This window comes from Leucoraja erinacea, chromosome 40, assembly GCF_028641065.1.
Source record: "Leucoraja erinacea ecotype New England chromosome 40, Leri_hhj_1, whole genome shotgun sequence".
NCBI classification, from domain to species: Eukaryota; Metazoa; Chordata; class Chondrichthyes; order Rajiformes; family Rajidae; genus Leucoraja; species Leucoraja erinaceus.
In genome coordinates, this window is record NC_073416.1 from 4,202,460 (window position 1) to 4,274,182 (window position 71,723).

A 71,723-nucleotide genomic window follows, 5' to 3' on the forward strand; every position below is an offset into this window, starting at 1 on the left:
ATTCAGATTCAGATTCAATTTTAATTGTCATTGTCAGTGTACAGTACAGAGACAACGAAATGCATTTAGCATCTCCCTTGAAGAGCGACATAGCAAACGATTTGAATAAAAAATAAATAATAAGTGTCCGGGGGGGGGGGGTGGTGATTGGCAGTCACCGAGGTACGTTGTTTAGTAGAGTGACAGCCGCCGGAAAGAAGCTGTTCCTCGACCTGCTGGTTCGGCAACGGAGAGACCTGTAGCGCCTCCCGGATGGTAGGAGGGTAAACAGTCCATGGTTGGGGTGAGAGCAGTCCTTGGCGATGCTGAGCGCCCTCCGCAGACAGCGCTTGCTTTGGACAGACTCAATGGAGGGGAGCGTGGAACCGGTGATGCGTTGGGCAATTTTCACCACCCTCTGCAGTGCCTTCCGGTCGGAGACAGAGCAGTTGCCATACCATACTGTGATGCAGTTGGTAAGGATGCTCTCGATGGTGCAGCGGTAGAAGTTCACCAGGATCTGAGGAGACAGATGGACCTTCTTCAGTCTTCTTCAGTCTCCTCAGGAAGAAGAGACGCTGATGAGCCTTCTTACTGTACAGCCTTACTGTACTTACATCCAATAAAAAAAAACTAAACTTAACATAGAGAGGAAGAGAACTCTGGTCATCAAAATACTACAGATGCTGGACATCTGACCTGAAAACAGAGCAAATGTATGGTTTATCTGCTGGTTTATACCGACGACACAAATGCTGGAGTACCTTAGTGGGTTAGGCAGCATCTCTAGAGAAAAGGGATGGGTGATAGACACAAAGGAAGATGTATTCCGTCTCGAAAGTCACCCATTCCTTTTGCTCCACAGATGCTGCCTGACCCGCTGAGTTACTCCAGCACTCTGTGAAACGTCGCCTATCCATGTTCTCCACAGATGCTGCCTGACCCGCTGAGTTACTCCAGCACTCTGTGAAACGTCACCTATCCATGTTCTCCACAGATGCCGCCTGACCCGCTGAGTTACTCCAGCACTCTGTGAAACGTCACCTATCCATGTTCTCCACAGATGCTGCCTGACCCGCTGAGTTACTCCAGCACTCTGTGAAACGTCACCTATCCATGTTCTCCACAGATGCTGCCTGGACCCGCTGAGTTACTCCAGCACTCTGTGAAACGTCACCTATCCATGTTCTCCACAGATGCTGCCTGACCCGCTGAGTTACTCCAGCACTCTGTGTAACATCACCTATCCATGTTCCCCACAGATGCTGCCTGACCCGCTGAGTTACTCCAGCACTCTGTGAAACGTCACCTATCCATGTTCTCCACAGATGCTGCCTGACCCGCTGAGTTACTCCAGCACTCTGTGAAACGTCACCTATCCATGTTCTCCACAGATGCTGCCTGACCCGCTGAGTTACTCCAGCACTCTGTGAAACGTCACCTATCCATGTTCTCCACAGATGCTGCCTGACCCGCTGAGTTACTCCAGCACTCTGTGAAACGTCACCTATCCATGTTCTCCACAGATGCTGCCTGACCCGCTGAGTTAATTCAATTCAATTCAATTCAATGCAACTTTAATGTCATCGTACAAATACAAGTATGAGTACAACGAAATGCAGTTTTGCGTCAGTCCGTAGTAGTTGTACATAAGGAAAAAAAAAATAGAAAGAGAGAAGATACAGAATAATCAAGAAATACAGAATAATTAAACAATGGGGACGGAGGGACCAGAGAAATCTATCGGTGGGACTCCGAGTTCAGCAATGTGATTGTGTTGTTGTAGAAGCTGTTCCTCATCCTACTAGTACGTGACCTGAGGCTCCTGTACCGCCTCCCTGATGGGAGGAGGGCAAACAGTCCATGGTTGGGGTGTGAGGGGTCTTTGATGATCTTCCCAGCCCGTCTCAGACACCGCTTTCAGTGGAGGGCATCCATGGCAGGGAGCGGGGCACCGATGATGTGTTGCGCGGTTTTCACCACCCGTTGTAGTGCCTTCCTGTCCGCAGCAGTGCAGTTATTCCAGCACTCTGTGAAACGTCACCTATCCATGTTCTCCACAGATGCTGCCTGACCCGCTGAGTTACTCCAGCATGTTGTATCTCTCTTCAATACTTATTTTCACAGCTCATCCGTTTTATTTTGTCCTCACTCCACCACTGGAGGGGGCTAAAGAGCTGAATTACAACTTCTCTCCAGTTGCCTTGAGGGATATTCACATTTCCCAATGGAGAAAAAACTTCTAAAAGGACTGCAGTCAAAACGAGTACAATGTTACCACATACTGCAACTAACAATTCCATATTTACAAGTGCAATCTATCTGCAAACGATGCAGGTGGTTTCACGATGGAAAATACCCAGCGATTACGTCATTCTAATGGAGCCCTTGTCCTGCCACAGGTCAAAGTGCATGTTAATCGTTAGTCAGCCTTTGAGTCCAACTCAAACTGCTGACTAGCACGTGGCATGTCAAGCGTTTTAAGATTGCAACTTCCCCCTAACCTTGATCAGGGGTATCTTCAATGAACAGAATCTGCTACTCTGTAGCCACAAGGAACTGCAGGTGATGGTTTACAAAAAAAAGACACTAAAGTGCTGGAGTAACTCATGGAGGTGAACCTGCATGTGGGGGTGCCAGTCCCATGCCCTTGCCCTTCTATACTCCATATTCTGCACTCTGTGTCTTCCCCTTTGCTCGATCTATTGTTTAGTTTAGTTTAGTTTCATTTATTGTCACGTGCACCAAAGTACAGTGGAAAGTTTATTTGTAAAGAAAAGACTCTACACGATAACAATCGAGCCGTCCACAGTGTGCAGATACAGGATAAAGGATATAGCGTTTAGTGCAAGATAAAGCCCAGTAACGTCCGATTAAAGATAGTCTGAGGGTCTCCGATGAGGTAGATGGGTCAGGGCCATTCTCTAGTTGGTGAGAGGACGGTTCAGTTGCCTGATAACAGCTGGGAAGAAACTGCCCCTGAATCTGGAGGTGTGCGTTCGTTTTCACACTTCTGTATCTCTTGCCCGATGGAAGAGGGGAGAAGAGGGAGTGGCTGGGGTGAGACTGGTCCTTGATGATGCTGCTGGCTTTGTACTTGAGTTTGACTTGCTTGCATTTCTGTGTGGTATATCTGTTCTGGTTGCATAGCTTGCAAACCAAAGCTTTTCACTGCAACTCGGCATGTGTGACCATAATAAGCTTCTTCCCAGTAAACACCACACTGCTTGGTTGTTACGTTTGCCACTGTCTTGCTTTGGTCTCAAGCAAGCTGGTGGCAAATGTCCCTTGACACCACAATTATGGCAAACACAATGTGTTTGCAATCACCGCTGACTGTCGTAAGAGGCCACAGCGATAACATCTCCCCTACAGATGTTCTTCCCCTATGCCAAATGTGTGGAATACCTCGTCCTTATTAATAGACAATAGACAACAGGTGCAGGAGTAGGCCATTCGGCCCTGCGAGCCAGCACCGCCATTCAATGTGATCATGGCTGATCATCCCCAATCAGTACACCATTCCTGCCTTCTCCCCATATCCCCTGACTCCGCTATTTTTAAGAACCCTATCTAGCTCTCCCTTGAAACTATCCAGAGAACCGGCGTCCACCGCCCTCTGAGGCAGAGAATTCCACAGACTCACAACTCTCTGTGAGAAAAAGTGTTTCCTCGTCTCCGTTCTAAATGGCTTACCCCTTATTCTCAAACTGTGGCCCCTGGTTCTGGACTCCCCCAACATCGGGAACATGTCTCCTGCCTCTAGCGTTTCCAAGCCCTTAACAATCTTATCTGTTTCAATGAGATCCCCTCTCATCCTTCAAACACCCTGGGCCTTCACTGGCAGGTGCTGCTTCATTGCTGTCTCCATTTCCCAGATACTAGCAAATGCCTGCTTGAGATTCCGTCTCACTTCACTGATCTGCCACCATTTGAGCACACACAACATGGATTCCACAACATCCTCGTCCCATGTCTTTCCAAACTTGCAGCATCCTCATGGCGTTCGGTGGCTTATCTCAAATCTGCCTCAGACTCCACAACAGCTTCTGAAGAAGGGTCTCAACCCGAAACATCACCCATCTGTGTCCTCCAGAGATGCTGCCTAACCCGCTGAGTTACTCCAGCACTTTGTGTCTTTTTTTTTAAACTGAAAGAGTGTCCTGACTCCAAGGCAGCAACCCTACCCGCTGCGCCAATGTGCTACCCAGAAGGCCATGAAGAATGTGGAAGGCCATGTTGAAAATCTGCTGTCACCGAACAATGAAAAACAGGAGCATTGGAAGCTGATCCTATTGACAGATTCAATGAGAAAGATGTTCCAAAGATGGCGTCCAAGCCAGGGCATTCTCTGTGCTGGTCTCAGATGTTGATCTGCAATCACTCATTACAATCGCTCCACTCTTTTAAACTTCTACTCCAACAGCAGCACTTATCTGTGCACTAAAGGTTTACCTTGCACTAAACGTTATTCCCTTTATCCTGTATCTGTACACTGTGGACGGCTCGATTGTAATCATGTACAGTCTTTCCGCTGACTAGTTAGCATGCACCAAAAAGCTTTTCACTGTACCTCGGTACACATGACAATGAACTAAACTAACTTGGCACAAGGAAGTGCAGATGCTGGTTTACTAAAAAATCGCACAAAGTGTTGAGTAAAAGGCAGCATCTCTGGAGAAAAAGGAACAGGTGACAACTCGCATAGGGGAAGTACACAAGGTCTTACATAGGACTTGAATTGCCAAAATGACAACCATGATGGAAATGGCAGCAAAGCTTGCCAGAGATGAGGCGATGAATTTGTTCCTGAAGTGGACATAGAATCAACCATTAAAGAGGGGACAAGATGCACAGAATCTTTTGTAGACAAAAGTACTGGAGAAACTCAGCGGGTGCAGCAGCATCGTTTGGGCAACGTTTGGGCAACGTTGCCTATTTCCTTCGCTCCATAGATGCTGCTGCACCCGCTGAGTTTCTCCAGTACTTTTGCCTACCTTCGATTTTCCAGCATCTGCAGTTCCTTCTTAAGCACAGAATCTTTTACCCGGAGTAGGGGAATCGAAAACCAGGAGACATAGGTTTAAGGTGAGAGGGGAACCTGAGGGGCACTTTTTTACACATAGGGTGGTCGGTGTATGGAACAAGCTGCCAATGGATGTAGTTGATTAAAAAACATTTGGCCGGGTACATGGATAGGACAGGTTTAGAGTGATAATGACCGAAAGCAGGCAGGTGGGACTAGCGTAGATGGGGCATCTTGGTCGGCAAGGGAAAGTTGGGCCGAAGGGCCTGCTTCTATGCTGTATGACTCCATGAGTCAACAGCGAGTTGAGTCAGATATTTAGACATCCATCAGACCAAGAAATAACTCTTGACATCAGAGACCCAAACGTGGCTTAGAAAGTCCACGTGTCTGAGAATGCCAGTTAGCAGCCTGAGCCTATAATCAGTGTGCATGTAGGGAACATTCTTTCAACAACAGAAAGCAATGTGGTATACTTGTATGTAAACAGGTCACTTGGGTGTGATGTCATAGAACTGTGGGAACAAAGGAAATAGGAGCAGCAGTAGGCCATCTAATTCAGCCGACACAATCAAAGACTTGTCCCGGTCCCAACCCCGATCATTCCTTCTTCTCCCCGCTCCTGTCCGGCAGAAGATACAGAAACTTGAAAGCGCGCACCACCAGACTTAGGAACAGCTTCTTCCCCTCTGTTATCAGGCTTCTGAACGGTCCTTTCATATGCTAGGGTGCTGTCCGATTAACCTCTACCCCATTGTGGACATTGGACTTTGTCTCTGGAACTGATGCGCTACAATGCTGAGAACTACATTCTGCACTCTGTATCTTCCCCTTTCCTCTGCCTATTGGACATGAGTTTAACTGGATTGTATTTATGTGCAGTATTATGTGATTGGTGTAATACAAACCAATAAGTCAATCAAGGGTTCTGGGGTAGGCAGGCATGAGTGTTGGATCAGCCATAATCCCATTGAATAGCGGGGCAAGTATGAGGGGCAGAGCAGCCTTGACTTGTTCCTATCTTTTCTGGTCTTATTGTCTTAAGAAAAACTTCAATCAAATCATTCTTTAACACACTAAATTCCAGCAATATAGTCCTAATTCTGGAACTGTAGATGTTAGTTCACAAAAAAAAGGCACAAAGTGCTGGAGTAACTCAGCAGGTCAGGTAGCATATGTGAAGAAGATGGATAGGTGACGTTTTGGGTCGGCAGCGGCACCCTTCTTCAGACTGTAAACAAGGGTCTGAAGAAGGTTCCAAATCTGAAACATCACCTGATCCATGTTCTCCACAGATGCTGCCTGACCCGCTGAGTTACTCCAGCACTCTGTGAAACGTCACCTATCCATGTTCTCCATAGATGCTGCCTGACCCGCTGAGTTACTCCAGCACTCTGTGAAACGTCACCTATCCATGTTCTCCACACAGATGCTGCCTGACCCGCTGAGTTACTCCAGCACTCTGTGAAACGTCCCCTATCCATGTTCTCCACAGCACTCTGTGAAACGTCACCCATCCATGTTGTTCCCCACCGACGCTGCCTGACCCCCTGAGTTACTCCAGCACTCACCGAACCGGCACCCATCCATGTTCTCCACAGATGCTGCCTGACCCGCTGATGTTTACTGCCTGACCCCTGAGTTACTCCAGCACTTTGTGTCTTGGGGGGGGGGGGGGGGTCAAATTGTACTGCCTCCAAGCATGCAAATAAGAAGTAGGGGGGAATTAAACCACACAAAGTTGGTCTACACATGCAAATCTGACGAGTGACAGCTCATTCTTTGTCAGACGCACAAATGAACAAAAAGGATGGTGGGGGGGGGGAGCTAGAAATGCTGACTGTTGAAAAACCTGCTGCAATATTTAAATTTAAATTGAAAATAAAATTCCTCCATTGTGTCATTCAATTGTGATATTATGTGGCTTACAACACATGTGAGGGGTTGGTGGAGAGAGAGAGAGAGAGAGAACAAAAACGCTGGTATACTCCAGCATTTTGTGTCTGAAACAAAATTGGATGTTTTTTTGGTTTCAATGGGTTTGTTCGAGCGAGGGAAAAGAAAAAAAAACGTGAACCATGAGATTTACCCCCAGTCCCCAACCGCCGGGCGGCGGCGTCGTCGTCACGTGACGCCCATATCCGGGTCCTGTCATCGGTCATTCTCCAACATGGCGTCTTCAGGTAAAGCGGCTGCGGGCGCCGAGCGGGGCGGGAGGGGGGAAAAAACCAGCGTGCCGGCCGCGGGAGGCACGTGGAAAACGCTCGTTTCTTTGGCGGAGGATGGGGGAAGGGGACATGAAGACGAAAAGCGGGGTTTCAATGAGTTTGTGGGGGAGGGCAGAGCGGCGCGGGGGGGGGGGGAGAAAGAGAGGGGGGGGGGGGGGTTGGGCGGGGTGAGGGGACGGACGACCGTGTGGTGCGTGTGCGGTAAATCCGGCGGTGGGGGAAGGGAGGGTGAGGGGGGGGAGGTGAGGAACGAGGGAGGGGGGGGGTGTGTGGAGGAGGAGAAGACGATGGGGGGGCGGAGAAGAGGGGAGGGGGGGGGGCCCATGGCGGCCATTCGGCCTTCCCTGCCCACCGAGCATGATGCATCCTGCCTGCAGGCCCGCGCGCATGCGTCGCCGCACTGGCTTTTGGAGGGGGAGGGAGGAGGAGGGGGGAATCGACGACCACATGAGATAAACTTCGCATTTCCAGCAGCAGCAGCAGCGCTTCAAACTCCTGATCCAGCAATTCAGCCCTACAAAGCTGTCACGCCGCGCCAGAACTTTTGCCAATTAACCAGGCGCCCTCGCTGGCATCAGACAGCGCCGCACTTCACGAAAACGGAAACTGGGGGGGGGGAATTAAAAAAAAAAACATGCACGTTTAAAGCTCAAAAAAAGTTCCACTGGGCTTTCATTATTACACTAGTATTTTACCAGTACAGCTGGTATTATTGCACTGTGATAGAAATCCTACACAGGGTCACAACCTTTTCCCAAACATCTAGTTTTTTCTTTCTATTCTCATTGCCCCAAGACATAGACAAGGTCATCTCTGATTACTTTGTCCTTTGGGTGCAACACGTCAGCAATTTTTGGTTGTTTCCTTGCTCCGCATTGACGAGTGGAATCATTGGAAACAAGGGGCTGCGGATGCCAGGTTAATGCACACAATGACACAAAGTGCTGGAGTAACTTAGAGGGTTGGGCAGTGTCCATGGAGAATGTGGACGGATGATGTTTCAAGTCTGAAGAAGGGTTGCTTATCCATGTTCTCTGGATATGCTGTCTAGCCTACTGAGTAACATGTCTGCAATGCTTGGTTGTTTCTGTGCTCTAAATTGACAATCCCAGTAGCACCCTTAGAAACAAGGAGCTGCAGATGCTGGTTTACACAAAAGGATGAAAAGTGCTGGAGTAATCAGTGGGGTCAGGCAGTTTCTCTGGAGAACATGAATATATAACGTTTCAAGTCTGAAGATGCGTCGCCTATCCATGTTCTCCAGAGATACTGCCTGACCTGCTGAGTTCCTCCAGCATTGTCCTTTCAGTAGAACCCTTACTCTGTTCCACTTTGATTGTACCTGTGATATGGTTGCAATCAATGTTACTTCAAGTCTTAAGACAATGGATTCAACTGGGGAATAGAATGTTAATTTAAGGCCATCTTAAATAAATGTGTAGTCCCTTGACGCTTAGAAGCATTAACAAGTAATCTGATTACGCTGTTTAAAAAGTTAAAGGAGTCGTACATAGTAGATATCTTGGAACTGTTTCTGCTGGTCAGGTAACCAAGAACAATGGGACATTGTGTTAAAACCGTTTTCCTTTCAGGATGGTCATCAGCCTTTCTCCAGAAATCAGAACTCTTCCTTAAGCCTTTTACTACAGGGACAATTAGATCTCTTGTAGGTTTTTTTAATTGGTTAAGAGAATAGAGATCTGGAACTAGGCAGGTAAATTGAGTCAAGATGAGATAGAAGTGGCTTATTCTTCGTGTGAATTACACAGCTGGTTGTCATTCAACAACTATAGACAGACATCTTCCCTTACCACCATCACCCTTGCCAAGAACAAGATTGAGACGATGCATTCAGTTATCTCTCTGGCATCCTTGGATGGTAGACAAAAGTGCTGGAGAAACTCAGCGGGTGCAGCAGCATCTATGGAGCGAAGGAAATAGGCAACGTTTCGGGCCGAAACCCTTCTTCAGACTGACATCTGGCATCCTTTGATATTCCTCGCCTGTCTAAATACAATGATCTCTGCATGAGCCATGAATGCATATTTATTTTTTTCTCTACACGTTGTTTGCTCTGCAAGCTCATCATATTCATGAGGTTCACTTTCTACTCGTGCATTTCTGGTAAACTATTGACCACCCAACAACTTCCATTGGCTTCTTTGCTCTTTCATTTTTGGCTGTGGTTTGCTCTCCTGGTTTCATCTCGGTCCCTTTCCAACCTGCCAAGATCACACTTCTGAAATAAAACAGCTTGTGACCATTCAGTCATTGTAAACAAACTCTACTGCTGACTTCTCTTAAAAAAAGCTTGATAATTTTCACCTCCCATATCCCTGCCTTTCTTTCCTATGGTTTGAACGTAATTAATTTGGGCTTTGCCTGTGCTACTGCGCCAAATAGTCTTGAACAAAGTCACAAATGATACGTTACGGATAATATCACCTTTTGGATCAAACCCTCATCTTTTGTGCCCTTTATGATCCTTGTTACGGTTGATCGCATCATCCTCCAATATCTTGCAGTAATCCAGTTGAATAAGACTGCCTTTGCCCACTTCTTCAGTGACTCCACTATTTAAAACGGCTAAGCAGTATGATGTTGGCCTTTTAGAGTCCCGTATGGGTGGTGACAGCATTTGGATAAATGTGAACTGGTTAAAGGCTAGTGTGGATTTTGTAATGGAATTTAAATCTAACAAATCATTTTTTTTAAATCAACGTGGTAGGTAATGCTATGTTACTTATCCTCTAACAGCCATTCAAAGAAAAGTGGCAAATAAAGTGTATGGAATTGGAGGTAACATCAACTCAGGCAGGGAATTGGATATATGGCAATGGACAGATGTAGGGATAATAGTTATGTATTCCTATCCACAGGATTTGACTGGAGCTTCAATGTTCCATTAGTTTGTGAGCATAAAGCAATAAAGAGTTGCATATATTCAGGTTTTCTGATGGTAATCAAGTGGTACTGTAAATTGTGTGGACAACAGATGCAAAGAGTCATCAACGAATGGACAAAAACATGCCGGGCGGAACTCCGTGTGTGATGTTACTCACTCTCTTTTTGTAAACTAGCACGCCAGGAATTTAATGAAGAGATTTTTGGGGTTTCCCCGTTTGCAGAAATCACAAATGAGGACAGTTACAGAAAAATTGAAAAGGCCGGTGAATTTCTTGGATTCGGAATACAATTCCCTTGGAAGGGGTGCGATGCAGAATCACCAGGATGATATTGACATGAGAAAGGTTCAGTGAACTTGAGACTCCTAGATTCTCATGTAATATTACCTTGAATATAGGAGCTTAAAAGCCATTCACATGAGCGAGGGATTTAAAGGATTTGACAGATACAGCAAGACTCTGTTAATGCAGTAAGCTTGGGAGTTAGTGCTGTCAGGCCACTAGAGTTTCAGACTTCAACCTTTCAGACTATTATTTGTTTTCGGACTACCCTTCACTCCACCCCCTTCCCCCAATTGATACTCCAATGCACTTTAAATTCACTTTTCTAAGAAGTTTTGCACTTTCCAATGAACCTGGTAAGTCTCAAGGCAGCAGTGGAAACAGAACCAGGTGAGTTTCAAGAGACAGTGGGAACTGGCGGCCTTGGGGTGCGGGGGGATCTCGGTGTGCTCTGAGGTCCTGGGGTAGGAGGAGGTCCTGGCGTTGTCTGGGGGTGGGGGTAGGTAGAGTCCAAAGGTCCCCAGTGAGTTAAGTGCCTATCTATCATGATTTTCAAATGTTGGATTACAGGTTGTTTTACTATAGATAGAAACTTTCCTTTGGCCAGAGGGTCCAGAATAAGGGGTCGTAAAATGTAACAGCTTATCCTGTTTTTAATGGTTGTGTTAGGGCTCATTACTTCATGTCAAGCTAATTGGAAATCTGGAACTCTTTCTTCCAAAAAGCTGTTGTGGCATTGTGCCAATGGGAAAACTTCAAATTAATAAGTTGAAAGGTTTTTGTTACCTGTTGGAGCTCATGGTGAAAGAAACCCCAAGGTGGATAAATAGAGTCAAGGCATCTTCAATATCTGGTCTCAGGATCAGAGATTGACTGTTAAAATTGAATACTGGATTGGTCTTGAAGGGATCAATTGCTTACTCCTGTTACCTCTCCAGTTGAAGGCGGCATAATGGTTTATTGCTAGAGCACCTGTAGAACCCCCTGCAGATTTACATTTGTTTTTTAAATTAAAATCTGCATGCTGCCCTTTCACAAGACAGACATGGTGTTAGCTGTCACATGTTTTTGCTAGTAAGCTTCAGCTTTGCCTAGCTGCCAACTCTCTCATCACATCTACTGGCTGATCACGTTATCCAGAAGAATTGTCCTTCCATTAAACATTGGGAAGGCCAAAGACATCATCTTTGGAACGACTCCCTCAGCAACTAATTTCACACAACGCAACTCTATTCTGTCTCAGGCAGAAACAGACTGCAGTCACTGTGTCCTGTTTGACCCTGAGCCAAGTGTTGAAATGTATCTGATCTTTCACAAAATAAATCCACTTCAAACTCTGCAGCATCATCCTTCTTCACAGTCACGCTCATCTGAGAACTTCAGCCATGCCTCTTCCACCTCCATATTTTATTCTTCAAATTCTCTTTGTCAGTGTCCATTTTCTGCCCTCTACGCCATAAAAATCTCCGCAGTCCTTATCATGCATCATTCCCCCCTCAACCCTGTGCTTGCTTGCCTGTCTTGGCCCCCTGTGTCTTTAAGCCTCAGACTTGGGGCCAAAGCCTTCTATTTCCTTCTGCTTTGCAATTCTCCCAACTTTCCTCTCAACTCTGACTTTTAGATTCAAAACGCCAAGTTGCAGGTGACCAAGAACTTTCAGTGCAAATTTCTCAATATTACTGATTAAACAGATACAAGTTTTTATTTTTAATTATACTTGTGCTTCTCAGTAAAACTGTTGCCCTTTTTGATTGTACCGTCATGTTTGATACGGGAAAGCTTCGATGTCCATTAGCACAACAAAAACATTTTGATCATGACAACGTCTGAACTTATCAGTGTTCTAAAACATTTCTGATTGGGATTTACTCTTGTCATAATTCTGTTTTAACATTTTCAAAGGCTTCAGTGGACCTAACCCTGACTTGTTCAAACCATCTTTGTTATGGGTTAACTTGTACATCTTGTAGACAGTCAAAATGTGGTTTCAGGGAAGAACACGTAGGTTAAATTGCAACTGCATCCTATTTACTTGGACAGCTTCATTTCTTCTCAGCTCACTGCCTGTTTTAAATGTTCATTTCAGTGTCTCATGGTGTGCTGGGGTAGGAATTGTTGTCAATTTTTAATCCAGGGTTTTTTTTAACCATGAGTTAAGACATCTGCTGGTGGAGACTGCATTATTTGCAGTAAAAATGGAGTTGTTAAAAGTGGTCACCCACTCTACTCTTGTGGCCTCCTCTACACTGGAGACATCTAGAGTATTAAATACGGTAAGATAAAGTGAAGGATGCGCAATAAGTTTGGGGCTGTGAGAGATGCACAATAAGTTTGGGGCTCTGAGAGATGGCAGGAGAGAAGGTTAAAAAGGTTTACATATGCAATGGAAGGTCTTCTGGGAAGGAGAATAGGAGTTCAGCAGACTGAGGGGTGTCAGAGGGAATCTTACAAATGGTTTCCAAGATGACCTTTTTTTTGAGGGAAAGAGTGGAATCAAGAGAAAGTGAATAGGCTGAACCAATAAATCTACCAGGACTGAAGAAGGGTCCCAACCCGAAACGTCACCTAGCTGTGTTCTCCAGAGATGCTGCCTGGCCCACTGTTACTCCAACATTTTGTGTCCTTTGATCTACCACGGTGATTTTTGCCTGTGGATTTTGAGGAGGAGGAGGAGGTATAACTGGGCTGGGTATGAATCGGGGGTGATCAGTTTTGAATAAAATCTCCAAAGCAGCCCAGGTCAGTGATAGCTGGGAAAGGTAGCTTGAGGCTGAGTTGGATTATAGTCCAGAGGGAGTCCCTAGGATTTGTCGGTCAATGCTCAGCCTCTGCAGTTGAGAGAATTAATCCTGTTCAATCAAATTGCAGGACAGTATGAATATTAAACATAACATTTTGGGAGGAATAATGCTAGTAGAAAAGATGGTTTCCAGTTGAGGCAAGATGGTTGGATACAAATTTAATTCTGAAACTAGGATTAAAGGAAAATGGGAAACTTATCTCGATGTAGTTTAGTCATGGGATTTACTTCCAGCGTTTGAGTTTAAAATGGCACTCAACTTTTCAAGTAAAAGCTGAAGATGCCGGAGATCTGAAATAAAAACACATTCTGGTAATGAGCAGCAGGTCAGATAGCATCTGTGGAAAGAATACGTAAACATTTCAGTTTCCAGATACTTTGCCAGAATTGGGAAAGAAAACAGGTTGGCTTTAAGTGGCAGAGGGTGAGGGAGGGATGATAGGTCAAAGGACGTATTTCTGAAAGGGCGAGTTCAGGATTGCCATGTGGATAAACTCTTGAAATAGTTTAGCTGATGCGTTAATGAGAGAAGGTCGATATAAAATGAACTGAGAAAATTTGAAAGAGATGAGATGAGGGCAATTGGAGAACATAGAGGTATGTGGAGGTGTACGGAATGTGAAGCAGACCAGGTGGTGCTAACAGAGTGGATAACAGCCATTATTATAGTTGGATAACCTACAGCAGAACAGGGCAGTTCTGATGTAAATAGAGAGCAAGTTACCTGAAGTTTTCAAATTCAATATTGAGTGCAATGTACCCATACGTGCTGTTCCCGAAGCTTGTGTTTTCTTATATACCTCATATCAACAATGCAGGCCGTCACAGATGGTTTAGAATGGGCAGGAGAATTGAACTGGCAGGCAAAAGGGAGCTTGGGGTCAGCCATGTTTGCTGAACACTGGCGCTCCACATAGCAGTCACTCAGTCAGTATTTGTTTTTTTGTTTCCTTGAAAAGGGGGAGCACATTCTGAGTTCCGTGGTCACAGTGATGGGCGGACTCAGATGGTTTGTCATAATTTTAAAATATTGCTTGTTGGAGAAAATCAGGGAGCAGACATTTTGTGAAGTTACCCAGTGTCGTGTCACAAATATATGATGTAACACTGGACGACGACAGTGAGATGAGTGAATGATCACCGATCACTTATCAGACCCCTGCAGTAGAATGTTGACAATAGATTTGGGGAGGTTTTGTACAATATCTACTCCCACAAATATTTGTAGTTGATGCTTTATACTTTAAAAATGATTGCTGTATTATCTTTTGTAACATTTTAAGTTGTTAATTCAATAGAATCCAAGTATAAGTGTAATCTTCTGCCAAACTTTGTGCAACTTGTCTTTTTTAGCATCGAAGAAACAGTGAGCCTTGTTTTAATATGTTCCACAGATTCCTAGTACTAAACTTGAATGTAGGCTAAAGTTGAGCATGAGCTCAACAGTAAGATTACTCCAGCAGTCCACCAGAATGAATGTTACTGCAGCTGGTGACCTGTTCCTAAAAGGCTGTGGAAGCAGTCTTTGAATATTTTTTTTAAAGCAAGGGTACATTGATATTTGATAAGCATGAGGGTGAAAGATTGCATCGGTAGATCAGAATGCAGTGGGCTTATTAAATGGGTTGAGGGGGCAAGTAGCTTCCTACTCCACTTTAAATTCATAAGTCGTGGTGCACTAATAATAAATGAATATAAAATGTGCTAATAATTCATAACATTGTCCTGTGGCAAAGTTGAAACAATTCTGATCAGTGAAATGATGCTGCCATCTAGATATCACCTTGGATTAGTTTATCTTGCTTGAGCATCCTGCAGCATTTGTGCCTGTCCTTGCTGTTGTACAAGTTGTAACCTTTCATTCCTAACCATTGTTTTCTGTACACAATTACACACCACTTCCTCCAAAAAATATTGTCATGTCTTTAAGCCTTCAAATGTTATGTCTTAAAGTGTGCAATATTTCTGTGGTTTTTGCTGTATTCGATTTAAGCATGGGAAGATCCCATTTATTCTATGCCACGCGTTTATTGCAGTTTTCAGCTATTGGGCCATTCTTTGGAAAGTAAACCAAAATGTCACACGCGTTACTAAATGGCATCACATAAAGTAATACATCAAAAAATTATTGTAAGAGATTAATCTTATTCATTGCTATTTTCCGACCTACAGAACTATAATGCATGTCTGCTAAAGAGATGAACATTCTAGCTTTTTAAAATTCACAAGAGTTTGTAAGATAAAACTGAGTTATGAAAAAAATGCTTTTGTGTGATCTCACACATGTGACCAGTCATATTTAACCTCTGACCCCAAACAAACATTGTCAGCATAACAATTATTTCACTTGATAAGCTTCAAGGAGTAAAAAATGAAAATAGGATTAGTTATTATTTAACTGATAGGATTGAACTAACTTGTTATTGTTTCAAAGAGCTGTATGTTGAACTGGGGCACCTTACTTGACTAAACTATGAGCAGTTACGTTATTCAATGCATGATTCGTGCTGGGAACCATTCCTGTAATGGCATTTTGTTAGCAAGATAGTTGTTTGTTCCTATCGAATTCGTCTTTCAAAAAACTTGTTATTTTTAACAATTAGAGAAGTATATTTTTGCTGCATATTATTGATAAAATGGTGGGTTTTGTATCTGGAGTGACGTGAAGACAAATATTGACGAGAGATGTTTGATTCCTAGCTAATTTCCCAACTAAAAAGCTGTTTAGAAGTATCTATTATAATAATAAAAATGCTGATTCCATTGAATTCCTATTGTAACGTGCCCTTTTGTATCACGAGTGCTTCTTCCGGGGCAGTTTCCAAAGTCAAAGCAAATAGGGAGCTCCAAGGGTAAAACTGTAGGGTGGTCACTTTCTGTAAGGCTACTCAAAAATTAGAAAGCAAATCAGTATTAATAAATAGAATAGAATGCAATTTATTGTCATTCAAACCTAGGTTTGAACGAAATATCATTTCTACAGTTTTTTTTTTTTTTTTACATTACAAAACAATCCAAGACCCACACTTAACACAGTTTACATAAACATCCATCACAGTGAGTCTCCAACTGTGATGGAAGGCAAAGTCTTTATCTCTTCCCTTTATTCCTTCTCCCGTGGTCCAGCAGTCCAACTGCAGTGTCGAGGCGAACTGGGGCTCCGATGTTAAAGCCCCCTGGCGGGCGATGGTAAGTCCTGAGGCCGTTTAAGCCACGCCGGGCAATGTTAGGCCCCGGCTCCATGTCCTTAAACCTGCGATTCCAGCGGGAGAAGTCGCCGTTGCGGAGCTCGGAAAAGCGGCCTCCCACCAGGGACTTGGAGCTCCCGATGTTCCCGTCCACCGGGTCTGCGGCCGGTGCCTCCGAATTCCAAAAGTCGGGTCGCAGCCGCACGCCACCACAGCTTTTCCCGCTCCGAAGTTGGCCAGCTCCGCGATGTCATAGTTTAAGGATAAGGGGGAAACCTTTTAGGACCGAGATGAGGAAAACATTTTTCACACAGAGAGTGGTGAATCTCTGGAATTCTCTGCCGCAGAAGGTAGTTGAGGCCAGTTCATTGGCTATATTTAAGAGGGAGTTAGATGTGGCCCTTGTGGCTAAAGGGATCAGGGGGTATGGAGAGAAGGCAGGAACAGGATACTGAGTTGGATGATCAGCCATGATCATATTGAATGGCGGTGCAGGCTCGAAGGGCCGAATGGCCTACTCCTGCACCTATTTTCTATGTTTCTATGTCAGTTCCGCAGGCTCTGCAACTGGAGCCCTCAGGTTAGTCCCGGCCGGAGGTCGCCGCCAGCTCCACGATGTTAGGCCAAACGACATCCGAGACCCGACGGAATAGTCGGGTCCCTGCACAGGGAAGAGATTTAAAACGGTTTCCCCCACAGCCCCCCCACATATACACAGCTAAAAAAAATAATAAAACCTAACAAGACATACATTGAACAAGACAAAAATAAAAAAAGACAGACGACTGTAGTCGAGCCGCTGCCGTTAGGCGCCGCCACTAACTAGGTGTTATATGTAGAAGGGCCTGTTCCTGTGCTGTAGTGTTCTAAGCAGATAAAAGCAAATATTTATGTGGACTGTGGTTGAATGAATATGTACATAAATGTCTGCTGGTTCAGCAGAGCTTTACAATACTGTAAATAAGGAGTAAGCCATTTAGAACGAAGAAGAGGAAACACTTTTACTCACAGAGAGTGGTGAGTCTGTGGAATTCTCTGCCTCAGGGCAGTGGAGGCAGGTTCTCTGGATGCTTTCAAGAGAGCTAGATAGTGCTCTTTAAAGATAGCGGAGTCAGGGGATGTGGGGAGAAGGCAGGAACGGGATACTGATTGGGGATGATCAGCCATGATCATTGAATGGCGGTGCTGGCTTGAGGGCGGAATGGCCTTCTAATGCACTTATTGTCTATTGTCAATAAATAAAATGCCACATTCCACTAATTTTGCAGTTTGATACATCTATTTTCTTTTTCATTTAAATTAGCAATTCATTGAAATGAAAGCTTAAAGATGTATAATGTGCAATAATAAATTTAACGGGTTGAACCTAAAGTGCGACACCACACCCCTACTTATGATTATGTTTGTTGTGATAATTATTGCCTGTGGATTGCACCTTCAATGTTAGAAAAGGGAAGATATGAGAGGGTTACGAATTTTGAAGTTTGTGCATTGGGTAAACTAGTCCAGATATGGGTTTTAATGTACCTATTCCAAAAGAAACTGCCATTTATACAGTAGCTTTATGATCTTGAAGTCCCAATACACCTTTCTAGCTAATTAAATACTTAACTGAAGTGCAGTCACTGTTGTAATACGCATGATGCAGCAGCTAGTTTGCAGACAGCATGATCCTGCAGCAGCTAAACAATAATGACCCCCCGTCCCCCCCTCTTTTATTGATGCTTATTAAGGGATAAATAGTGGCCTAGTCTCTGTGGGGAAGATTCCCCTGCTGTTTTGAAATAATGCAATGAGACCTATAACAATAGTCAAGAATGTTTTATTGTCATATGTCCTGGATGTGGCAATGAAATTCTTACTTGCTGCAGCACAACAGAATATGTAAATATGTAAACATAGTACATACCGGGGGAAGAGAAAAAAATAAAAAGTTCAATAAATAACATATAGTGCAAATAGCAAATAATAATATAGTGTTTTGCAGTTCAGAGCTCAGAGCTTATTCATTATTGTGTTTAATAGCCTGATGGCTGTTGGGAAGAAGCTGTTCCTGAACCTGGACGTTACAGTTTTCAGGCTCCTGGACCTTCTTTCTGGTGGCAATGGTGAGATGAGTGTGTGGCCAGGATAGTGTGGGTCCTTGATGATTTTGGCTGCCTTTTTGTGGCAGAGATTATGATAGATCCCTTCGATGGTGGGGAGGTCAAAGCTGGTGATGGACTGGACAGTGGTCACAACTTTTTGTAGCCTTTTTCGCTCCTGGACGTTCAAGTTGCCGAACCAGGCCATGATGCTACTAGTCAGAATGCTCTCTGCCGTGCACCTGTAGAAGTTTAGGAGAATCCTCTTCGACATGCCGAATCTTCGTAATCTTCTCAGGAAGTAGTCGCTGATGTACCTTCTCTATAATTGCATCGGTGTGTTGGGTCCAGGAAGGATCTTCGGAAATATGCACGCCCAGGAATTTGAAGTTATTGACCCTCTCCACCATCGTCCCATTGATATGAACAGGATCGTACATCCTCATCATTCTCCTACCAAAGTCCACAATCAGTTCCTTAGTCTTACTGATGTTGAGAGCCAGGTTATTGTGCTGGCACCATTTGGTCACTCGGTCGATCTCACTTCTATACTCTGACTTGTCCCCATCTGTGAATTGTACAACCACAGTGGTGTCGTAGATGAACTTGATGATGGAGCTCGCATTATGTCCGGCTACGCAGTCATGGGTATAGAGTGAGGAAAGCAGGGGGCTGAGCATGCAGCCTTGAGGTGCTCCCGTACTAATTGTTACTGAGGATGAAGTGGTTCCTCCAATTCGAACAGACTGGTCTGTGGATGAGGAAATCAAGGATCCAATTGCAGAGGGATGCACAGAGGCCCAATTCCGTGAGCTTGGTAACCAGCTTGGAAGGGATGATGGTATTAAACACCGACCGAGCTGTAGTCTATAAACAACAGCCTGACGTAGGTATTTTTATTGTCCAAGTGGTCCAGTGCGGAGTGGAGTCCAAAAAGAATAGGAAAGAACAAGAGCATAATAATATTCCAATTATAAAGGAGAGAGAGAACCTCAAACTTTTTTTGTTTGAACCTGAAGCAGTTAATTCTATACAAACTTTTCCTATTTGCAACTCCCCAAGAGTTGATTTGCAGTTTGTGGTGAATTGTTTTAAAACGTTACCGTAAGGGTCAGTGACAACATATAGGAAATGAGACCCAGCAGGTTTTATTATCTGGCAGGCTGTGATCCCAGAAAGGACTGAGACATGGGGCACTGTGCAGTTCCAATGTGATTTATATTTGCCATCTTGTAACTTGCATTGTGTTCTTAAGTCTTGGTTTACTGTAACAGAGAATGCTTACCGTGAGCAGTTGACTATGAGTGGCAAGTTTTTATAACTGCAGATAAATTGGTGGTTTAGGCCTACCCAAGCTACCATCTTTCACGAAAGAGTGATCTGTTGATCGATTTGGAACTGTAATTATTTGTTGTCGCGTGATAAGACCAGTTTAATAAAATTGTTTGAAAAGGTAGCATTGGTTGTGACATAATTAAAGCATCTGTGCAGTCATTTGGTTGTAAGCATAAAATGTAATAATTTAGAATAATTGAAGTGAGTGCCTGTCTACTTAAGAATTTTTTTCATCTTTGGTTTGATTACCTCAGTTGCAAACTACTTGTACTTTGAGCTCTTTTTTGCAGCAGAACTGCTTTGGACCAGGTTTGTTCATTCTTCAATTCCTGCCCTTTATTTAAAAATGAAAAATGTATTCAATCCTGAATCTTATTTCCTGAACACTATTTCATTATGGTACACTGTCACCTTTCATTCAGTGTGAACTTTACATGTAAGCTGGATAAGCCTTGATGACTTCAATTCTCATTCTTAATCTCTATTAAAGTTTGGTTCTCTTTCAGTTTATACATGCTTGCCTATATATTGATGTTGGACTCCTTCTAACTCTGATATTCGAGATTCTATTTTCATACCAGAGAGTTTACAGGTCCACCCTAGGTTACCGCAAGGTTCTGTTCCTGTGAACTGTTCACAACCCGAACAGTTCATGAGTCAGAAATGCGTCTGCGAACCATGCGAAAGGTCTGAATGACAATAAAGGAATCTAATCTAATCTAATTCCCGCACAGCAGAAGGTGCTTGCAGCCCCACAGCAGCTGTCAAATCCATCCCGCCGTGTCCCAAAAGCTTGTTCATGTGTATGGGCTGGCTTAAGTCGGCCATTCCTAAATTGGGGAGGACCAATACGTAACCAAAATAGCACAAGGCATTGTGATTTTTGCAAGAGCATATGATTGGAGTTTAAGATCCTACATCATAGAAGACCAAGCACCCAAAGCAGATCACTTGAGCAAGTTACCATGGGTCTGCTGATGCATGAAGGAGGTAAATTGACATCATGTATCTACAATTCATCTGTATATTCTCCAATGTGGTAGTACAGCAAAGCATCAAGCTGTACACGTGTGCTCTGTAGACTCGGTGTGAGCCATGCCAAGTTTTCATTGTTGGGTCTCCCTGACTTGGGTCTTTTAGTTTCATGATGGCTTTACACTGAAGTCTTTTCATCTTTAGAAACCTGCTTTAAAGGGGCCTATATGAGCTCCCCGCCCCCCTCCCGAGAAATGGGGAACAGGTGTGGAATTGATCATTATTTTCTGAACTGCTTTTTGGTTATTTTTCATGGTTGCCTTTTCTAATGGAGACTGTTTACATTTTCTGTCTCTTGTTCTGCCACCTATGTTGGTTCACCCTTTATCATTGTAGAAAGTTGCAGTACAGGAGCTCTGTAATGAAAAAAAACCTGCCTTAAACCTCATTGGCAGAGAAAAGTTATTTTCAAGGTAGTGTCTGTTTGATCAGTTATCTAAGGAGCAGTTCTTAAGGATTGAGTATTTCTGTGTAAACCTGCTCCAGGGAATGTGTGTACATCCAGTTGTGTTTTTTGGGAGTGGAGGAGGCAATCAAAATGTCAACCCAGGTACCCGAGCGGGAAAATAATGTTTCCTTTGATGCCACATATTAATGTTGCAAGTGGGTTTTCAATTTTTGTTTTGTAATTCTGTCTCCTGTTTCTAGGGAAGAAGAAGCAGAAAAAGGGAAAGACTTTGACCCTGACCGACTTTCTGGCAGAGGATGGCGGAGGGAATACCCCAGTCTACATTCCCTCGAAGCCAGTCAGCTGGGCAGATGAGACGGATGACATGGATAATGAAGGTAAGATGATATGTTGGCAATTAACAGATTAATTCCATAATTTCTAGGAATAGAATTAGGCCACTCGGCCCATCAAGTCTACTCCGCCATTCAGTCATGGCTGATCTATCTTTCCCTTCAACACCATTCTTCTGCCATCACCCTATAACCCCTGACACCCTTTGTGTTTGTAGCCTTTAACATACAATACTTCCATCGATTAATTGCTTGCTGGAAACTGCTCTGCGGTTCGCAGCACCTTTTGGTCTCGCAAAAACCTTGTCTCACGAATGTGAGTTTTTTTGTCTCGTGACTTTGAATTTTTTGAAGCAACCAAGAAGGTCAACGAGGGTCGGGCAGTAGACATAGTCTATATCGACTTTTAACAAAACCTTTAAGGTTCTTCATGGTAGACTATTCTGGGATGTTGGATGGGTCACATGGAATCCAGGGAGTGGCAGCTAATTGGATAAGGAATTGGCTTGATGGTAGGATGCATGAATACATATTGTAAACAGTCCCCACTGCTCACAGGTTGCCAATCTAAAAATGACCACCTCGACACAACGTGCTGCTGCTAGCTCATTAGTCAATCCTCTGTGTCACTTCTGCCACCATAGGCTCTGGTGATGTAACCTTTCATACGATACCTTGTCAAATATCCAAACACAATGCATCTGTCTACTCTTGTTGACGCCCTGGGAAAAAAATCTGATAAATTAGTCGGACTCTGTTACCCATTCATGGAGCTGTGCTGACTTTGCCTGATTAGATTATGATCATTCAAATGTTTTGCTTTTAATTGATCTAAATATTTTTCCAAGATGCAAGGCAAAACGGCCTACGTTTTTGTCTTGATTTTTTTGAACAATGTCACATTACGAATTTTTTTCCATCCTCTGGCGCCTAAGGATTTTTGCAACATTTTTACCGATGCTTCCGCTATCTCAGCGGCCACTTCTTTTTGGATCTGAGGATGCCAGCTATCCGGGCCAGAAGACTTATCAGCATTTAGCCCATTAGTTTGCCTGGCATCTGTTCTCTAGTGATGGTATTTAATTCCTCCAGTTTTATTTAGTATTAATGGGAAGTTCATAGCTTCTTCTTGCATATGGCGTGCACAGCCTAAAGTTGTAGGTCAACTTGGTCTACTTGATCTTATTTGATTGTTCACACCGGGTTGATTGCATTCGTCGAAACAGGGCGGACCACGTGAAGGTTGCAATCTCCCACCCCGGTAGTTCACTCATGGCTGATCTATCTTTCCCTTCAACACCATTCTTCTGCCATCGCCCTATAACCCCTGGGTTAAAAACTGGTGCAAAGTATCTGTTTAACTCCTCTATAGCTTCATTGTTCCCGAAAACTCTTTCCCCACCCATCCTCTGCGGAGAGAAATGTTTATGTACATTTTGTCTTCCTTTATGTACTGTTTTTTTTATATTGTCTGTTTTTTTAATATCCTTTACTCGTTTGTCCTCAATTTATTTTCCTTTTTTTGGTCTTCCTTTGCTGGATCCAGAATTCAGTCTTAACGTCTACCGTTACCTTTTTGTTTTATCTCTTTTATTTTTATGCCCTGTCACTTCCTTGGTTGGCCATGGTTGCTTCATTGCTACCTTGGAATCTTGCCTCTTTACTGGGATATTTTTTTTGCTGGCTGTCAGGAGTCACTTCGCAATGTCTGCCACTGCATGCCTTTATTTAGCCAACCCTATCCTCATAACTCTCTAATTCCTTTCATAAGTTAACCTCAGTTGCTTCTTGCCCAAGTCTTCCCCCGTATGCAATACAACATCTATCATATTGTGATTACTACTTTCTTGGAGGATCTTGTAATCCTGAGATTCATTTAACCTGCCTCATTATACTTTGCCAGATTCAGGAGAGCCTGTTTCCCCAGTTGCTTCTGAAACTTATTGACCTAGGAAACAATCTTGCATGCATTCTGAATTTATTCTCACAGTTACCGTTTCCAAATTAATTAACCTAATCAGCAGGAAGATTAAAGTCTTCCATAATTATTTCCTGTTTCTTTTGTACTTTTTCTTTCAATTGGCTACAGTTTGCGAATCTATGCACTGCTACTTTGTTGTTTCTAACCTTCAAAATGGACTCCTGAGCCTAGATTGTCTCTCGCATCTCTACTAATTTTATCACTTATTACTAGCGCTACCCCACCGCCTGCATTGAAGACTCTGGTGGAAGGATTAACTATCTACTTCTCAGCATTTGGGATGCTCCACGGTGATTCCGTCTGCATCTCCAACTCTGACATGCTTAACCAGTAGCAGCAGCCGGATACACTTTATTCACACTTGGCTTGGTTCCCATGGACCTCGAAGAGTCCCCTTCCATCGGTTTGAGTTCTCCTGCCATGAATTACACTCCAAATTGAGCTCCTTGGTTCCTTCCCTTACTTTAAAAACACAACTAATTAAGCTGGGGACCTTGTTTCACTCCAAACACTACTTAGTATGATGTAATACCCTCGTATACTTCATTAGCTTAAATGCAAGTGGCAAGTTACCGTGTTTCATCCATTCTGTTCGTTCATACCTGCAGTTTCTTTCTAATTAGGTGGCACCTAACAATTGCAACAAGGGTCCCATCTCGTAAACAGATTTTGGTGTTTATTGGGTTTGCAGGCAATCCAGGAAAAACAGTATGAGCGGTAAACACAGGCAGATGGTCCGAGAACTCCCAGAGGTTAATGCATATTCCATCAGTCCGGTTCATTGTCAATTGTAACTCTGCTGTTCTGTCAAATACCTTGACAGAAGGGAGCAAAGCACCAAGACAAATTCCTTGTATGTATACATACTTGGCTAATAAAATGTATTCAATTCAATTCACCCCATAAATGGCAGGTCCATTATTCCAGATGACTGCCATAGCTAGTCAAGAGTTGCATCAGTCAGTGATGTGCACGTGGGGTTTGCGTGTTCTCTGTCGTTGGATTCATTTTGAGGCTGAAAAATGGAGCTCAGCCAACTGGCAGAAGTATAGCGTTGTGGCTGTTTGAGAAACCTTTAGGTGCTTCTCTGAGCTGGAATATACGTCTTAGAAGCAGGTGTCGGTTCCTTAGCCCCTCATGTCTCCCCTGGCATTTAGGACGATAATTGCAAATCATTTACCTCAGCGTCACGTTCCTACACCAACCACATATCCTTAGATTTCCATTGTGTCCAAAAATCTATTGCATTTGCTTTGAATATACGCAGCAACTGAGTCTCCACGGACCTCTTGGGTAGAGAATTTCAACGTTTCACCATCTTCTGGGGTGATGACATTTATTCTCATCTCTGTCCTTAATGGATTATGCAGCTAGGGGAAGCATCATTCCTGCACTTGCCCAGCCAAGCTGCAGAAGAATTTGGCACATTTTGAGGAAACCACCCCTCATTGTACGTAACCCCAAGGCATCGGATGAGTCTGCATAATGCTCCAGTAAGAGGGTTGTTTCCCTGTTGCAGGAATCTGTCTGGTGAATGGAATAAGCTACCATTTTGCCCGTTTAAATATCTCATGAATTTGTGAATAAAGGAATAACAGTTTGCAAATTGCCAATTGCTTATTGAAAGTTTGTTGCAGGAAAACCGTGAAAATTGGCTGCTGTAGGAGCACTGTGATGAAACAATTCAGCAGTCTATGCTGCACTTTGTCACAAATGACCATTGTTTCATATTGCTAAATTGAGTATCAGCAAAGCAGGCTGATACTCGCGTAGCAACTGCAAAGCAAAAAAAAAGGCCAGTAAGTCTTTTGTGCACGTGCATGGAAGGTGTGGTAAAAATCATCCCACTAAAGAGTTAGAGAAGGTAAAATAAATGGCACCAATTATTTTGTTTCTGCAACTTCTTCCTCCGTGAGAAGTCAAGGCACATTGTCTATGCTTTCCTTGCATAGTAACCTAATCTCAGTTTGCCCACAAATACTGAGCAGACTCCCCACTTCTGTTTGGCAAAGGCAGCATGGAGAATCTACTGATGTAGTTTGTGCATTCACCAGGTTTATGCATTCTTTAGCACTATAGAGACCTGGATGTATCTACTATTTTATTTTTTGAAGTGTTGAAACTAGAGACATTTTCAAATCTGATTTGCTTGCAGTTGTGCACGTTGTTAATTGAAACATATTTGACCATAATTGGGTTCAAATAATTCCCTTGCTTGGCATTAGTCTGAAGCAATTTGAAAAACGGTGCTTTCAAAAGTTGCGTGGACCCATTCACCTTGAGAGCAATAATCACGCCCTGTTCAAGTGCCCATATCCTTTGAATTTCCTTTGTTTCAAAGGATGGTGGCAGTGCATATGCACGTACAGTGCATTCAGAAAGTATTCACACCCCTTCACTATATCCACATTCCAGCCTTATTCTAAAATGGATTACATTCATTTTTTTTATCATCAATCTACACACAATACCCCATAATAAAAAAGCGAAAACAGGTGTTTAGAAATGTTTGCAAAGTAATTAAAAAGAAATTACTGAAATATCACATTTACGTAAGTATTCAGACCCTTTACTCAGTACTTTGTTGAGGCACCTTTGGCAGCGATTACAGCTTCAAGTCTTGTGAATGACGCTACAAGCTCGGCACACCTGTATTTGGGTAATTTCTCCCATTCTTCTCTGCAGATCCTCTCAAGCTCTGTCAGGTTGGATGAGGAGTGTTGATGCACAGCTATTTTCAGGTCCCTCCAGAGATGTTCGATCGGGTTCAAGTCCGGGCTCTTGCTGGGCCACTCAAGGACATTCGCAGACTTGTCACAAAGCCACTCCTGCATTGTCTTGGCTGTGTGCTTAGGGTCGTTGTCCTGTTGGAAGGTGAACCTCTGCCCCAGTCTGAGGTCCAGAACGTCTGGAGCAGGTTTTCATCGAGGATCTCTCTGTACTTTGCTCCGTTCATCTTTCCCTCGATCCTGACTAGTCTCCCAGTTCTTGCCGCTGAAAAACATCCCCACAGCATGATGCTGCCACCAACATGCTTCACCGTAGGTATGGTATTGGCCAGGTGATGAGCGGTGCCTGGTTTCCTCCAGACGTGATGCTTGGCATTCAGGCCAAAGAGTTCAATCTTGGTTTCATCAGACCAGAGAATCTTGTTTCTCATGGTCTGAGAGTCTGTTGGGTACCTTTTGGCAAACTCCAAGCGGGCTGTCATGTACCTTTTACTGAGGAGTGGCTTCCGTCTGGCCCCTCTACCATAAAGGCTTGATTGGTGGAGTGCTGCAGATATAGTTGTCCTTCTGGAAGGTTCTCCACAGAGGAACTTTGGAGCTCTGTCAGAGTGACCATCGGGTTCTTGGTCACCTCACTGACCAAGGCCCTTCTCCCCTGATTGCTCAGTTTGGCCAGGCGGCCAGCGCTATGAAGAGGCCTGGTGGTTCCAAAGTTCTTCCATTTAAGAATGATGGAGGCCACTGAGCTTTTCGGGACCTGCAATGCTGCAGAAATTGTTTTATACCCTTCCCCAGATCCGTGTCTCGACACAATCCTGTCTCTGAGGTTTACAGACAATTCCTTTGTCTTCATGGCTTGGTTTTTGCTCTGACATGCACTGTCAACTGTTGGACCTTATATAGACAGGTGTGTGCCTTTCCAAATCATGTCCAATCAATTTAATTTACCACTGGTGGACTCCAATCAAGTTGTAGAAACATCTCATGGATAATCAATGGCAACAGGATGAACCTAAGCTCACTTTTGAGTGTCATAGCAAAGGGTCTGAATACTTATGTAAATGTAATATTTCAGTTATTTATTTTTAATTACCTTGCAAAAATTTCTAAACGTCTGTTTTTGCTTCTTCCTTCTTGGGTATTGTGTGTAGATTGATGATTTAAAAAAAAAAATTTAATCCATTTTAAAATAAGGCTGTAACGTAACAAAATGTGGAAACCGCGATGGGGTCTGAATACTTTCTGAATGCACGGTATAGCTTGGCTACTGAATTTGTGGGTGGCAGAGCAAACCACGGTGACTTCAGGCTGCAAGCAAATAACAATGGAGAAGCAGCTAGAGTCTGTTAAACTCTGCAATCTAAATCAAATAAGGATTGTAGATAGAATTTGTTTTAACTTCCATAAAATGCTTTGGCAAATTACAATTTAATGGTTAAGAACCACAACCATTCAGAAGATGCAATGTAATCTTCTAAGATAGGTGGAATTGTCAAAATAGCATCTTGTTTCACCATCTGTTCTCCAATTTTAAAAAGAGAGAGCGTTTTAAAGAATTATGATTGATAATGTATACATTTTGACGGTGTGATCAGAGCAGATGTTGGCGAAGTGTTAGAATGTGACTGCGGGAAATGTTCATCCCTTCATTTATTTTTCTTTGATCACCTCAGCCTGGAAAGTTGATCCTTCATCTGGTGGGCCTTGCCGTTAATAATCAAAAAGTGATAAATGCAGGCTGCAGACTAATCTGTTAAAATAAAAGACTGGAGAGCGTAAAGATGAGAACTGATCAGGCAGGCAAGCAGCTAATGAGAATTAATATTCAGCCCAGAAAGACCAGAACATCTTATCTATTAACATGAGGAAATATCCAATGAGCAAGTCACTGGCTATATTCTTTCAAAATTGTTCAAGAAAAGTAGTTGAATTTTTTTTTTTTAGACATGAATTCTTGAAAGTGTTTCAATTGTATTGTTAGCCCGGAAAGCGGACCACAAAAATAATTTGCTCTTAATCTTTAATCTACATTGTTCCCCAAGTTTCTGTGGTGGTTATAAATATTGCTCTTAATTGTGACTGGCACTGCTTACATCTTTCCCAGTCCATGTCCTCCATCTGAACCTATGGTGTTACGTTTTCTGTGCATTTTGATCCTGAAAAAAATGTAATAATCAGAAATATTCCACCTGCAGTCCTTTAAATTTTTTTTTTTTTAAGTAAGTTTGGAGGAACCTCGTATTTTTAATCAATGTTTCCATTGTTCATTTTGCTAGTTTCCACTGCCTGGCCTGGTATTGATGACGATGTTTACAAGCCTGCCATTAACCGGGCATTACTGCCAACTGCACCTCGAGCAGCTCGAGCACCAGATATTGATATGGGCCGTATTCCTAAGCAGCCACCGTACACAGCTTTTCTTGGCAATTTGCCTTATGAAGTATCCGAGGAGTCTATCCGCAAGTTCTTTCATGGGATGAATGTAAGTAAATGAGGGCAATGTGGCATTTACTGAATACTGAAGACAACACTCATAAACCGAGGGTTACTGCTCTCTGGCCTCATTGCAGTGCAGGACATTTGATAGACGACCCCCCCTCACCCCCTGGTTTAAAAAAAAAACTATTTATCTGCACGATAATTGTCATTTTGTCTTTCTATTCTGAGATTGTATCCAATAGATTAAACGATCCTTCAAGATTTCTAGCAATATGATTTTTTTTTTTTTTAATAAACTCTTAGGATAACTGGAGTCAGCTCACATTACCAGAGAGAAAGTGTTCTGGGCCAATACCTTTTCCCAGTTCTGATGACAGGTTAATAGTAAACAAGGTTAGAGGAAGAGAAGGGGAGGAGAAAACAAAGGTGTGCAAGGGTGAAAAATGGGAATAGGACAAGAAAATATTGATCCACGGGATGTGTTGTGCTTCTTTGCAACAGGAGGAACTTAAAGGCACAGGGTGGCAGCAGGGCAGACGAGCAGAAAGTTGGGATGGTGCTTGCGTCTAGTTCATGCTGGAAGGCCGCATTAAGTTAGCTGTAATCTAATAAGGCCGCATCCAAGAAACTTCAATTAGATATAGGATTATTTTGTTGAATCTTTTTTTACTCTTTGGTATTTTAAATACGTTCATTTTAAGATTAAAATAAAAATAATAAAAGACGAACAAAAACGTATTAATAAAAATAAAAGGATTTGTTCTACAAAATTTGGATTAATTCAAAAGGCCACACTTAATGGCCTAGAAGGCCACAGATTCCCCACCCCTGGTCTAGTGTTTGTACCTTGTCTCTTTGTACTTTCTTAGTATGAAGGGAAGTTATTGGCCTTTGCCCCAATCCTTGGAGAGAGCACACTATCCAGTGGAAAGGACGAGGGCATATAGTTTGTAGACAGAAATGCTGGAGAAACTCTGCGGGTGAGGCAGCATCTATGGAGGCATATTAGTTTGATAGATTCATTCAATGAAGAATAGTCCATCTCATGAGACCTGCAGCTTTGTGTTGTGAAGTAAGATGGATGTATAATGTTCTGATGTTTTGGGCTTTCTAAAGATCAGCGCTGTGCGTTTGCCGAGGGAGTCCACCAACCAGGACAGATTGAAGGGATTTGGTTATGCTGAGTTTGATGATGTGGAATCGCTGATGAATGCTTTGAGTCTCAATGAAGAGGTAGAGTAAATGTGTTCAACACTTTAATGTGTAATTTTTGTTACAATACCAAGCTGTTTTAAGAATCATTTTTCCTAAAGAATCCTGATAATACTAAATGCATTATCCTCCAAGTTTTTTGATCCATTATTATTGCAACTCCAATACCATGTTCCCCTCCCCGCGCATTTTTAAATGTAGTTTTCTTTCGTTCAAAATGGTTCTTGAGTTGTACAAGATTGCTAGCTCTGTATATATTTGTAATGGGGCATGGGCGGAAATCCCGGTGGGGGGGGGCACATCCCCTCCACGTTTTGAGAGGAGGGGGACAATCCCCCCCTCTCCCCCCCCCGTTTTGTATTCCAGATTTTGAAATTTGGTGGAAAAAAGGATTAAAAATCTCCGCTTTCCGCGAGACAGTGGGGATGGGACTGATGATCGAGGGCGCCGATTGGACGAGAGAGACGTTGGTCAGTGGGAGTGGGGGGGGGGAAGCATGAAGATTCAGCGAGATGATTGGAGGCGGGAGGCGTCGGTCAGAAGCGGAGGTGGGGGGTGGGACAGAGGATAGAGCACAGTGATTGGAGGAGGGAGATGTCCAGGTGGAGCGGAGCTTGAATCGGCCCGTTCGCGGGGCTTTTCATCGCCCGGCGCGGCTGAAAATCGGCCGCGGGATCTTCCATCGCCCTGCGGTCAAATTGCTGCGTCAAGGTGATGGAGGCTCTCGATGTTGAAGCCCCCTCCGAGCGATGAAAGGCCCCACGAACGGGCCGATTGAAGCCCCGCGATTCGGGGCGGACGAAGCTGCTGTTGCTGGAGTTCGGAGTCGGTCACCAACCAGGTCAGCTCCCGATGTTATCGTCCACAGGGCCCACGGCCAAAGCCTCGCGTGTGTGCGCATGCGCGGTGTGAGTGTGTGCGCAAGCGCGTGTCCACCCCCCCCCCCCCCCCCCCCCCCATGTTTTGATAGCGATTTGCGCCCCTGGAATGGGGGATACTCGCTGTGATGTCTTGTAGTAGCTTTTGTCATGCGTTTTGTACTACTTTTCATTCTTGCTTTAGATGTTGCAGAACCGAAGAGTCAGGGTGGATATTGCCGATCAAGCTCAGGAAAAAGGTGTGGTGTTTTTGTATTGTAATGGTTTGCTACCTACTCCGATGTTCTGTGGGAAAATATGTGCCGAGTTGTATAAAGGTTCCAAGTACCTACAAGAGATTAATCTTACAATTTGTAGTACAATTTAAAAACTGGATTTAACCAGCCTTCAGGTTGGCTATGTGGTGTTTTTTTTTTGTTGTTGCTGCTTTTGATGTATGCTTCATGATTTTTGTTGAGGATTTTAACGCAACTTTAATTATTCCAAAATAACTATCTTAAATTACTTTCCATTGATTTTTTTGATTTATTTTTTGCCATTGTTTTTCCTCCAGTATTTCGACAAAGCAGATCACATTTTCTATTGCATATTCTTTTGAACTAAAATTGTTTGGAAGTATGAAACCTAGCTTTGAGCAATCTCTTAATTGAGCTTGGTAACTAGCCTGGATAATGTACTTTTCCTTTGACCTTGGCCAGTGAACTAAAGACTGACCTAGAAATGTTTGTACTTCACGGCTCACTGAATCAGTGAATATTGAAATGTTGGTAACGTTCTTCCTGAGAATTACTGAGGTGTCTTGACGTTTCCCGTCTCTGCTCTCAATTCAGAAAGGGAGGCGGGCAGGGGAGGCGATCGGGACAGAGTTCGGGATGCTGAGATGGAGACTGACTGGAGGGCTCGGCCAACAACTAATACTAGCAGCGATGATTTTCCGACAAGAAGGATGGAGGATTCGTTTGGGGACAGTGAGTCTATCCGATACTCAACATCACGAGCTAATGCAACAGTTTAATAAGCTATCCTTTCATCTGTTGTTTTGTTGGGATTGAATCCAGTCAATCACTTTGCAGTAAAAAGGAATGCCAGATACTGATTTATACCAAAGATAGACACAAAATGCTGAAGTAATTCAGCGGGTCAGGCAGCATCTAAAGAAAATGGATAGGTGACGTTTTGGGTCGGAGGCCTTTCTTCAGGCTGTTGAAGAATTTTCTAGCATTTTGTTTCGAACCATCCATATGCAAGAATGGTCCCCCTTTCTACTCTTCCAGAAACAAAGAACTGCAGATGCTGGTTAATACACAAAAGGAGGGGAGGGGAGGGGGGTTTCACATGTGAGATGCCAACAAACCATAGTCCCATTGTGCACAATGCATTAGGAATTGACAATCCTGTTGCAAAGCAATATTGGTCCACTCCAAGTTAGAGCAGGCGCAGAGTAAAAGGTACATCACTCTGGGAGCATTTATTTGTGAAACTAGCTCTTCCTGTCTTCATGGCAGGGACATCTCTTGTCTTGATTGATTAGTGTAATCACTTCCCCCAAGAAAATCAGTAAATATTTATAATTTAAAAAAAAGTCAACACAGGTTGACAATATTTTGAAAAGTGTAGGTAGCTTCACATAGCCAGATTTGTTTTTCCTTTTAAATCCACTAACCCTATTTGTTTATTGCATTTTTTATTGTTTGGTTATACTGTACTTGCAAAACTATGGTGCCCCTCATGACTGTGGGACAGTCCAGTGTACTTGACTTTGTTTCTCTCTCTGTTGTCACTAACATAGAACATAATATCGAATAGCGCAGGAATAGGCCCTTCGGCCTATAATGTCATGATGCCAAGGCCAACTCTTATATGCCTGCACAGAATTCAAATCTGCCATTCCCTGCATATCCATGTGCTTATCCAAAAGTCTCTTAAAGGCCACTATCACCACTATCACATCGTGGCATCTCTTAAATGCCACTATCATAACATTGGAGGCAGAGTAGAGATGACTTCTACTCACTAACTATGTGTATGGTGCTTCCAGCTTTCTCTTGCATTTTGTGTCATTCAGTTAAGACAGCATGCATCATCTATAAAACTGCTCATGCCCAATGATTCTGTTCAGATTTCATTGGTAAGCGTTCTTTGGTGTTTGGCTTCTTGAAATGTTTTAATGTTTGTGCCTTCTGCTTTTCCAGGAACTAGGGACCGCTACGAAAGCCGTGACCGGGATGGTCCCCGGCGGGATGGGGATAGATTCAGGGATGATAGCTTCAGGGACCGTGGTTTTGGATCGTCCGTGGATAGAGGTGAGCTGACCTATAACTGCATGGTTAACAGTAAAGCACCCACACATCTCTATTGTGAGCCATTGCATGTGTTACAATGAATTTGTTTTGAGAAAACAATGAGCTTTGATTTTGTGTCTCAATAAAAGGTATTCAATTGAACCGATGGGAATGATACTGCTTACACTGTCACAAATAGAAAACTATTTGGAATATAGAGATAAAATTGGACCTCATATGCACATTAATCTACGACTGTGCTCATCCATTTAGCACACATCAGAAATAATGATGCAATTCTGGTGTCGAATCCCCCAGCTGTAGTTATAAAGTTGGTAAAGTGGCACAAAAGATTCACTAGGCTGTTACTGGGACTGGCGGGCTTGAGTTGTAAAGTGGCTAGATCGGCTGGCACTTTTCCCCGGGATCATCGGAGGCTGATGGGTGACCTTATAGAGGTATATAACACCATGAGGGGTGTACATAAGGTGGATAGTCTTTTTTTCCCAGGATAGGGCAGTCTAACTAGAGGGCATAAATTTAAGGTGAGGGGGAAAAGATTTAAAAGGGAGCTGAGGGGATTTAAAAAAATATATATACAGGATGGTCTCCATCTGGAAGGGGCAACCTGGGGAAGCTGTAGAGCTGGTACAGTTACAATGTTCAAAAGACATTTGGACAGGTAAATGGATAGAAAATGTTTAGAGGGATATGAGCAAACACAGGCAATAGCTTGCTTAGACATCTTGGTCAGTATGGTTGTAGAGCCTGTACAACTGGGTCAGTTGTGTTTTCTGGGCTGCTTTATTTTACTGCAACCACAATAAACTAGCTTTTACATTTACGAGGCCTTTAATTAAGAGTCGAGGTGAATAATTGTTTTGAAAAATTGACCAATAATATTGCACGCGAGGTAGATTGTGTACATTTTGGTAGTTGTAAAAGTGCTTAATAATTCACATAAAGAGCACGCTTGCATTCCCTTTCTCCGTCCCCCCCGCCCCCACCCTAGTTGTCTTGCTAGTTTCACTGTTCCTATCCTGTCGTTATCACCTCGTCCACCGCCAGCAATGGACCATTGTGGGCTCCACCTTTCCTGAGTCATTGGCGCTGGCTCTGATTTGTTTTCTACTTTTTCATACCTTTAGTTTCCCCCTCATCTGACTCCCAGTCTGAAGAGGGGTCTTGACCCAAAACGTCACCTAATCCTTTTCTCCAGAGATGATGCCTGACCCACTGAGTTACTCCAGCATTTGATGTCGATCTTCATTTTAAGGAAATATGTTTTAGTGGCGCAAATTGTCTTTTTTAGGCAGCCGGCGTGCATTTGGCACTGGATTTAGGAGAGACAATTATGATGACAAGAGGAGTGATGATTATCGGGGTGGTGGTGATCGTTACAGCGACCGCTACAATGATGGATTTGACCGCTTTGAGAGAAGAGATGACAGGAGAAGTGATTTTGGAACAAGAGATGAAACGAGACAGGAGACAGGAGGTAACACACTTTTATTACCAAATAAATATCATCGAGAAAAAAAATTGAGACCATTGTAAAAGCTTGCATTGCATTTCAAGTACCATTTTAATATTTGAGCTAACGTTAACATGAAATCTTTAACCTGTTTATATCTATTATAGTACAAATGCAAGTCTTTCCTCATTCATTTCTGCACCCTTCAATGCTGACTAAAATGAACTCATGAGTTTTGGATCTATGCTGAAGTAATTCCTATAACCTGTTCTGCTACGAGGGATGGTGTAGAGTGTGCGGAAGAATATTTTGCACTTTCCATTTGCTTTGGCAACAGTAGTCTATAACCAAGGAGCACTAAGTTGTTATTTCAGGATCTTGGGAATTATCATGGTGAAGACACTATATTTCAAGGGCATCTTACGTGTAACATTGTCACATTGCTGAAAGTCGCTCTATGCTAAAGCGTTTTGCTGCCACACTGATTTTGTGCACACACAATAACCCCTTTTTGGTTTCCTGAAATAATCAACATACTGTTTTGTCCCCAGTTAGCAGATTCACCAATTTCCTGATGTGTAGAAATTGCAAGTAAATCCTGACACTTTTGAATAATGTTATTAGGCAGAAGATTTTTTTTGAAGAAATGTCAACAGTTCAGATGCTCCTGATTTGGGGTCTGGTGCATCAATACTCTGAATACGTTTGAGAATATGTGACATTTTTAAACGATTGCTGAAATTGTGCCCCTAGGATCTGTACAGAGACCTAAATTGAACCTGAAACCTCGCAGCATTCCAAAAGAAGAGGTTGTACGAGCTCCTCCTGCGGCGTCCTCTGGAAGATCAGCATCCATTTTTGGCGCTGCCAAGCCAGTAGATACAACAGCTAAAGAACGCGAGGTCGAAGAGAGATTGAAGAAAGAGCAGGAAAAGTATCAGAGGCAAATAGATGATCAAGAAAGAGGGATTAAAGGGGTTAAACAACCACGGGAAAGGTAAGCTGTTTTTCCCCAGGGTAAAGGAAGGAAGCTGGTTAGATAATTGGATGGAAGAATGAATGTGTGGGTTTTTTTTTTAAATCAGAAATGTTGAGGTCCAGAAGTGGCGGTATGGTTGGCTATAATGCTGAAATCCAACACCGCTGTCTACTTTGAGTAAAGCTGCTATATTCCACCCGAAAAAATTGATGCTCATCTTGGCGGCACGGTGGTGTTGTGCCTCACAGCACCAATGACCCGGTTTCGATCCCAACTACGGGTGCTGTCTGTACGGAGTTTGTATGTTCTCCCCGTGACCCGCGTGGGTTTTCTCCAAGATCTTTGGTTTCCTCCCACTCTCCAAAGACATACAGGTAAAATTGCAAATTGTCCCTAGTATGTGCAGGATAGTGTTAATGTGCCGGGGTCAGTGCGGACTCGGTGGGCCGAAGGGCCTGTTTCCGCACTGTATCTCTAAGCTCAACTCCCCACAAAGGATAAGCACATCGTTGAAAACACTTGACGTCACTTTGAAGGTGGTGTAGTGATATCTTAACAGTGGTGTAGTGAAATCTTAACTGATGATGTGCGTGTTAAAAATACAGTGCTTCCCATCACTGACTGATTTTGACTTGTGCTGTCTGTGGTGGCATGTACAGTAACCTAATTTTATCCTTTTTATTTTTGAATTGATCTACATTGAGACTGTGTAAATGGCTAGTGAAAAGTTACATCTGTAGGTTTTGCATATTGCCCCTCGGTAACCTGCACTGAATGTTGTATCTTGTATTCTGTCTGTGTCTACTGTGGACAACTTGATTGTATCTGTGTATAGTATAGTCTTTCCTTTGACTGGGTAGCAAAGGCTAAAAATGAACTAAACTTCTGAAATGAACTTGTACCGAACTTTACAAATTTCATTTTAGCGATACAAAGTTTCAATGTTAACATTGCATTTAGAAAATGACATTTTGAGACATACAATATTTCAGTGCCTTGTTCATGAGTTACTCTTCTTTGGCCTCATGAGCTATTGTTTTTTGAAGTTTTTGCAATGAGAATTTTTTTTTTGTTTCTCCTATTATTTAAAGTAGAGCATCTGTCGGTTTATGGAGTTGTAGTCTAACAGACCCTTCAGCCCAACTTGTCCATGCTGACCAAGATGCCTCGTCTAAGTTAGTCCCACTTTTTCCGCATTTGGCCCATATCCCTGTAAACCTTTATCCACAAATTTGGCCCATATCCCGTGTAAACATTTATTCAGTTTTTTTTTAAAAATTGAATAAATTCTTCAATAAAAAAATTGACTAGAAAGGATTTGCTAAATAACATGTAAATGTTGGGGTGGTTTATGTTTGGCAACAGTTGACTTTTTTTTTTTTGAAGATGTCAATGATACAGGTCATAGATTGAATACAACTGGTAAAAGGATTAGGCAGTTTTGGCCAAATGATTTCATACAAAAGAAGTGCCTGATGACAGGCCAGTACATGAATTATCTCACAAACCAGGAAACATTCCTCAAATGTTTAGGTTAAATATCACTGTACCTTAATTGGTGCATGTGACAATAAATCTGAATCTAAACATTTGAATTTAAATACTAAATCATGGAACGTGCTTAAACACAGCAAATGTACATTGCTGTACTATTGTCACGTGTACTGAGATACAATGAAAATCCACCATTTGCTTGCTGTCGATCATATCATACTGTAAGTGCACCAGGTAGTGCAAAAGAGAAAATAAACAGGAATATAGTGTAACGTCTACAGAGGAATTGCAGATTTAAAAAGAAATGGGGTAGAAATGAAAGTAATCATAAATTCAATGGCACCATACATGTTATATATTTAAATATTCAAAAATTCATACCGTTATTCTTGGTTTTAAGAGTCAGAAGAGGTAATCATGGCTTAATACACTCGGGCTTGTATAATAAGATTTTCAGGATCTTTTACAGTGAGACTAATTTATAAAAAACTGAAATTCTCATCGTTAAGCAATTGTATGGAAAGCACTCAAGATTTCTGACTAAGCTTGAATTTCATTCTGAAGCTGTATATGTGTGTGCCAAGGCCAAATAATTGAGGTGCATCGGTGACTTTGCCTTTATACGACCACAACATTATATACAACTGTGAGGCATAGGTAAGGTAGGCAGTCACAACCTATTTCCCAGGATGGAAAAATCAAATACTAGACAGTATAACTTTATGGTGAGAGGGACAAAGTTTAAAGGAGATGTGCGGGGCAAGTTTTTAATTTTTTACAAAGAGGGTGGTGAGTGCCTGGAGCGCGCTACCGGGGGTGGTAATGGAGGCAGATACGATAGTGGCATTTAGGTACGTGGATGTGGAGGGATATGGATTATGTGCAGGCAGATAAGAGTTGGTCTTGGCATCATGTTCAACACAGACATTGTGGTCCGAAGGGCCTATTCTTGTGCTGCGATGTTGTATATTATAAAATTATCTAGACCATTGAATTGCCTGACTTGAATATTAACCAATTTTTTTTTTCTTGTATTTTTTTTTTCTCTTAATTGGCACATTACTCATTTTGATGCCATTTAGTGATTATCCCTTGGTTCAATGTAGGCATCCAAGCTGGCGCAGTGAGGATCAGGTGGAGCGTACAAGGCCTGCTAGCGACTCATCACAGCCAACTGAAACCAGTGCCCCTGCAGGTCGAGGTAACATTTGTTTTTTTACGCTGCCCATTAAGATTTTATGGATACACTTTGTGAAAGTCATTGTTTTTTATAAGCTTTTTGAAGAGATATAAAAATTAGCAGATGTAAAGTGCTATGCGGCTGATTATCAAAAAATTAATTTAAAAAATGTACAAGTATAAAAATATATACATATATATATATAAATGTCTGAAGAAGGGTCTCGACCTTTAAATGATTTGAATATTGGAAGGGTAAATGGCCTGGTCCATTATAAGTATAGTTGAGAGGAGTTTGTGATCTTGGACAATTAGATGTGAAGTTAACTTGAATGTTTATAAATCTCTGCTTAGATGTCAAGATCCTTGACAAGGAGCAAAGGAGGTTTGCCAGTTATAATTCTTGGATAGGAATAAAGGGCCTGTCCCACTTGGGCGACCCCGCGGGTGCTGGCGAGTTTGCCCTTGACTCGTACTCTCAGCATTGTTGACACGAGGTCCTAGGAGGACTTTGTAACTCTCCTTCATGCTCGAGAGTGGTCTCCGTGTACTCGATGCCCGCGAGTAAAAAAAGGTTGCCATGGAAAAAAATCGACACTATTTTTACTCGTAGGTTTAGTCGTAGTAGGTCGGCATGTTAGTCGTAGGTAATCGAGGGTAGTCGTAGATATTCTTCATCATAGTCGAAGGAGGTCGACTTCACTCTTCACTATTCGGTGTCCAATTTTCCCAAAGTTAGTCGAAGGAGATTGAAGGTCTTCAACATAGTCAAAGGAGGTCTTCAACATGACATTTTTTCAAACTCTTCTAAACTCGCCAATTAGGTCGCCCAAGTGGGACATCCTCTTAAAGGATCCCTGTTTGAAGGCGAATTGTCTGTGCTTAAGATCCCAAAGGAGAGTATCTGATCATTTAAATGTACTTACCAGAAATTTGTTTTCACACTTCAATTGTATGAAATCTGAGCCACGTTTCTGCTGATTCCCAATCAGATCCACGGTAAAATATTGCATAATTGGTCGTAAAGATGTTTGCAACGTAATTAACACCCAGAACCAAGCCTTAAAATGGGACTTGCACAGTGCCCTACCAGACCAGGCTCCTGCTGAAGCCAGTTTCTAAAGGGCCTGTCCCACTTGGCGATTTATTTCGGCAACTGCCGGCATCGTTGACTGACGTATCAGATCACCGAAAAAGACGTGGCGTGACGACGTATTGACGCGCGGTGCTTTTTCAAGTGTCGCAACATTTTTGTCGCCACGGGATTTTGAAATGTTCAAAATCTTTTGGCGATCCTGATATAACGGCGTCAGTTGCTGAAAAAATCGGCAAGTGGGACGGGCCCCTAACACTTTGCTGCATGCTGATCTTAGAAAGAAAGGTGTTGGCTCTCCAAGGCACAATCTATTGTAGCCATTCACACACTGCGGCTACCACGAAGGAGTTAAGAGGGGCGGGGTCCTTAAACGTACTGACCGAGAATGGAGGTCGTAATAAGTGCTACACAAGCAGGAGGGAGGTCCTTTGCACTGTGAGAGTAGGAGACCAACCTGCCTGTTCTAGCAAGAACCTGGCTGCAAGTGGTTTCAAATCTTCCAAATGTGAGAATCACCACATGTTCAAGTAATACAGAATAGCACTGTTATCAAATTTAACAATTTCCGATGACTCGTGTTATCTGTATTAGAACAGTTCAGTTCTACTGTAGGCCATCCACATATATTAACTTTTTTTCCTCCTCTCTACAGACACTGCCTCATCCGTTGACCTTGCATAGCTTTCTCCCTTTGGTTTCGATTCTACCCTTCTGAACTGCATTTCACGGCTTTTACACGTCTCTGTTTTATCTCTACCAGTTCTGACGAAGGGTCTTTGACCTTAAACGTTAAATCGGTTCCTCTATCTACAGATACCACCTGACCTGCTGAATGTTGCAGATGTTATTTTCATTTAAGGTTGTCGGTTTAACATTGCAAAAACCTGTTGAACTGTATTTGGAAATTTGGTTATTTTGCATGAATGGACCGAGCCTTAAACCACTGAAGCAACGAGTCTATTTTATTAAACAAAGTTCCGGCACTTTGTTAAATGACTTGCGTGATCTACACAGGATAATTTAGTTTGATGTAAACTAATGTCAGCATTGTGCTATCTGAAGCTGAAACTGACCCTCTGTTGTTTTTTTGTCCATGCTTCCTAATTGTTTTGGGACTTCAAAGATAGAAGAATACAGTTGCAAAGCCACATAGGTAAAGCTTTGGCTGTTGTCACAATTTTAAGGAGAACCCATCCCAGCTACATATGAAGATTACCATGTGTTTTACTTGGATAGAAATGTAAAAAAGCAGTTTGTTGCTGTACAGAAGATGGTGCCTGGAAGATTCTTTCACAGGGCCATTGCAGCATAGATTTAATTGTCCGTGATGTTGATAAGAAAGGAATAAATCATGTTTCTCCGGATGAAGAGGAATATAGGGTTAGAGATGGGGTTTTTTCCTCCTGGAATGGAGTGGTCAAAGTTCTTAGTTAATTTCCTGGTTACTGGACAGAAGATTCAGATTCAATTTTAATTGTCATTGTCAGTGTACAGTACAGAGACAACAAAATGCATTTCAGAGACAACGAAATGCATTTGGAAATGCAAACAAAATGGTGTATTTTGCAGAACGCAGTCTGATTTGTTGCTTACTTTTGTCACAACTATGCTCATTTAGTCACAATTCATATTGTGAGCCATATTGATTATCAGTGGTTGCAACAATTGTAGCTTGTGGAATAATATGCAATTCCAATAAATATGAAAGATTAATGGCATTCACGTGCAGCAACAATCGTGTTTTGTTTAGAGATACAGCATGGAAAAATGCTTGTTGGCCCACCAAGTCCGTGCCAACCAACGATCACCCGAACACTAGTTCTATCCTACACACCAGGGATAATTTAGAAAAACCAATTAACTTATAAAATTGCACGTCTTTGGGATGTGGGAGGAAACCGGAGCACCCGGAGAGAACTCACATGCTCACAGGGAGAAAGTACAAACTTTGTACAGACAGCACCCATAGTCAGGATCGAACCCTGGTCACTGGCGCTGTAAGGCAGCAACTCTATTGCTGCACCACTCTGCCACCCTCTGTATAGTTCAAACGTCTTATGTCCAGTTAATATTTGTTTTTAATGGTTTTTTTAAAATCTGAAAGAGCTGCTTTTCCCCTCCTAGAGCACCTAATTTTCTATCTTCTCATCTCAAGCTACAGTCAGAAGAGAGAGTGAAAAATCTTTGGACAATGAAGTGTTCAGCAAAGAGGAGGAGCCACAGTCACCAGTGTCCAAATCTGCAAAGCCAGACCAGCTCCGACTTAAGGTTGTACCGGCCCCTCCACCTAAAGAAAATGCCTGGACGAAGCGAACGGCTGGAGGCTCCAGTAGTACCCAGAACACGGAGTCAGAGGCCACACTGCCTCTTTCCCCGACTAGTGCATCATCAAATAAATCAATCAGGTATAGCTTGCAATTTCTAGAACAAATCTAACTCCTGGAATCTTGCATGCTAATTGAGATTGTCTAATTCATCCACTGGCTCACCAATTAAAGATGCCATTGTGTTTGCATATGAATAGTTGCTTAGGAGAGGTATACACGCTGCTAGCAGCAATGGAATTGTATACCTGTAAATCTTTGACTTCAGGAGAGAGAAACTGTACTGAAATAATGTTTTATATTGGCCATGAATATTGCAGTGCAACATTGTGGCATTTAGCATCATAAAGGATGAAGTTTCCTGAATAAACTGGTACCACCTTTAAAAAGAGTACGTTTTTGGAGTTGTCATCTAATTTTGCATGTCTCGTGTTGAAAGTTGTCGTGGGGAGGGTGGATGTGGGTAGAGAAACGGCCGCTGTGCCCAAAATGTTGTTCAGAAGCCTGGGTATGTTCAAATAATTGTGGTACCAGTGAAGGAAGTGACATACATGTTTGTAATTTCCATTCTAATTTGATCTTTACCCAGTAGCAAACTGTTCACTACTGATTTTGTGTTTGTTCAAACTAACGCGCAAATTTACAATGTACCATCATCTGTCTTCTATACAGGTCACCAAGTGGCAAAGCTGCACCAGTTCCTCCTCCAGGTATGGAAACAAAGCACCATTTAGCAGGGAATGGTAGAATAATAGTGTACCTGTCATCGAATAATGAGAACAAGTTTTTGTTCCTAGTTTAAAAATCAGTTTCTTCCTAATAGATCGATTTGTATCATTATTTTGTGTGTTCCTACCTCTTTGTCATGCAATTTCACACTTTGGGCATTGTTTAATTATTCTTGTGGTAAATTTGGGGAGTCCACGCAAAGAGCAAAAATTAGCAGCATGAATTGGTTTGGATGGTATGATACTTCCGTCAGAAAACAATGTTTCTTTATATGCTTCAATACTGGGGCGGGGAGGGGGGGGGAGACCATAGGTTCTCGGAGCAGAATTGGGTCATTTGTCCCAACAAGTCTCTACTATTCGATCTGGCTGATCTATCTTTCCCTCTCAACCGCATTCTCCTGTCTTCTCCCCGTATCCTTTGATGCCCTTACTAATCAAAAACCTGTCAATCTCCACTTTAAAAATACCCAAATGTATTGGCCTCCACAACCATCTGTGGCAGTGAATTCCACAGATTCACCACCCTCTGGCTGAAGAAGGCAGATATTAATGCCTAGTTTCTCAGTGGACTGCATAAATGAGGATTTCAAGCAATTCTTAGCTGACAGTGAGTGATTCCTTAATGTGCCCTTATTTAAAGGTTGCTCAACTATTCCGGTTTCTAGGAACTATGAATAACATGATGCCTAGGTGGTCATTACACCTAGTTTTGAGTTTTTGGTAACTTCGAAATACTATGGATCATTTCTGAATACTTACAATTATAATTACTTTATATTATATTATGGAATCTGAATCTTGAGTGTCTCTCGCCTACTGTGGGGTAAAGAACATGAGGGGGAAATCCATCATTGTGGTTCTGTTAAAACCAACTGTGCTTTTTGTTTGCAGGCAAGCACTGGGCAATCAGGCCGGGTGCGTTAATAAGTCCTGATAAACAGTAGCTGTGCCGAGACAGTGAAAACGGGTCTTGAAGCCATTTTGCTGCAATTTGAGGAGTAACAGTGACAACATGTGTTAGTGTAGTTAGTAAGTGTGATTTTATAAGGGGTACAGACAATGTGTTTCCACTAATGTAAAGATACTGGAGTAGCATTGGAATCCACAGCCTATTCTAACAGGCTGCATTGCCCTTGCATTGGAAAATAAAGTGAGTTGTTGATTATATATATATATGTGAAAGCACTTGAAACATTTTCCAGTTCCACTCTGGATTTGCTTTTCAAAGATCTTGGCAAATGGACACCAGCTGCTAGATAGCAAGACGTGTGTATGAATTTGGGTTGTGTGGGCTGAATGTTTAATGCAATCGACTACGCTTTCAAATCACTTCTAAATTACTGATTAGACTGATGAAACGGAACTGGATTTTTAATAGGCATTTTTTTAATTTTAGATGACAAAGCAGAAAATGAAATACTAGAGAAAACTTCACCCAAAGAACGTGGTGGGGCCAACAGTGCTGTGAGCCGGGGACAGAATGATGGCATAAACAAGGACCGAAGGAAGGAACCTGACAGGTCTGTCCTTTCATAGCTTCTGTCTTTCCAGTGTTCAGTTGGTATCTTCTTGCTGTCGAGTCAAAAGATTTCTCTCATGTTTCCAGATATAGTTCTAACCAACCCATTTGCAGCACATTTCCTCAAAGCTAAACATTTGAAGGAATTGTATTAGTTTGTGAAATTTGATATTGCTATTATCAAGATGTCTTGTAGTGTCTGTGCTTTAGTCTGTCATTATGATACCAGTGCGATTGGTGGTGATCCTCATACGTACTCCCTGGCATCATATAACTGACTGGTAGAAATAAAGAACATTGCCAAATTCTAATCTGTACTCATGATGCCTCATGTCCACATGGTGCATCGGCAGGTCAGTTAATATTCTCGACATCAAATCATGTCTTTTGCAATGCACATTATGTTTTTCTAATGCAGGATCGATACATAATGTTTGCTTTTCTTGCACAGGAAAGACAAAAAGGGCCGTGATTCAAAACCTATAACTGAGCCAAAGAAATACGAAGAATTGCCCACTCCTGTAAGTCGTAGAAGTGGTGTTTTCATTGCAAAAGCATTGTCTGCAGTGTAGAAACAAACTCTAGCATTGAACTTAAAAACTGAATAATTGTTATGGTTAACCAAGTTATAAATAATTGTGTTTCGTCTCAGCCCTTCAAACAACTGGATAAATAATTTGGGATTCAAAGTCCTATGGTTAATTATAAACCACAGTGATCAAAAGAATGCGACATCAACCTCCAGCTGTAAACTCAAAACACCTCTAGGTTATGGTGCAGCATTGTACAGACATCCAAGTCTAGCCGTTGACCAAGTCAGTTGGTAGATAGACACAAAATGCTGGTGTAACTCAGCGGGACAGGCAGCATCTCTGGAGAGAAGGAATGGGTGTCTTTTCGGGTCGAGACCCTTCTTCAGACTGGTAGATGAGTTGCTGGGGAAGGTATTAATTGCCCTGGGTGCCACTATTGACCAGAAACTCAACTGACGACAGCCATATGCATACCTGTAGTTACAAGAGCAGGTTGTAGGCAGGGTATCCCATGACAATCTAGTTATTTGGTCAAAATCCTGGAACACACCCCAGCAGCACTGTGGAAGCACCTTCACCTGAGGAACTTCAGTGGTTTAAGAAGGTGGCTCCTCACCATCTTCTCCAGGGTAGTTGGAGATTGGCCATAAATGTTAGCCTTGCCAATGATGCGAGATTTTAATTTTTTTTTATTTTAAGCCAATGTGAGGTCCCAAAACATAGGTGTATGTGCATGTGTATGTACGTACCTGAATGTGGCTTTTCTTTCCTCTGCAACAAAATAGTGTCGATATTGTGGTTAGTTCTCTCAATGGTCCAGAATGCAGTGGATCACCCTAAGCACAAGTATGACATGGCACCTTCAGGACAGGTGTGGAAAGGATTTTAAATTGAAAAGTTGTGCATTGCGGCTTTATCATTAATCCCGCGCTGGATATTTGTGTTTTTCTGTAGAAATTCAGCTCTGCTAGCAAATATGCTGCTTTGATGATTGATGCTGAAGAAGAAGAAGAAGACAGTACAGAATAAAGTTCTGTTTGAGGAAAACGCTTCCACATCCCCTTTTCACAGAACTGAAAGAATGAACTTCAATTAAAATGTGACTGTCAACAACCCATATGGCTTACATCTCCCGGAACTTTTTCTTGCATGCTGCTGCAGCCATTGAATATGAAACCTATGGAGATTTCATCTACCACTTAAAATATGTCTGCCTCAGGCTTTTGAGAAAACATTGTGTGCAGTAGTTAGAATGGTATTTTACATTTGGATGTCCCTCTTTTTAAAAAAAAAACCTTGTAAGGAGGTAAGATTCGGCTAAAAGTGAATAATGGAAACAGTGGTCCATAGAAATTGTAATTGTTGGTGCACTTTTTAAAATAAAATGGGCTAGTGCGATTGGTACATAGTTGTCACAATTTTGGTGCCCCTTCCAAAATGTCAGATGGCATTTTAGAATGAAAAACATTTATTTAAAATAAAAAAGGGATTTGGACCACAGTCAGACACATTTCTTTCTGTCACCCCACCATAACCAAACTGGTCACCCTGCTACTGGGAATAATCTTGAAATTCTGCTACAGTCTGTTGATATTACTGAACTCTCAACAATTTGTTTCATCCCCCCATAAATTTGGTACAGCTCTTGCTGGACAGCTGATTGCTGGTACGTCAGTTGAGACGATTGTTGGGGCCAAATGTGCTTGTGCTTTCATCTGTAAACAAATGTATACTGGAGCTCATGGCCAGTGGTTGTGGTTTGTTTGAGAATGTGACATTGAGTATCTGAAAGCAAAAAGCATTGCTCATGTGCAAGTCTGTCTGCACAGCATACATTATACATTGCCACAAGGAAATGGCTCATCTTACACAGGTTAAGTTCTGGTCATGCCATCCTTATTGATGTCAGATATCACTCGTAGCCTAACTCAACACATTTTACTCTGCACATCTTTCATCTGATCCATTTTCTAGTTCCTTTCCAGTAAACCTTGGAAACTGCTAACTCCAGGCTTACTCGATTGTGACATTGTTTTGATTGTGCATAAATATCTAAATACAAGCTCAGATTTCCGGACAATTGAGAAAATTTTGTGCCGATCAAAATTTCAATTCTTTTCGGAGAAGTGAATTTAACTTGCTTGCGTGTCTGATGCTTGAATATACAGGATACGTTTTTTTTTTGTTTTCACTTCTGTCATACAGATTTTTAATCACATAAGGTTCTCCCATTTGTGAAGATCTATCTGACTGCAGGTTTTAATTCTAGATATTTGTAAGATGGTCACAAAGGAATTATTTTGACATTATAAGTGTCTGACACTGGAAGATCTGATTGCACCGGTGAGCTTCTCGGTTCTCAACAGTATCGGTGGAGGAGTACTTAGGATAAATTAATTCCAGTTTCCATTCGAGTCATTCAGAATAATCTCAATTTACTTTCCCAGCAAACACCAAGTCACTGAAAGTTACCCTTCAGTATCTGTGGAGACAGTTTCACTAAAAGCTGGTGCAGTAGCAGATAAACATTGGAGGGATAGCTGAACAGTGTCTAAACTGCTGTGCTTGATCCTAATGCAACACAGTTCTCGCAAAACAATAATCCTTCGCAATTTAAAACCAGAAGTTAATCTTGTTCATCTCAAGTTTTTAAGTTTACTAACAGTTACCTTAGAAGTCCTTGGGAGTTTAATAAACATGTTACATTTTTTTGTCTACCTAACTCGGTCTGGTTTACAACCAATCCCAATTCATGAAGGTTATGGCTTTTTTTTGTGTTTGACAGCATGTTCTAGCAGAGCTGAAAGGGCTGAAATATTTGCAGCTTATTGGTGCAGTACAAGCATTAAAACAATTGCATTTTATTTTTAGGTGATCAGTTTTGGGACTTGGGGAAAGGCATTTGTATTGAAATGTTTGCTTTAACGATTTGGCATTTATTTGGGGCATAACCTTACATTTTAACAATTGATAGTATTTGAAATTATTAAGACGTAAAAACCAACAATTAGATCTTAAATTAAAATTTCCTCAGGATGGTGTTGGGAACATTGCTTTTCACTTTTATCAAATTCACATGATATCCTGTTTTTGAAGGTTTGTTTAGTGCCACAGCAGATGTTGTGTTCATATTTAAATGCACATCCTTGGACAGCGCCAGCTATCAAGACCATTTGATGAAAAGCAGGTGCAAAATGTGACTATGATAAAAAGATTTTTAAAATTTCAGAATCAAATTGATTTCCAATGCGCAGTGGTGATTTGCCTAGTCACTAGCAGTTTAGACTGGATTTTATTTTAAACAGTTAAATCAAGCCCCCTAATTCTGTCCACTTAACCCGGTCGGTGCCTCCCTCCCCACCAGTAGCAGACTGTGTTTTACTCTTTACCAGGTTGAGTGATTTTTACGCTGCAGTGGTTTGTACTGATAATAAAGCAGTTTCATTTGATAGACATAAATTTGCTGAGTTCATAGTATCTGCTGAACAATTTTGACGGGCAAAAATTGGACATTGTATAGTAGTTATTAAAATTGGCTGAAAGTAATTCAATTTGGAATTCTGGAGTTCGTTAAACAGTACAAGTCTGTGTTTTAAAAGAAATTCAGCTTTCGACACAGGTATTTATTGGTGATTCTTGGAAATGAGCTCTTTCTCTCAATTCCTCTTCCCGCTCCACAGCCACTACCACCACTATCCCATTATAGAAAAAAAATTAAAAGAATTAGTTTACACATTACACACTGAGAGGACTTATGTAAAATTTGTATAATACCTTCTATTAAAAAGATTTGTACTCTATAGTCTGCTTTCCAGGAGATGTCTTTTATTATCATGTATAATGCCCCATCAGTTTTCCTTCGAATAAACTAATCTTTGGAATACCTTCACTATTGCTGCTGCTTAATTTCTATAGTGTCCTTACTTTCAACTTGTATAAGTTTAGTGACTCAAATTGGTGGTGTTTATACGTATATTAAAATTGAAGGTTTCGACAGATTAAAGTGAGAGAATCTGGTTTCTTGTGTCTGAACAGTCAATTTATCACAAGGCACAGATTTAAAATATTGATATAGTACTGGATTCTGTTCAGTGGGTGGGAATGCTGGGATGTGGAATTCTCTGCTCAATTAAATTTTATTGGACATTCTTGGCAATAAAAATTTTAAACTAACAATGTTGGCTGTAATTAGTTTTGGTTTATTATTCATGTGTACCAAGATACAATGGAAAAATCTGTTCTGCATCCTCAGCAAATCCTACCAGGCATGAGTAGTACAAGTGGCGCAAAAGAGAAAATAAACCATGCAGAATATATTGTTAGTTATAAGTGCACGTCCACAACGAGGCAGATTGGAAAATTGTGAATTTATTCATGACTTGTGAGAGGTCCGTTCAAGAGTCTGATAACAAGGGGGAAGAAGTTGGTGGCTCATGCTTTCAAGCTTTAGTATCTTCTGCCTCAGGAGAGAGGGAGAAGAGAATGACCGAGGTTTGAGCTGTCCTTGATTAGATTGGCTGCCTTTCTGAGGCACCAGGAAGGGAGGGGAGAAAAGGCTGGTTTGCATGATGGACTGTGCTGGGTTCACAACCTTGGACAGAGAAGGGCATTTCCTGACTGATCACCAGACTGATTCCTGGGATGTCAGGACTTTCATATGAAGAAAGACTGGATAGACTCGGCTTGTACTCGCTAGAATTTAGAAGATTGAGGGGGGGATCTTATAGAAACTTACAAAATTCTTAAGGGGATGGACAGGCTAGATGCAGGAAGATTGTTCCCGATGTTGGGGAAGACCAGAACAAGGGGTCATAGTTTAAGGATATGGGGGAAATCTTTTAGGACCGAGATGAGGAAAACCTTTTTCACACAGAGAGTGGTGAATCTCTGGAATTCTCCGCCGCAGAAGGTAGTTGAGGCCAGTTCATTGGCTATATTTAAGAGGGAGTTAGATGTGGCCCTTGTGGCTAAAGGGATCAGGGGGTATGGAGAGAAGGCAGGAACAGGATACCGAGTTGGATGATCAGCCATGATCATATTGAATGGCGGTGCAGGCTCGAAGGGCCGAATGGCCTACTCCTGCACCTATTTTGTATGTTTCTATGAAGGAGCACCTCCATTGCCTGTGGGAGCAGTGATTGGAATATGCCCTCAGTTGGGAGGAGTAGTAGTTTGGTCAACAAGTGTGGAATATGAGTCAGATTAGTTGGATAGATGACAAATTGGCAGCAGAGGCTCATTTGAGCAGATGATAAATGAAGGTGATAATTTTTAGAGTGCTCCCTCTGTTCCAAGCAAGTGGCACCATCTTCTGGTAGAACCTACCAGGTTGCCATACATTCATACAGTGCTCTCCATAATGTTTTGGACAAAGACCCCTCATTTATTTATTTGCCACAATTCGAGATTTGTAATAGAAAAAAATGACATGTGGTTAAAGTACACCTTGTCAGATTTTAATAAAGGCCATTTTTATACATTTTGGTTTCACCATGTAGAAATTAAAGCAGTGTTCATACATAGTCCCCCCCAATTTCAGGGTATCAAAGTGTTTGGGACACCAATATCATGTAAATGTGGGAGCATCTTCACCAGAAGCGCCATCATGGTTCAAGAAGGCACTTTCTCAAGGTTAACTAGGGAAGGGCAGTAAGTGCTGGCCAGATCCTCATAGAATTATTCCAGTGCACCTTGCACCCTCTATTAATTTGAGGTTAACCTGACTTCAGTAGTCTGTATCCCACCTCACACCAAGCCCAATTTACCCATCACTTCAATGAGTCCTGCAATGGCTTGATTTTAACATTCTTATTAGATTAGATTAGATCCTTTATTTGTCATTCAGACCGTACGGTCTGAACGAAATGTCGTTACCTGCAGCCATACATATAATAATACAATAATGAACAGACAGTAAACACAAATTAACATCCACCACAGTGAGTCCACCAAGCACCTCCTCACTGTGATGGAGGCAAAAATCTTAGGGCTGCAGTCTCTTCCCTCCTCTTCTCCCTCTGCGCTGAGGCGATACCCCACTGGGCGATGGTACAAACAGTCCCGCGGCTCACCGAGCTCCGCGAACGGGCCGGTTCGAACACCGCGGCCCGGGGTAGTCGAAGCTGCCGCCCTCCTGTCCAGCGGACACAGCTGTTGACGACGTCGTCCACTGACCCGCGGCCGAACCCCGGACTCAGGCCGCCGGCGCCAGAACGCCGTCTCAGCCACCGGAGCACTGTCCCAGCCCCGAGCCGGGTCACCCTCACGTGAGCGTCTCAGCCCCGCGCCAAGCCGCCCCCACGGGAGCGTCTCAGCCCCGCGCTGGGCCGCCCTCATGGGAGCGAGCCCAGGGCGAGTCCTGACAGGCTCTGCCTCCGGAGCCTCGAGGTCGCCAGCTCCCCCATTAGGCCTCAGCGCAGACGGAGGCAGAGAAGGGGGATACGACAAGATTAAAAATTAATTAATTAAAAATTATATGTTCTAATCCCTCCATAGCCTGCCCTCTCCCTATCTCTGAGGATAATATAGAGACTACACCACAAAGGTAAAGCATTCTCCCAATATGTCCAGTGCCATTGGTCATACTCAACAGGCCTCCTCGCTCTTTATCAGCATTTCATTGTAACCTTGTGGTGCCCTGCAATCTTTGCTTTCTCCAACTGCTAAACATGGATAGTCAATGGTTGGCATGGATGTGATGGGCCAAAGGGCCTGTTTTTGTGCTCTGACCTTTCCTCTACCACTCTGCTTTAGAAATATCTTAAGAGCCAATAGGATTGATTATGATCATAATAATACACAAAATGTTGGAGTAACTCAGCAGGACAGGCAGTATCTCTGAATGGGTGATGTTTGGGGTTGAGACCCTTCTCCAGACATAAATTCTTTAATTCAATGTAAACTATTTTACATAGCATGGTGTTAAATTAATGTGATGCAAAACTAATTGCATGAGAAGATGTGCCATTTAGTTTCACAAATCTTACCACTGTGGGGGGGGGGGGGGGGGGGGGAGGGAAGATGTAATATTTAATAAGAACTTGAGGGGCAACTTTTTTCACACAAAACATGGTAGAGATATGGAATGAGCTACTGGAGGAAGGTAGTTGATGCAAGTAATATCACAATGTTTAAAAATATTTGGACATGGGCCAAACACAGGCAGGTGGACAGAAATGTTGGAGAAACTCAGAGGGTGAGGCAGCATCAATGGAGCGAAGGAAATGGGCAACGTTTCGGGCCAAAACCCTTCTTCAGACCAAAGCTCCTATAGCTATATAGGATCTTTGCTTCAGACTGATGTGAGGGGGCGGGGGCGGGAAGAAGAAAGGAAGAGGAGGAGCCAGAGGGCTGAGGGAGAGCTGAGAAGGGGAGGAGACAGTAAGGACTACCTGAAATTAGAGAAGTCAATGTTCATACCGCTGGGGTACAAACTGCCCAAGCAAAATATGAGGTGCTGCTCCTCCAATTTACGGTGGTCCTCACTCTGACCATGGAGGAGGCCCAGGACAGAAAGGTCGGATTGGGAATGGGAGGGGGAGTTGAAGTGCTGAGCCACCGGGAGATCATGTTGGTTATTGCGAACCGAGCGGAGGTGTTCGGCGAAGCGGTCACCAAGCCTGCGCTTGGTCTCGCCGATGTAGATCAGCTGACATCTAGAGCAGCGGATGCAATAGATGAGGTTGGAGGAGGTGCAGGTGAACCTCTGTCGCACCTGGAAAGACTGCTTGGGTCCTTGAATGGATTCAAGGGGGGAGGTAAAGCGACGTGCAGCATTTCTTGTGATTACAGGGGAAAGTGCCCGGAGAGGGGGTGGTTCGGGTGGGAAGGGACGAATGGACCAGGGAGTTACGGAGGGAGCGGTCTCTGCGGAAAGCGGACAGGGGAGGAGATGGGAAGGTGTGGTGGGGTCACGTTGGAGGTGGCGAAACTGACGGAGGATTATTTGTTGTACGTGACGGCTGGTAGGGTGGAAATTGAGGACATGGGGAACTCTGCCTTTATTACGAGTGGGAGGGATGGGGAGTGAGAGCAGTGTCACGGGGTATCGAAGAAACCCTGGTGAGAGCCTCATCTATGGTGGGACAAGTGTAGATGGGACGAAGGGCCTGTTTCCATGCTCTCTGCCACTGCTGATCTGCGAGACTCACACCAATTTTCCCCCAGATCTCATCTCTAGCCAGAAGGATCTGTTCAAATCTAAATTAAAATACAAAAACAGGGATGTTAACGCACACTGTAATCTGGAATTCACTGCCTGCAAGAGCAGTGAAAACAGCACTTTCCAAAAGGGTTAAAAACGGGAAATACTCGGGTCAGGCACCATCCGTGGAGAGAAAAGCAATGTTAACATTTTCAGGTCAATGACCTTTGATAATGTTTTAGAGGGGACAATTTGATAATTTTTTGGAGGGGACAAAAAAATGTTCTGGAGGAGACAAAAATGAAGTGCAAACTCAATGGGCTGAACGTCCTCCTTTAATGCTACAATGAATCTCCTATCAATCTTTCTCCAGCATTTTTGAGTACCCCCTATCAATCAGATCAGCCACGGTTGAATGGCCTCAACATGCTGCTCCTACAAGATACATTTATTTATCCTGTACCTAATAATCCACCTGGTGTTAATTGGATTGAGATATAATATGACTGTAAATGCGGGGTTTTGCTTCCTTGTGCAAATACTGGAAATAAAAGAATGTGATCGTCTGCACTTTCCCTGCGCCTTGGGAGGGGGCTAGGTTTGTCGTGTTGGTTCTTGCCCTGCAGCAGGCGGCCACACCCGCTGACACACACACTCACCCCCTGCTGGTTCAATTGAGATCGTCACTCCACAGACAGAGCCGCCATGGAGGCCGTTCCCGTCGCCGACTCTGGTAGGGGGCTCGCTCTTCGCGCGCGTGGGCGCGTGTGTGTGTGAGGGAGAGGAACCAACTCGACATTGTTGGGTTTTGTGCGCGTGTTGAGGTTAAGTGAAGATACGAATTGCGTGGGAGAAGGTCGGTTTTAAAACCGTGAGAGGGTTTGCGGGGCCTTTGGCGGGAGAGTGCCGCCATGGCGGGCGGGAGAGGGAGAGGAGGGGGGGGGGGGGGGTTGTGAGGTGATGTTTCTGCCGCTGTGGGAGAGCGCGGGCCCCGCTTGACTGCCCCCTTTTCCCCCGCCCGGCGGTTCGAGGAAACTCGAGGCCCGTTTATTTGCGGAGGCCTCTCGTTGTCCCCCCACCCCCACATCCCTCGTCGTCGTCGTCCTGTCCGCCATGGGAGAGGAGACGAGCGGCGCAACTTCCGGCGCGCTCATCATGGCGGCTCCTTATGTGACGGATGAGACGGGTGAGTGGGTTCTTTGGCCGCCGCCGCTCTCTTTCTCCCCCCATCCGTAATAGCCGCCGGTGCTCGGCCTCCAGAAGACGGGTCGGCGCCTTCCCCGTTTGAACTCACCAGTGCGCTTCGGCCGGGTCTCCAGCCCGCAGGCCGCCTCAACTGGCCGGCTAAGAGAGATACGAAAGTCCGAGGCTTCGCTTGCGGCCTAGGGCAAAAAAAAAAAAAAATGGCCTGCCCAGCACTCGAACTCGCAATTGTAAATCTTTTTTGCCAAACACATTGATTAGTTCAAACTTAAATACGTTTTTTTTACCTAGATTTATAATGAACTATTGGTCTAATTTCGAGGGTTTGGTCTGATGCAGAATTATTAACCCTAAAATTTCCCTCACTCCACTCCATTTTGACCATTTAAATCCTTTGTTTGAAATTGAGTCGTTTTAAATGTTAGTATTTTTGAAGCTTGGTACGTCGGAGATTCACGATCCAAAATCCAATTTACTACGCAAGTGAGTTTTGTTTCCATTACACTTTTTTTGAAATTGTGATTTTTAACATTCAGTGAAAATTGCACAATTGGAAAGGTTTTAGGATTTGTTTTTGGTTACATCAACAGTAAGTCAATTGCAGTGGGTGGGCTTTTTCTTTCATTTATTCTGAATGAAAACCATGTACTCTTCTTGAAGGGGGTGCAAAATTGGTGCATCAACGCTCTTGTTTTTGTATATTTTGGAGAGAGGCCCTGGAACCAAGCTTGTCTCTTCAATCAGGAAGGATGCTTGTGAGAGTTAATAGCCAAACGTTGGGTTTTGGGGGGTAAAAAAATTATGACAAGAAAGGCTATAAAACACAACAGCCTATGGCAACTTGTGTTTTTTAAACAAAGTCTAACAATGGCTGGACCTACATAGAAACATAGAAAATAGGTGCAGGAGTAGGCCATTCGGCCCTTCGAGCCTGCACTGCCATTCAGTATGATCATGGCTGATCATCCAACTCAGTATCCCGTACCTGCCTTCTCTCCATACCCCCTGATCCCTTTAGCCACAAGGGCCACATCTAACTCCCTCTTAAATATAGCCAATGAACTGGCCTCAACTACCCTCTGTGGCAGAGAGTTCCAGAGATTCACCACTCTGTGTGTGAAAACTACACGGTGAATGGTAGGACTCTGGGGAGTGTTGTCGAGCAGAGGGATCTAGGAATGCAGTTATGTAGTTCCTTAAAAGTGGTATCACTGGTAGATAGGGTGGTCAAAAAGGCCTTTGGCACATTGACCTTCATAAGTCTTGAGTATAGAAGTTAGGAGGTCATGTTACAGTTGTATAAGGCATTAGCGAGGCCACATTTAGAGTTTTGTGAGGCTGTTGCCAGAGCGCAAGGGCCTGAACTGTAGGGTGAGGGTGAGCAGCCTAGGACTTCATTCCTTGGTGTGCAGGAGAATGAGGGGTGATCTTATTGGAGGCGTTAAAAACCATGAGAGGAATAGATCGCTGAATGCACAGTCTTTTGACCAGAGGACATAGGTTTAGGGTGGGGAGATTTAATAGGAACCTGAGTGGAAAAGGGGTACAGAGAGATGGTGGGTGGATGGAATGAGCTGCCAAAGGAGGTATTTGAGGCAGGTAAGGTCATAACATTTAAGAAATATTTTGATAGGTACTTGAATAAGGACTAGTGCAGATGGGCCGTCTTGGTTGGCATGGGCAAGTTGGGTCGAAGGACCTGTTTCCATGCAGTATAACTTTCTCTCTATGACTCTAAAAATCTAATTGCACTTTGGTAGCCATTGAATTGCCATTTCTTTGGCTAATGAACAAAACAGTTATATTGGCATTTGTGAATTACTGCTGCCTTTGGAATTGGAATCCTGCATTAGTATTTTTCTACTTTTCAAGAGAGAGTTATATTAAGTCAAGTCAAGTCACATTTATTTATATAGCACATTTAAAAACAACTCTTGTTGGCCAAAGTGCTTTACATTTGTTATAAGAATAGCACAACAAAACAAGCTACATACATATATACATGTAGCCCTCACTCTGAGGACCTATTTAGCTCTTAGGGCTAAAGGAATCGAGGGATATGGGGAAAAAGCAGGAATGGGGGTACTGATTTTAGATGATCAGCCATGATCGTGTTGAATGGCGGTGCTGGCTCGAAGGGCCGACTGGCCTTCTGCGCCTATTTTTTCCTACTTATCACAAGGACATCTTGTGTGACTGCTACTTCAGTTAAAAGTGTTGCCTTTGTTTCTGGGAACATGTGCTTGAAAGTGGAGATCTGATATTGCACCCACTTCATTGACAACAATGGAACCCAAGGCAGGCGATTAGGTTCTGTCTTAAGGCACAAAAGAAAGAGCTATGTTGAATCTGTAAAGTAACGGTTCAGTAGCACCTAGGAAAGTTTGGTAGTACATCTGAAAAAAACTGTGAAGAGGGTGCACATCGGATGGTCTTGTGGATGAGAAGCTTCTCTTTGCATTGATGGAGAAGCTGTGGTTGTTAATCTGAGCATGAAAGGTTTAGAGGAGACTTGATAGAGCTGTTTGCAATCATCAATTATCCAATAGGCAAGGGGATAAAGATGAAGTGTTTCAATTTGCAGAAAGTTGAGAATCAGGGCGTGCAGGTCAAAAGAGATCATATAACATGCAATGGAACTCTCGCACAGTGAGTAGTTAGGTGTTTGACTTTGCTGTGTAAAAGCATGTTAGAAGTAGATTTAATTGTGGCTTTCCAAAATGGGACCGGATAAGTACTTTAAAGTATTTGCAGTGGTAGAGAGAGAGAGAGCCAAGAATGAAAATAATTGTATTCATCTTTAAAAAAAAAAAAAGCAGGACCTTAGTTCAATAGGCCAAATATGCTATCACAATCCTGATTGTAATATCCTCCCCCCCCCCCCCCCCTTAATTGTAACACACCACTTATTTTAGACATGACAATACACCAAATGTTAATTGTTCTGAACTTTACTCCTCTGCCGGTTGCTGGATGAGAAGACAATTGTGATTTTGCATGCGGTATTCCTTTGAATATGTTGAATATTTCACAATGAATAGAGTCCCCTCTTAAATCACAGCAGACACTAAACAATGTATGTATTCAAAACTTATTTTTCCTCAACATTTGTAGGAAAATATATTCCAGCATCACAGCGCCCTGATGGGACTTGGCGTAAACCAAGGCGTGTGAGGGAAGGATACGTGCCTCCAGAAGAAGTGCCAGTGTAAGTAACATTTTAAGTGAATTAAATATTTTTTCTGCAATATGTTATGGTGGGGTTGGGGTAGGGTATCCACCTTTTATCTCATTGTATGTTTGTCTGTTCCCCCATAGTTCACACCTACTGTCTCTAAGCACCTGCTGTCATCCACAACAGTGGCACCAATTGTCACATCACAGACTGTTATCCTGTTGAGGTACCAAAGTATTTCAGCTATCTAAAATTTGGCTTTTTTTTTACTTTCCATCATATGTGACTATAATTTTACAGTTCTTGTAGTTGGTGAAGATACTAGCTTTGAGTTGGGAAATGACTGGGTGATCAGAGAGAATGACTTATTGGTGAGCCTGTTAAACGATCATTGTCTTCAACCACACACCTGCAAGTGTGGTTGTGGTGGTTTCACTTTCACTATTTCAACAACTGTCTTTGAGAAGGCTTCTTTGTTGCAAAGTTGATAGTGGATAAGCTGCAGTGCGACCGTCCAGCTTGTGTCCCCAATTGTGTTTTGGCATCTTAATCGAGTGTAAACTGCTGACCATATTAAGTGTGTAACAAGGGGAAGAAATGTAGTCGGCATTCGACTATCTGGTTCCATTTTCAAAATGGCCGTTTGTGTTAAATTCCAAGGATGTCTTCCCACACATTTTACCTGTAGTTCACAGGTGCCTAAAATAATTGGATTTACAGTACCAGTCTATAGTTAGTTTGGCATACCAGCCTGAGATCTTTAGTACCCCAGGAAGAAACGGAAGAAAGTAAAATTGTTGTTTCCTATAAATACCCAACACCAAGATCCCTTGTTGCAAGACTTTTGAGGTGTGGCTAGCTCTGGGATTTAAAAAAAAAGGTCAAGTCCAGAAACCTCAGTGAATTTTGTAAAGCCATTGTCCTAAGTGTTCTCCTTGGCAATGCTGCTTAATTTAACACATTTAATTTCCACATCTAGGTTATGTTAACTAATCTTAGTGGTAGAAGCAATATGGGTGCTGCAGGTAATCTGCGTGCCAGGGCAAAGGAGGACAAGGTTGGCCAGCATTCCTAGCAATTGCCAATGCACTCCTGATTCCACGCTTGTTCACTGCGCAAAGTAGGTTTATTATGCTAAAAATGAAGGCTCATTGCTAGGAATGCTGGCCAACCATGGCAATTCCTAGCAATTAATTTCCCAATTGAGATTGGGGGAAAAGAAATGGATACAGAGCGAAAGCAAATATTGTATATTCAACATTTTGAAGCCCAAGGCAACTTTTCTTCAACTGCTACAGCCATGACACCTCAAAGAGCTGGTGTGGCTAGTTGATTTTTAAGAAGAATAGAAGGTTACCCTCACCATTCCTCTTGGCAAACTCCAGAATAGCACTGAAAACATGCAGGCAGATTGCTCGTGGTTTATGACAACCAAGCATAGAATGGGAAAACTTCTCCTTTATCTCCCTCTTAATTTTCCCTGCTTCCGAGAGAACTAACTAGCTGAGGTTCTCCGCCCCGAACTAACTGTGACATTCAGCACAAGCCCATATGGACTCTGCATGCTGCTGCTAGTTTCCCCTCTTCCTGTTCTTACTACAGTCGAACCCGGAATGTAGTGAGACTTATTTCCACAAATTGTGCCTTTATCCTCAAGTCATTCAGGAGCTCCAAAAAATATGCTTGGCAAACATTTGTAATTGGACACAAATGTTAATTATTATAAACTGGCTAATTTTAATTTTGCAATGTACAAACGTAAAGGGGTAAAATAGTTATTTTAAGCCTACTTCATTAGTGCAGGCATAATTTTGAAACGTGCATTACATGTATTGTGCAATCTTTGTGCAAAATCGCTACGCTGAATTTCTAAGCATGTATCTACTGCATTATAAAAGGAGTCAGATGAGTGTTTATTATTTTCTCATGAGAAATAATGCACTCCTGATTCCATGCTTGTTCACTGCGCAAAGTAGGTTTATTGCGCTAAAAATTAAGGCTCCTTCCACGCTCCCCCCTCTGTTCTCATCTGGAGACCTTCATAAGTGCACTTATTCAATGTGCACCTCTCGCAATAGTGTGCAAACGCTTTTTGTGTTAAGCTGTTATTAAAAATATTTCACCAAAAAAACAGCATTGGACTAATACCTCCATCGTGAATCCATGAGATTTGAATTCTAGTAAAATCACTTGGCACTGTGGATATCAAAGCCAGCAAAAACTGCAGGACTTCATTGCAAATTGCAGCAAAGTAATGGTGTGAAGAAAGCACAAGAAAATGGGTGGGGTTTAGTGGAATGGTTCTCTGCTTCAAAGTTCTCAATGCAGAGTTTCAGGTGTCAGTCTGCCGATGATGGGGGATTTTAACTGGTGGGTGGTGATAGTGGACAAGGAAACTTCAGCTCTTTGGATTTTGGGCCGCAGTTGGAGAGGATGCTTGTGTGGTTAAGGAAGATGGAGGTTGAGGGCATAACTGCAAATGGGGTTATGAAGCTAGAGTTAGACTGGGGTAGGTTTGGCAGCCAGCAAGTGGGATGAAATGGGATTAGAGAAGAGATGGCTTTGGGAGGGGAGAGGCAAGGTTTTTTTGGGGCGGTGGAGTGATCCTTTGGCATAATTGGTGGGGGGGGGGTTTAATGTAGGCAGGATTCTGGCCCTTTGTCCTGTCATTTTCCCTAGTTGATTTTCAGTGTAAGGTGTATGTGATGTGTAATGTAATAAATACAGCATGTTTGAAGTCCTGAGACCATGTATTTAAATTCATAGCTCGAGGTTTGTATTTGCCTCCTTTGATTTTCAATGAATATATTTGCTCCATATGTCACTGCATACTTGTACTGACTTTCACCATGACCTGAATCTCAGTGCTGTATATGCTATAATTGTAAATTGTCCCTAGTGTGAGTAGGATAGTGTTGTTGGTCAGTGTGGATTCAGTGGGCTGAAGAGCCTGTATCTCTAAACTCAACCAGCACCATGACTACGGCCAGCAACCTTTCATGAGAGAAACATCTTACCAGAGCTGTCTTGGTAAGATGTTTATACCATTTATCGCTACTCTCAGTAAAGCCCTATTCATTTCTGAATGATTTTAACAAAAAGTTTCTAATTATAAATATATTTTTTCCAATGTGCTCTCGCTCCTTTTCCATCAGTAGTTTTGGAAGACACCTCTTCAGCAACAGGGTGCCTGCAGAAACTATTGTCTGATATGCATTAACGTTTCCCCATGTCTTCCACCTTGGAGCAGAAGCTACCTTTTACATATTACCACAAATTGGATTTACATACCGATAGACACAGGCCCTTTATTCCAGGAAAAATCCCATCTTTTTACTTTCCCAATTGTAGGATCTGATCTATAAGGGAACAATCTGCCCTTGTGACGACTTATTCAAGTGGTCATGGTTCCTGTTAATAATTGATGCTGTTATTCAGTTGAGAGGCATTACTGCCAAACCCAATCCTGTATTCATTTTGGTGAGGCAGCAAAACTGAGCAAATGGGAGATGTGATTTATCAGGTCCCATTAAGTAATATGCCAGGGGCTCGTTGGGGAAGATCGTTTTTAATACATTGAATGGCTTTGAGTCTTTTCTTCCCAACTCTACATTTATTGGAAAAATGGACCTGTCACTCTTTAGAGGATGACTTGTGCTGCAAAGGTTCTGGATTGTGCACAAGATCAGCTTGGGTTAGAGTTGTTCTCAGTTGGTTTATTGTCGAGGTCAGTGGGTTAGTGCCAGTGAAACTGTAGGTGGGCAAGAGCTGGGAGAGAAAGGGAGCGAGTCTGGGGAAATAGAACTTTGTTGTAAGATAATCTGATTGTATCCCAGTTCGCATGGCCTGTTATTATCTGTATTTGTTGTGTGCAGGTACGAGAACAAGTTTGTGAAGTTTTTCAAAAGCAAACCAGATCTGCCGCCAGGCCTTAACGCAGATGAATCCGACAAAAGCAAGCAGCAACAGTCAAAGCAGGACGGAGAGCTAGTTGGGTTGTCCAAGTCAGCTAAACGCAACCTCAAGCGCAAAGAGAAGCGCAAACAGCAGCAGGAATGTGACGGCACGGCCGAGGCCGATGAGCTGAGCCAAACTTTGCAGAAAACCACCATTGCTGGTGGCAGCGGCAATCGCAATCCGAGCCCGCTGGCGGCGGCTGCTTCACTGCAGGGGGACCACGAGGGAGCAGAGAAGGCAAAAAAGGTAAAAAATCTCAAAAAAAAGCTGCGCCAAATCGATGAACTACAGCAAAAGCTAGACTCTGGTGAGATTAAGCAGGCAACAAAGGAGCAGCTGGAAAAGCTGAGTCGCCGAAAACAGCTGATGGAGGAGCTGGAGGATGTGGAACTGGATTTATAGGGGAAATGTGTACGCTTCCAAGGATGCGGGGTGTGTCATGATTCCATATCCATGCCAAGTAACTGTCAAGACAATAAATGGGTATGCATCCGACTGAGATCAAGGGTCACTCAATGGGACATCAATGCCCATGCTGGTCCTTGTAATTGTGCGGCCTTTCAAGTTAGTTTTAACAGAACTGATGGAACTATTTTTTAAACACTCCTTCGTATGTGCAAGAAAGTGATATGGGATTAATGTACTGTACAGACTGTCAATAGACTACATTTGGTCTTCGCTGTTACACTACGTGACTTTGTGCTGCACCTCTCGCTGTGTGCTCGTCCTGAACCAGGGGCCCGCCATGCTGAGAAGTCTGGAAACCATCTCGGGCACTTCCCACGTAATGGAGGAAAAAAACAATCCAGTGTTTAATTCGCCAGCAATGGTTCTGGCACTTTTTTTTCCCACCTCCTTTCCAAGTTTCTCGTCTTCTTTTGTGCATTGAATTTGGATTGAGAAGCAAATTTAATGATGGGGAATAAGATGTATCATCAAATGGGAACATTGAAATCAAAATGACCCTCTTTGGGGTGCTATTGCACTAACTGATATCTGCTGATTATTTTTCGAATTGTGCTTGCTCCCATTGTTGGGGGATAATTAATTGATATTTGTATGACTCCCATGCGGTGAACTCTTGTCTAAAGATTTTAATAAAATCATTTTTCTGTGTGCCCTTAAGTTGCAGAGTAAGCATGATCAAAGATATTTCTTCTGTATACAAGTGGCAGCTATGCTTCACTGGTATAACTAACTATACAATGCATTAGTGATTTGAGCTAATTGAATTCAATGCTACTGTTAGCTTGTTTCTTATTTTTGATTTTGTGTTTGTGTAATTGGTATCATTACATAATCGTGCCATTTTCTCCGTGGACCACAGGCCGTTCGTTCGACCGACGCTCCAGCTTCTGCACTAATTCATTCCACAGTTAAGTTCTTTGCCATACATCTTGGGGACAAGGCGCAAAGTGAATGCAAATCTCTCCCAAGTTGCACATCTGCATTGGTGTTGGGCTGGTACATGCACACTTACTCGCGTGGGAACGAAAAATTTCTCCGCTGACATTGATGTGATGTAAAACTGTTTTCTTTTCCCACCAATAATACATTTATGTTACATATTCATACCTTCTGAACCTTCTGAATTTGTAGTCGGCAGGGCAGTACTCTGCATACCTCCATAGATAGTAAAGCCTCTGTAAAGTCAGTCAAGATTAGAGGAATGGTGGCATAGCACTTTTCTGGATTCATTGCCAATCGGTGCAATATATTGGCTGCAGATAGGTACGGGCGTTGGTGTGGTATTGCCATTCTTGCGGCTGAATGACAACACGATGAGATTGGCAAAAGAGAACTGAACTGGTAGAGTTGGTTCACTTTGGAGTAGATGTCCACTCAATGATATATGCAGGTAATGTATCTTGTCAGCGCACACCTTTAGTACAGTAATACAAGCAGAGGTCAAGGATGGCTTTTATAATGGTCTATATTCAATGAGAATATCAATGTATTGGCTAATGCTCAATAGCCATATTCATGTTGATTCTGCCCATTGTAATGGGTACCAAAATCAGCAGCCAGTGTTATTTTATATACTTTAATAGATAATTTATTTTGACAGTTTTTAATTGAAAGTTAGGAAAACTGCCAATTCTGTTTGGGACTTTCCTTGCCATTGACTTTTTAACATGTGCTGTACATTTTAGATACATGTTTAGGAACTAACGCATAGTTATGTGAAGGAAAAAGTTAGTCGAGAATGATTAAGGGTTGTAGCAGCTGATGATCAATATATATTTGAAGGTGTGTTTGTCTTAAGTTGGAATCTTGTTTCAATATGACTCGGTGGTCCATTTCAATAATCAAGGATTTGGCGTTCTGAATGCAGGTTTGAAGTGCCCAGTACATTAGTTCATTTTGAACAAGGGTCTCTACAGGGGGCACAAGAACTGTTGCCATTACAAATTCTCATATTCCATGTGGTTCCTTTCTAGTTCCTTGCTCAGTCGTGCAGCCATAGTGTCTACGGTAGTTCAGTCTGCTGGTCTTAGCTCACCTCTGCAACTAATAGAATGGGAATTTGTGGAGTATAAGGCATCACTTAAATGTTAGAAAATTTATATCAGAACTTGTGTGATAGAAACTGCTTTAGTTACTGTGAACTTTGGACTAAATCAGTCAGAAATGCGTGAACTTGGAACAATGTGCTGCTATAATATGAAGTTCATGCCGTTAATTCCTTGTAGCTCAGGTGAATGGGAGATTGTTTTTTCTCCTGAGGAAGACTGGGTATATTAAAAGATGCTGTAACTTTGGTTTAGGTACCAGAGCAGCGCCCAGAGTTCTTGACATTCAATTCAATTCAACTTTACTGTCATTGCACAAATACGAGTACAGGTACAACAAAATGCAGTTTAGCGTCTGGTCATAGTGCAAGATAGTAGAAATAAAATACTGGTTAACAATGTGTGGACTGTGGATAAATTAAACTGGTACATAGGCAAATAAATGTATACAAATGGGAGAGTCTAAAGATAGCTAGCGACGGGACTGTGAGTTCAGCAGTGTAATGGTGTTATTGACAAAGCTGTTCCTCAGCCTGCTTGTGCGAGACCTGAAGCTCCTGAACATGAATTTGAATCCTGTCATGGCAGCTGGGAAACTTAGATTGGAGTGATTAAATAAATCGAGTATTTATGGAAAGCGCTAGCCTTGGTAACCGTAACCATGAAGCTACTGGATTGTTGTAAAAGACCCACCTGGTTCGCTAAAGTCCCTCGGGGAAAGAAATCTATCATACTTACCTGGTCTGGCCTTGGAAGTCCAATCAACTATCCAAAATGGACGCCTCAGCAGGGCCAATCAGGAATGGATGGTGAATATTGGCATTGCAGTAATGTCCGCATTCCATGAATGAAATGTTACATTTCCCAGAATCAGTTGTCCAATCTAAGAGGCATATAGAGTGAAATCAAGGAACTGCAGGTGCTGGTTTGCACAAAAGGACATGTAGTGCAAGAGTAACTCAGCAGGTCAAGCAGCATCTCTGGAGAACATGGACACACTAGCAGAAGCCTTGTCGCGGCACAGCAGTAGTGTTTACTGCCTTACAGCGCGATAGACTCTGGTTTGATCCTGACTACGAGTGCTGTCGATACGGAGTTTGCACGTTCTCCCCGTGACCTGTGTCGGTTTTCTCCGGTGTCTCCGTTTTCCTCCCACACTCCAAAGACGTACAGGTTTGTAGGTGAATTGGCTTGGACATTGAAAATGAATGAATGATAGTTTATTTTGACTGTGGCTAAAACTGAGCCCTCAAATGTGTTTCTAGAAATTGTATCAGGATGAGATGAAAAATACTCACAGTTTTAGATTGTGTGATCTTCCCCCTCTCAAGCCTTCAGGTCGAGTTTGTTGCTTATTTTCACCTCAGACAGTGTTGATGCTTATTTACTTTGAGCACGAGTGATTGGGAGAAAAACTCTATGCTGCCGTTTTCCTTTTCTAGCTGAGGCCGTTGATGTCCATTTGGGTCTGCTCTACAGATGACTTGGTTGAGAGTAGTTAGCTCAGCCCACTTCACAAAGTGGCTCTGATACTTTCTGCTTGCTGCAGTTAAGCATACACAGAGCTATGTCTGCGGTACTTCATAGATGGCATCAGGGTTTGATCCCAGCAGAGGGAGAATCGTTTGTATCTTTGTACCGCCCGTTGTGGAACTAAACCTGAATCTGGTTCAAGGTAGACAAAAATGCTGGAGAAACTCAGCGGGTGAGGCAGCATCTATGGAACGAAGGAAATGGGCAACGTTTTGGGCCAAAACCCTTCTTCTGGTTCAAGGGGATTGGGACTTTAATGGTCATCTCGTAATTCTTAGCACTGGAGTATTGACTTTTTAACAGGGTTTTAATTTCAAAGAAAAGTGGAAATTATTTTACTGTAAGTAACTATCAGAAATGTGTTGCTTGCTGTGTGTGATGTGCGGACTATTAGTGACTGGTAAAAAAACACTTCCAAAACTAGTGAATAAAAGTTGAAACGTTATCAATCAAAGCTTGTGATTGCTTGCTTTTAATTGGTTTTGTTTTCAGAAAGTGGTTGGATGGGTTGGTACTTTGTGCCATCTTAATGGAGCACCAGCCTGAAAAATATTCAGGGCCTGTCCACTGTACGGGGTAATTCAAGAGTTCTCCCGAGTTTTCCCCAGATTCAAACTCGGAGAATGTCCGTAGCGGGTCTGTAGCAGTTCGTGGACATCTCGTATGGGGTTCGTACGAGTAAAAAGTAACCATTTGTTTCATCGCGAGTTTCTTTTTTTTTACTCATGGACATTTTTCACAGTATTGAAAAAACGTCACAAGTTTACTGGATTTCCCGAGTACCTACCGTTACTCGTACGAGCCGCTACGGGACATCCACGAACTCCTACGGACCCGCTACGGACATTCTCCGAGTTCGAATCGGGAAAAACTCGGGAGAACTCTTGATTTACCTCGTACAGTGGGACAGACCCTTTAGTCTCACTTTGATACATTATAAAATGGCTGAAAGAATCAAAGGTGCAATACGAGTCATCTTGGACCACCAAGTGCCTGGATATGGTGTCAAATTCAAGTTCCATATGATATGACCAATACCTAACATGGCAAATGTCAGCTTTGATCCAGTGATCTGAGTCTGTGGCTTTAAAATCATGCACTGGGCATGGAATCTTGTTCACTACTCCACAGTATTGAGTATTGTGCATCAAAGCAATGTCCTGTCTCCTTCTCCACTGAATGCAAATCACCCATTGGTACTATTTGAAAGGGGGTTTCTTGGTGGGGGGGGGGGTTATTAATCCCTCAATCAACATCTCAATAGATCAATTTGTTATCACTGTGGGAGATTGTTCTGTGAAAATTGCCCCTCGCATTTCCTGCAGTACCATACCTCAAATGGACTGTTGCTGCAAAACACTCATGTTCAGAAGAAGTAGAGGGTTGTACGGAGACGCATGTCTTTCTTGTGGACAATTGCCCTAAAATTGTATGACTTGAATTGCCGCATGAATATCTTTCGTGCTAAAGTACAGTGCCTGTCCCACTGTACGAGCTAAGAGTTCTCCCTGAGTTTCTCCTGATTCGAACTCGGAGAATTACGGTAATAGCCGCTCGTGGGTACTCGGGGCTCTCGTGGACATTTTTCAACATGTTGAAAAATCTTCACGAGCTTACCGCGTTTCCCGAGTACCTGCCGTTGGCGTTACGAGCCGCTAAGAGACGTCCCCGAGCTCCGACGTACCCGCGACGTACATTCTACGTGCTTACCACGAGTTTGACTTTTTTTTTAAACTCGGGAGAGCTCTTGAGTTACCTCGTACAGAGGGACAGGCCCTTGAGAGATTCCATTCTCCAAGTAGGTAGTTGGGGAGATAGAAAGATCTTGTATCCCATTTCTCATTTCTGAGTAAATTGATCTCGGCCAAAAGATCAATGCAAGGTAAAGACTAGAGGACTTTGACAGAAATCTGAAATTTAAACAGAAACCAAAAGAATCAAAGCAGCCAAGGAGATTGAAAACTAAACGCTTGTATTTCTATACAATCTTTTACAACATCTGTGGATAACTTTTTTTTCCCCCTTAGTTTTTGAGTCTCTAATAATATAGGATTCTGCAATTGGATTGTGTCTTATCACAGAAAGGAAACCATTCTCCTCGATGGTGAAGGCCAGACCCAAGTAGCCTCGACTCTGGGTGATCTACCAGAGAATGACAGCATCCAATTAATTAACTACATCAATAAGAAGTCAGTTCCCTGATAGAAAATGCAAAAACAGTTATCCATAAGCATACATTTCAATGCAGTTTAATTTCAAGCATTACATTCTGCTATTAGTAAAAACATTACATTCTGCTATTCGTGAAATGCATCTACCACAGGTTTCTGTGTGACCACTGACAAGTTGTGATGTCTTGTAAAATGTCTGACTCATCCTTGTGGGCCAACAGGTTGTTCAATGCCTATTACCTTATGAGATGTAGCAAACTTAAGGTGCAAATTCACTTCTGTAAACTGTCGTGATCAGCAGTGAGTCAGAGGAAAGGCAGTTTTAAAATGGAGGATGGATTTGAGAGAGTTTGGGGAAATGTTTCCTTCCCCGATGGGTATGAAGTTGGTTTTGTGCGTAACAAGGAAGGTGAAGTGAATGGAAATGATGAGTAAATAAGATCTCGGGGAAGATGTGGCCACGAGATGATGCAGCCAAGGAAATTGAAAACTAAATGCTGGTATTTCTATACAATCTTTTACAACATTCCAGCACCCTGAAATACTATCCACTTTAAAATGGAATCACTGTTGTCACATGGGAAACACATCAAAAGCTTATCGCGTGCAACTAATTCCAGTAAATGGGAATATCATAACTTTGTTCGAGACATTGGGGATAGGTATTGGCAAAGACATGGGAGAACTCCATTGCTCTTAAATAGTGCTGCAGCATATTTACCCCTCACCCGAGGGAGAAGACGAGGCCTTTGTTTCGCATCTCATTCACAAAGCAGTATTTCAGATGATGCGTTGTTTTATCAGTGTTACACTGATGTGTCAGCCCAGATATCTCGAGTCCCTGGAGTTGGTCTTGAACCCACAACAGCATAAACCAAAAATGGTGTTTGCATAACCAGCTGCTGCTTTAGACTCTTCCTTTGCTAGCAGGGCAACTCTCAATCAGCTCTTTGACTCAAACCCATTGGTTTGGTTGCTATCATTGGATTTGTCTCTTCTGCACATTTGTTCTTGTTGATCGTGGGTTAGGAAAGAAATGTTGATGTGGCAACACGTCCCAGTTTCCTCGATAAAATTTGAAAAATGCTGGATATGAATACTAACAACTTGCCCACAGATCAATAACGCGGAGGATTTTGAATTCTGTCCACTTGAACCTAATGATTTGACTGGGATATTTTCAATCCGGGATGCAATTGGATTACGACTCGGGGAAGATCCATGGTGACAGTATTTCCATAACTCTTCTGTAGTTTATTACACCACCACCAATTATATTTGCAAAGCACTTTCAACAAAGTAATGGCAGTGACCTTCATACTAACTCCATTCAGAGACAATGATCGGCACGGCACAATGGTAGAACTACTGCCATACAACGTCAGAGACCCGGGTTGGATCCTGACTACGGGAGCTGTCTGTACGGAGTTTGTATGTTCTCCCTTCTTTCGTGTGGCGTGCACAGCCTAAAGTTGTTGAACATCTTGTTCTATTTGATCTTCCGTTTGTGCACGTCGAGTTGATTGCATTAGTCGACCACATGATGGTTGCAATCTTCCACCCCGTATGTTCTCCCTGTGGTCCACCCACACTCCAAAGACGTACAGGTTTGTAGGTTAATTGGCTTGGTATAAGTGTAAAAAATTGTCCCTAGTGTGTAGGATAGTGTTGGTGTGCGGGGATCGCTGGTCGGTGCGGACTCGGTGGGTCGGAGGGGCTGTTTGTCGCTATATCTCTAAATTAAACTGTTACATGTAATTAAGAGCCTGGATGGTGTTATCTAGGCAGTAAGATGAAGAAGCAGCCATAGTATGGACAAAAAGTATTTATATCCTAAATGTTTAGCATTTTACAATGTTCCAAGACACTTCACAGAATTACGGCCATCAAGGTAACCAATAAATCTGCCTAGATTTAACAAGTGATTGAAAGTATGATTTACACAGTGACAGGACATTCTCCAATAACCCAACACAACAGTTTGGGCATCACTGGGACAACACAGCACCCTCCCTCATCACAGCACGTGTCTAATTATGGAGCGAATGGACCTCAAGAGAAAAGCACTCTCAATAGTTGGGGGTCACTGCGCACACAAAGAAAGATGCTCCAATACCTCAGAGCATCGAGGTCAACTATGGCGATATGCTCTATGAACAAGAAATCTTACTTGGTGTCAGATAACAAAGTACTTGAGTAGCCTTCTAGTGGGCAGCAAGGTCCCCTTACCTGCTAATGCATTTCGTTGTCTCTGTACTGTACACTGACAATGACAATTAAAATTGAATCTGAATCTGAAGGTCAATATATAACACTGACCTATTAGGAATTGATGTTCTTTGTTTATTCTTTCCTGTTCACCTTCTTTATAGTTGCACTAATAAATCTTTGTCTTTTGCTGTTTGACTGAAAGGTTTTTGTGTAAAAAGTTCGGTGAAAAAATGTAAGTGCGCTAAATATTTGCCACTCGGGCATATTAAGTTTCCCAAATGCACCATGCATTGTCAAAGTTAACCAGGTTATTATGTATGTTCAAGAAGGAACTGCAGATGCTGGAGAATCAAAGGTAGACAAAATTGCTGGAGAAACTCGGCGGGTGCAGCAGCATCTATGGAGCGAAGGAAATAGGCAACGTTTCGTCCCGAAACCCTGAAGGAAATAGGCAACGTTTCGGGCCGAAACCCGGAAGGGTTTCGGCCTGAAACATTGCCTATTTCCTTCGCTCCATAGATGCTGCTGCACCCGCTGAGTTTCTCCAGCAATTTTGTCTCTGCCTACAGGTTATTATGTATCCTAGCTGAAAGCATCTGTCGGAGCGTTCATTGTCCAGACTGCTGGTGGATCTGTTGATGTGGCAACTCGAGGAAAATAGTCTCCTAGTCTCCTAATTTGAGGAAGGACATCCTTATGATTGAGGCAGTGCAGCGTAGGTTCACGAGATTGATCCCCGGGATGGCGGGACTGTCATATGAGGAAAGATTGAAAAGACTAGGCTTGTATTCACTGGAGTTTAGAAAGGATGAGGGGGAATCTTATAGAAAGATATAAAATTATAAAAAGGACTGGACAAGCTAGATGCAGGAAAAATGTTCCCAATGTTGGGCGAGTCCAGAACCAGGGGCCACACAGTCTTAGAATAAAGGGGAGGTCATTTAAGACTGAGGCGAGAAAAAACTTTTTCACCCAGAGAGTTGTGAATTTATGGAAATCCCTGCCACAGAGGGCAGTGGAGGCCAAGTTACTGGATGGATTTAAGAGAGAGTTAGATAGAGCTCTAGGGGCTAGTGGAGTCGAGGGATATGGGGAGAAGGCAGGCACGGGTCATTGATAGGGAATGAACAGCCATGATCACAATGAATGGCTGTGCTGGCTCGAAGGACCGAATGGCCTCCTCCTGCACCTATTTTCTATGTTTCTAAAATTTTAACCCCAAATTTGAGGTTGAAGCTCAGCCGCAAGTCTCATCCAGCAAGGACCCTCTTCAAGGCAAGCAGTGTTGTGGCAGTGCTGAGAGGAGGAAGGGGTGCAGGTCGAAGCTCATCTCGGCTGCCTCGACCTCCTCCCACTGTCCTGACCTGCACCATGCAAATCTTGGTGGTGTCTATTAACAGGAGAATGGCCCACAGCGCACATCGTCCGGCCAGGCCCGACCCGTGCAACTCTGGCCCAGTGCTGCCAGCAGGACAACTTATGGCCAAGTTAAGACTGCATTTTTAACAAAATTGATCTTGAAGGATGCAAGATGGCGCTGGAAACATGGCAACTGTTGTATACTGCCTCAGTGTAATATGCTATTCTTGTACTTACGACTTAAGTATGGTTATGCCAATGTGTATATTAAGTTTTTTTACTGAACTCTATGCAAACACGGCGTTTCACTGTACCTTGGTACATGTGACAATGTACATTGAATTTAGGCATTCATTTCTGAGACTCAAGCTGTTTTCACCCAACATGCGCGATCCCCAGGCAGATTTCACCAAAGAGCTACACTGTCACAGGAAATGAGACTACCTCTGTGTCTCTGGGGTACGAGAAGCTGAGAGTCACTGTTTGCCATCTGGTGATGTTTATTAAAGGAGAACTGAACTAACTGGCTCAAAGTCGTGCTGCTCTGCGCTAAATATTTGCACCTTCAGCCTTGTGATGTTCGAGACCTTGGCTCAACTCCTGCCCTCTCTGCCGCCGCCATACTCCAGAAGTGAATGGGCAAGAGGATGTTTCTTGTGCTTTTTAAATTGCTTCTCTGCATTGCTTTCACCTTTCCCATGAGTGGTGCGGGGCACAGGTCTGCGCAAAGAGACATCCGTTGGCGGAAAGTTCATCGTTTCAGTCACCTGAGAACGTTTGCTTCCCAGGAAGGCCGCAAGGTTTCATCGGCAATCTGCCCTAGTGCAGCAGGTAAGGGCTGTGCTTGTGGTCTTTGCAGTGGAAAGAGGCAAAATCACCCTTGCTCCTGTCGTAAAGTGAGTGTGTGATTCGAGGACAGCAGCAGACTGTCCTAACCATATAACAATTACAGCACGGAAACAGGCCATCTCGGCCCTACAAGTCTGTGCCGAACCCTTGCACAG

At 42.8% G+C, this 71,723-nt stretch overlaps 2 protein-coding genes across 12 annotated transcripts; both read left to right on the forward strand.

Moving 5' to 3' along the window:
* The first annotated feature begins 7,120 nt into the window (after positions 1 to 7,120).
* eif4ba (eukaryotic translation initiation factor 4Ba) lies at positions 7,121 to 48,339 on the forward strand. 5 transcript variants are annotated; one of them, XM_055664477.1, is made up of 15 exons: positions 7,121 to 7,188; positions 21,512 to 21,649; positions 28,591 to 28,796; positions 29,870 to 29,986; positions 31,028 to 31,082; positions 31,674 to 31,811; positions 33,036 to 33,146; positions 34,438 to 34,623; positions 35,353 to 35,596; positions 38,155 to 38,273; positions 41,503 to 41,752; positions 42,344 to 42,381; positions 43,799 to 43,922; positions 44,373 to 44,442; positions 45,409 to 48,339. In XM_055664477.1, the coding sequence occupies exons 1-15, from the start codon at positions 7,176 to 7,178 to the stop codon at positions 45,481 to 45,483; spliced, it is 1,884 nt and encodes a 627-aa protein (XP_055520452.1). In that variant the 5' UTR covers positions 7,121 to 7,175; the 3' UTR covers positions 45,484 to 48,339. The 5 variants fall into 5 exon arrangements, with proteins under 5 accessions (XP_055520452.1, XP_055520454.1, XP_055520455.1 ...); XM_055664479.1 differs by having other exon boundaries at positions 41,509 to 41,752; XM_055664480.1 differs by having other exon boundaries at positions 38,179 to 38,273.
* Positions 48,340 to 51,806: 3,467 nt separating this feature from the next.
* Positions 51,807 to 62,057, forward strand: pym1 (PYM homolog 1, exon junction complex associated factor). Of its 7 annotated transcripts, none has more exons than XR_008726383.1 (4): positions 51,807 to 52,023; positions 56,915 to 57,008; positions 57,119 to 57,201; positions 60,851 to 60,989. XR_008726383.1 is itself a non-coding variant. In XM_055664487.1 (3 exons), exons 1-3 carry the CDS (start codon positions 53,303 to 53,305, stop codon positions 61,332 to 61,334), a joined length of 606 nt encoding a protein of 201 aa, XP_055520462.1. In that variant the 5' UTR covers positions 53,178 to 53,302; the 3' UTR covers positions 61,335 to 62,057. The 7 variants fall into 7 exon arrangements, 2 of the variants coding, with proteins under 2 accessions (XP_055520462.1, XP_055520461.1); XR_008726380.1 differs by lacking the exon at positions 51,807 to 52,023 and adding an exon at positions 53,267 to 53,330; XR_008726382.1 differs by lacking the exon at positions 51,807 to 52,023 and adding an exon at positions 53,326 to 53,453.
* Positions 62,058 to 71,723: the final 9,666 nt, after the last annotated feature.

Excerpts from the sequence above, each read along its gene's own strand:
- eif4ba (XM_055664477.1), top strand. Across the intron at positions 28,797-29,869 it reads AGTTCTTTCATGGGATGAAT|ATCAGCGCTGTGCGTTTGCC; the intron begins GTAAGTAAATGA and ends GGCTTTCTAAAG. Across the intron at positions 35,597-38,154 it reads GTTAAACAACCACGGGAAAG|TGATTATCCCTTGGTTCAAT; the intron begins GTAAGCTGTTTT and ends GATGCCATTTAG.
- pym1 (XM_055664486.1), top strand. The coding sequence starts at position 53,711 with ATGGGAGAGGAGACGAGCGGCGCAACTTCCGGCGCGCTCATCATGGCG. Across the intron at positions 53,784-56,914 it reads TTATGTGACGGATGAGACGG|GAAAATATATTCCAGCATCA; the intron begins GTGAGTGGGTTC and ends CAACATTTGTAG. Across the intron at positions 57,009-60,850 it reads CCTCCAGAAGAAGTGCCAGT|GTACGAGAACAAGTTTGTGA; the intron begins GTAAGTAACATT and ends TGTTGTGTGCAG.